Below are 72,089 nucleotides of genomic sequence, written 5' to 3' on the forward strand. Positions count from 1 at the left end.
TTGGGGATCTTTTCAAAATGTATGGATTTATGAATGCAGAAAAGTACGATCCGATTTTGATTCACCACAGAGTACTATCTGGAATGTGTCTTATTGGCAATAGCTTGGGCAGCAAGAGCATACCTGGACAAAAAACAGAAAATTGAGGACTATCAATCAAGGATTGGCCTCCCCAGAGCCTGTACCTCAACATTGCTGAAGCTGTGTGCAATCATTTTGAACAGAAAAAAAGCTGGGGGAAAAAAAAAAAATCAAAGAAAAGCTTTTAAAGTCCTTCAAGACTTTAAAAGTTTTCCATGAAGCCCAGAGAACTACTACTTAAAGAAACTACAGGAAAGCTGCCTAAGAGAAGAATTAAGGTATTCAGATAAAATATCGACATTTAAGCTCAGTAGCACTTTTTAACTTTCATAATAGATTTGGTTGCATTTTGGAAAGTTTTAATAAAATGCTGAAAATATTTTCCATTTTACTATGAAAATAAAAAGAAAATGAGGGCAGCTCAAGACTTTTGGACACTACTGTAATTTAATAATTGTAATATTTTTTAAAAGTGAGATTAATGGTTAAACACTGACTTTATATCCAACCAACTTCACATGTGTCTCAGTATCCTCTCTTTTTTAACACCCTGCTCGGCTCTGCCAAACAAAAGATTGTAAATCATTTGTGTAAATCACAAAACAAACCATGCAAATTATTCCAGACAATATAGGCAGAGTGGTTTGTTAACAGCTACTTCAGTCCTTCCTATCGTCTGCATTCCTAAACCAAACAGGCAATCTAATCATATATAACACTTGCGGGTGGTCTCACTATGAATATGTGTGTTTATATGATTTATCTTTGGTTTTTGTGATGATGAAAGAATTCAAACAAAGTGGTTTTGGCACAAAAAATGTTGGCTTGACAGTTTGGGACTGAGGTTGGAGGTTTGGATTAAAATACGGGGAAGTACAGGAAAGGACAATGACATGCCTGTGTGTTTGTTTATGTTTGTGTGTGTGTCCGCTGTTTACCCCCGTCTCTACTGAAAAACCATTACGCTAGTATTTTTCAAACTTCCTCAACAACTCCTAGTACTGTGGTCCCAGTTTAATAAGTATCGTGAATGGTGCTTTTATTGTGAAAGCTGCACAGCTAGGGGATTATCCTAATATCGAAATTCAGTTATATAGAAAACCTTTCACATATCAACTTGTTTTGAGCAGCCTACTCTCCCACGACATGATGGGACCTTTGGAAGTTTACCCAAAATTCAAGTTTTCTCTATTGAATTATCAAAACACAAAATAAATGAATAAATAAAAATAAATAGAAAATACAAGGTGCCTGTGCCCGTTTCTGTTACTTTATATTACAGACTATAACCCATGATACTGTTGCTCAGAGCTGGTCCTGGGAAAATGTGAGATTTGTTACATTGTGACACTTGAAACTGGTTCAGTCATTTTTATCAGTATGGTGGACCTACTAAAAAAGTACTGGGCGCTTCTGATGACTCCTAATTGTTGGCACAGTGTGTGGTGAGTTAATAATAATCCTTTAAACATCTTTTAAGCCATTCTGCTTTTTCAATCCAGAGCTGTCCACCCCAGACAGGTCACTCGTCCATTACAGGGTTAACACTGAGTGGCAACCTCACACTCTCTGATTATGTCAGTTTAGATTCACCAATTACCCAAGAGGCTGGAGAGAATCCAAACACTCCCAGGGAGACCATGTAAACTCGACAGCGACAGGCCTCAGCTGACCGAGTGTTTGGACGGCTGCTTTAACCAACACGTCCCTCTGCAAGCAGAATCTAACCCTGCTTTACACCACGAGTGGGGGTGTTACAGTCCCAGCAGGTCCACTGTGGGTTGTTGTGCATCTCTGTGTAGTGTTGCTCTCTCACTTCCTCTTCTGAGTTAGGTACCACCACTCTTCCTGTGGAGCAATGATTTGCACACAGCTGACTCTACTTGGCAAAACACCCTAGGAGTGCAAAGTCTAGGAGTGAGAGGAAGTATCTAGTTCCCCTGTGTCATTATCCTGGCAGCGTTTGGGTAGTGTGTGCCGTTGTTTACTTCTCTGGGTAAAGGAGTGGGTTTGCTTTACCTTTTTAATTTCCACTTAAACCCTTCCTGCCTAGAACACAAGTTTTTCTGTTGTCCTAGTCATTTCTTTCAAATAATATTTGTAATATGTAATATGCAATGTTTGCTCTTTGTCTTCTTTTCCCCTGGAACACTCTTATTGTCACACCTTCTTGGAATTTCTGAAAAATGTTATAAACTATGCATGGAAACAAACGGTCCAAATGAGAGTCCAAGGCAAGGATTCCCAGCATTAATGTACCAATCTGGAGAGGAAAAGGGGATATTTTTGAGTTCTCCTACTATTGCCCCATCCAGATGTTTAATTAATTTAAATAACAAGAATGTGTTCAGGACAGGATTTCACTTGAGCTAATCTGGTAAAGCATTCCGAGAAGCTTATGTATACAGAATCCAACTCCTCAACAGGAGCGCCATCAACACGGTACAAACCATGTTTGACTCTTATTGTTCTTCACGACACGTGTTGGTGTCCTGAAAAAGTTTGGCTTTTGTGCTCCTGCGGTCTAAACTCTGCATGGACCGGATCACAACTGATATTCAAAGACCACATCTAAGGACGCAATTGTTGTCACATCAATAAAAGAACTGGCTAAATGAAAACAGATTAGGGCTGGGCAGCAAGAAGAAAGGATAAATGTCAATGGAATAATAACACAATAAATGGTCAGTTGAAATAGAAGACTTTAAGAATGTAATAAAACTCAGGTACCTTGGATTAGTGAAATGTAAAACTATTTCACGGTTAAAGCTTACTCTATATGGAAACAAATGCTAGCCTGCAAATCATGCCAATCCTTCGCTCTGACATTATTTGACTAGGTCACAGTATGCTACGGCTCCTAGCTGAAAGCAGTAAGTGGTGAAGGCAGCATTTCTAAATAATACAAGAATACATCTTAGCCAAGAAAGACCATCTTACCTAATCCAAAGATAACATCCAAGGGAGCCAAAATTATTCCTGAAGATCTCCTGGTCAAAAGCGTGTGACACCTTGCTTGTGTCAAAAACAGAGTATAAAATATGGATTTGCCTCCCACTGATTTTGGACTTTTGGGTCACATTATTAGTTTTACAGCTGACTTTAGCTATACTTGGTTACCAAGCTGCATTCATAAGTTATAAATGTGCAACATACAGACACAAACACTGGGTAGTTAGTGGTAACTGAAGGACTAATAAAACAGTAAAAGATCAGTCATCAAAACTGAAGCACAAACTTCTGGGATGGTCAGCAATACAAAGCAAGCCGTAATACAAGACAGATAATACATTAAAGACAGACTGAAGAGCTCCAGTTTAATAACTAAGTGGGGCATGAGGCCTAGCAGACAGTGGCTCCAGCTGCCAGTCAGAACACCTGACAATCAAAGCTATCATACCCCCTTTAATTATCCAGGTATATGAGTTATTATTAAAATAATAATAACAATCATCATCATCAGCCCAAGGACAGTTGCTACGAGGATCTAAACATGCTTTTTAATGTTGTAAAGTTGGACATTTCAATACGAGCCTGTGGGGACTGCTTCCCTTCTGCAGTCCCGACAAACTGCACTTCTTGCAGCTTCCATCTTGTATTCATTTTGCAGTTGCAAAGGCAGCTCCTCTTTGTCGAAAAGCAGTCAAACACCAAGAAAAGATAAAGTGAATTCTTTGTTTTTACAGTGCCTTTGGTCCCGTTTTTTTCCTCCATCGTGTCTAATTTTTTTCTAAATTGCAAAAGCTGTGGAATGCAAAAAAATAAAAATACATTTAAAGTTTCATTTACCTTTTTTAAAGTATTCACTTTGCAGTATAGAACATCGTGCAGCTATGTATCTGTTGGTGAAACGATGCAAGACGTTTTCAATTTACAGCAGAACTTATTTATGCTTAGGCGTACATTCTCTATTTTTCTAAGGACCCTACACACGGCCATGGCAACAATAAACTCAGGTCTTCCTGTGCTTTGTTGCACTTTCACTTTCTGAATGTCATTATTGTGGTTAGCAACAGTATCCCCGTGAAGGGCAGTTGACATCACTGTGTTAATTTTCCAGCTCGCATGTGATGCAGCTGCTCACTGCTTTCTGTAAATGAGCGCCATTAGCTCATTTACAGTCAACAAGACACCCCCAGCTGCCCAGCACTGATTGTGTACGAGTCTTGAGCTGAATGTGTTTCTTGCATACTTCATGAACTCACTGTCATCTTTAATTAACACCTGTAACGTCCCCTGTGTTTGTGTGCTTCGGGTCAAGAAAACAAGTAATTGCTTTCTTCACATGATACCATCAGCCATGTGGACTGACTCACAGCAGGGAAGCTTCAGCTAGAAAAAAAAGACTCACTTGGTTTTGCAAATCACACTACATGGCAACCAGGTTTGCAGCCACTCAGATTCACTGGCATTTGCTGTGAACATATTAGGTATTTGAACAGACATTCTTATGGAGGGGACAAACACATCTTAGTGCAGATAACATCGCATGAACATTCATTAAAGTAATTGCAGGAAACTGTGAGAATTCATGATCACAACACATCTTTATCTAATGGTGTAATTCGTCTTTTTTGTAGCAAGCATAGTGCCACAAAGTGGAGGGTAACAAGCAGCAAGATAGTTTAAATTACAGTGATAGCGGAAACTGCCAAAAACCCATTTAGGAAGGAAAGAAATAAGTGATAATTTGGTTGCTAAACATTTTTTTATGAGGAGAAGTAAACTAATAATTGACCAGAGCGACTGCACACGCATATTACACTGCTACTGCAGAAACTAAAATAAAAATAAGCTGTTTACAAACATTAGGTTTATTTAAAATATGGTATAAATAAATATGACACTTCTGTTACATGGCAAGTTACACAACTGAGTCGAGACTAGCATAAAATAAAAGGACAATTCTCTTCAGTATAAAATAATTTCATGCCAATGGTAATTTTATCTGACCGCAGTCTCATCCCCCAGAGCAGTACCATTCATTTACAGCAGTTACATTACAGTGTACACCAGACGTATTCAATAATTTGACCACATAAGTTAGAACTGGTTTATCAGTGATAAATAATAATTATATATCGTTCAAGGACTCATTTCAGTCACAGAAAATCTGCTCTTTTTCTAGGAAAGCCCTGTCAGCAGCTGTAGTACAGTGACGTTTTGTACACAAAAGTCACTCCTCAATAAAAAGCAAACATGCTACACCTCAGGTGAGTTGTAGATCAATGAGCCTATTAATAAATTATAGAATAATCCTTGTGTTTTATATTTAATAACTGAGGTAAAGATGTGACGAGTAAGAGCAGAGTTGTATAATTTAAAAGATTTCTACCTTGATTTTTTTGTATGCACTTCTTTAAATATAAAAATACTGGAAAGAGTAAAATAAAATTACATCATTTAACCAAATGTGTTATCAATGACTTGATCGGGTCTATGAAGAGAGTGGTACAAAGCCATGCTGGGAAACATTTCGGGCAGATTTTCCTTTATGTTATGTCCCATAATTTTAAATGGACCTCAGTTATCAACAACACATGTAACCCTCAATAAAGGTGAATGACAAACTTCCTGAGTTTACAACATTTCTAAACTATAATATCTACACAAAATCTGCACAATCAGTTGAAATGCCAGTGTCAGTCTTAGTAATTCACAGTTATTAGAATCATCTTCCACTCTGCTGTTCATAACTCTTAATGGGAGAAACTGCAACATGCATGAGGACATTGTTGGTTACATATACATGAGGCACAAACATTGTTTATAATTCTCTACAATTACCACTTTGTAAATGCTCTAGTGAACAGATTCTGTCCCACTAACTGAATGTGCAGCAGTGGTTGTGGTGATGGACAATGAGTTAATGAGCTGTCCTGCTTCTGATAAATATATCGCAAAGGACGTTTCACATCCAGCAGACACAGAATATTGTTATCACCTTGTTGGGACAGCATTTAAGGGCATGTTTTAACTCTTGTTTAGCTCTTTACAAAAACTCTTGAAATTTTCCTTGCTAAATTATTCTCCTTCTGCCAACCCAAGATGGTTGCTGACTGGTCTCTAGGCCCGTGTGACTGGGACTGTAGCTATTGGATTCAAGGTAACAGCCAGCAACCATTCAACAACCAGCTAGGGAATAAATATTTTTCCTTTGCAGCCTGTGTGACTAGGGCCTTATTCATTTCATCATATTGCGTCATACATCCAAAATGGTGAACAAGTTATTGTCACACCGTCAGTGGTCATGTAACTCTAAAACCTGAATAGTGACAACTTCTGCTATAAAAGATCATACCCAGTATTGATTCTTCTGCAAAGTGGGAGTAGCGGTTCTAATCATTTGACATGATGTAACAGGGGAGCCATTACTCCATGAACTTACAACCATGTTTGAATCTATTGCGTTATAAGTTGTGCCCTGGTTTGGTGTCAATAACCGATCAAGCACTGGGCTGCCTGGGCAGTTATGGTTTAGAGGAGTGACAGTCACAGTGGGAACTGCTGGGCTCCTTTGGGTTTGGCCTTGGTAAGATGAACTGTTTGGAAGACCGGTGGATGTTTGCTCCTGTGCTGTAGCAGTGCTCTGCTTTCTTTGCCTGTGGTGTCGAAGAAAGACAACCAGCACCACAAAGATGATTACAAGCAGCAGCAGAGCAAGCAGTGGTAAGATAATCAGGAGTGGATTAGACGTTTTTTGAGGGTAGGACTCGACACGAACTGGTGTGTTTTTGAAGAGAAACTCCTCTGTTTGAGATGGTTTGCCCAGAGTTGTACCAAAAACGCTAGTTCTGTTGGAGTTTCCCCAGCGGTTGCGTCCTCTGAACTTTTGCTGGTTTATGCTTGGTTGTTGGGTGGAGAGGAAAACTGTAGACAGGACTGGAAAAGCAGTCTTGATTGATGCCTGAGGCACAGATGATGTAGCTGAAACAGGACTCTTTGTGGGTGGAAAAAATGCTGGATCATATGGCACAACTGTAAAATGTAATTCCCCTTTAGCAGGTTGGACGCTATCAGCTTTCAGAACAAATACTACTGAATCGTTTAGCTCTTCAACTCCAGTCATGTTAGCATTCAGCTCTAGGGCTACCTTCGCCTGCATGATCTCTTGAAAGGTGAAGGACTCCACTGGGATAGCTTTTATGGTCATTTTTAATTTTGGTCGAACCACTTTCCCATACCTAGGATGGGATAATACTTCAAAGACGGGGTCACTGTCACTTATATTAGCCAGTTCAGATGCATTGAGAAAGTTTACATTGAATTTGACCGTAATCCCATTGGGAATCCTTAAACCTTTACCAGTCTGGAGTAAAGGTTTCACAGTTATGTTAAGAACTTGGTCAGTCAGATTTGCCTCTGAAGTGAAAGCAGTGAACTCAAAGCTGTCTTCGACAGAAGAAAGGGAGATCATATGGTAGGACAACCTTCCTGTCTGGAGATCTTCCTGGTCAAACAGCGTAACCTCTCGGTTGTCTCTCAAAAGTTTGCCAAATCTCAGAGGCCTTGTAATCTGGTAGTAAACTGTGACATTTTTCCCATTGGTCTCAGCAGCAACGTTGTCCTCGGTCAGAGATACTAAAGTCCTACCTTGCTGGAGTTCTAATCCAGTATTTTTGACAAGAGTGATGGTAATTTCTGACACTTCTAGGTTAAAGAGTTTGTATATTGGTTTATGATAGCCATCTGTAACACTGAAGTAGAACGCTCCAGAGACAGAACTTCCATCATGGACGAAACAGACACTTCTGTTATTGATTTGAGCTTGGGTAAAGGCCACTATTGACTCATTCAAACTTCCTTTGAGAGCCAAGTAACCATTGCTTGGCTTGCTTATCACGGAGAACTTAATATCATCAGGAGGATTGTCCAAGTCTTCAATTTTGAGATTTTCTGGCCCAAGGGCTATTGTATCTCCTTGTACCACCTTCAGACTTGGAGCTTTGGTTTTTAGCAAAGGTGGCTGGTCATTCACAGGGATGACTGTAATATTAAAATGCTCCACAACAACATCACTGTCATCTTCAGGGCGTTGCGCAGTTTTTCCCTTAGGATTAAGCCAAGCGCTGAATATAAAAGAATCCTGAGTTGTCTCCGAGTTGTCGTGTTTATAGGTGATACCATATTTTTTAATAATGAATTGTGAGAAATTAGGTTTCTCCTTGGTTAGGTTTCTCTCACCAACCACGATGACACCATGTTGAGGCAAAGATGTTACCTGAAACCACACCTCATAGGAGCTACGCTGAGGTGTAGGCAGCTTGGACATCAGGTTAGTGGCATCGAGCTTGGACTCGTCAATGATGACACTCTCCCCTTCTGTCACCTCAGCACCTGTCACCAAGCAAACTTCAATTAGTCAGTCCCAACAATGTGCTAATGTTAGTGCCATCATCTACAGTTTTAAGAGTTTGAGAGGTGGGTCCTAGGAGAAAGCACACCTGCCACTTGACTAATTGTTTTAAAAAAGGAGGGCTTGGTAGCTAATATTCTCTTGCTTCTCCCCAGCAGGCAAGCATGTGGCTTGTCTGGGTGTTTTTCTGGTTTACTTTTCTTTCTTTTAAACACTTAGGCACTGACTTTTTCTCCTCCCACTTTCATTTAATTAAACAAATGTTGGTTCTCTTAAACTCTGTTATCTGTGCCGTCTCCCAATTTCATCTGAATTTTACACCGGTTCAGAACACACATATTGTAAGGATGCTCACATGATGAAGTTAATTTTTTTTTTTTTACCTCAAAGCAGCAGCGTGTCTGACCAGAGCTGCTAACACAGCTGTAGAGTCATATTCATACCTGTGTTTGCAAGCAGGATTGTGTTGTGTTCTGGTCCAGTATTCTCATATGAGATGTCAAATCTGAAGGTCAGACTGTCCACTGAAGCAGGTGGTGATGCTACAGAGAAGGTCATCGAGTCCATGGCTTCCCAGCCAACTGACTCAACAGGAGTTTGAATGTAAAAAACCTCTTTCCTGTCCACCTGTGGTACACACACACTCCAAAGAGTCAGGCAAGCCAAGTTACAAAAGAAATGTACATCTATGAAGTTACTGAAATCAGCCATCCTCAAAATGAACATAATCAACTGTGTAATCTGTGCAGCGGCCTCATTCTTAAAGATGTTTCTGCAGTCTGCATAATATTTATTCATTACTTTAAATCTGCTCTGCTCAGCGGTAAATATAGGACAACCATCACAACTGTGTCTGTGTCACATAATAATCAACCAGTAATAATTGATTACATAAAAGCATTACATGTTTTATTCATACAGAGGAAATCTGGCAGTGTTCCACATCAGCGGAGAAAGCCTATTGTTTAGTCTTTCTCTGTTTCATATTACATAGCACATAAGGGTGATAAGTATGGGCATGACCTCTGGCTCCTCACACTTACCATATCTTGTGTGAAAGTGGAGATGTCTGCTGTTGAATTATTAGGCTGCCTCATCACCAGACGCCCCAGTTTAGGATGCCGTGTCACACTGAATGTTATTACACGGTTTGAGGTGTTGCTCATGTCATTGGTCACTGCTTGTAAATACTCATTTGTGATTGGTCTCGAAGAGCCTGTACAGAAATGAGAAATTAAATAAGAATAGTAGCTTTACTGATAAAGTGGCCTGCTTCAGCATCCGTCAACAAAAAGATTGTTTTATTGAATTGAGTATCAAGTTAGCTGAAACCACGCAGTTAAAACCTTTTTTTCTACATTTTGTAAGTTTTCCCCTTTGAATGCGTTCCACATCTTTTTGACTCCAAATTATGCAAAACAAGGTCTGGAATAGACCGATGAGATTCCTTTGATGTGTCAAATTAAAGCAGCACTGCAGACATCAGAGACATTTTTACAGCACATCCAACTGCAGTGCGGGTGTTACATAAAATCCAAACAAGAATTTAAAAGTAGATCGGCTCCTTGCGGACGTAAATCTTCCGCTCGGGGAAAATGTAAAAAGAAGTGTCCACTGAGAGTAATAGGTGACTTCTAAGGAATTCTTTCTTCTTAAGATGGATTACATAGATTTCCACAGTCCTCCTGTCACTGTGAATATTGTTGGGATCCTAAAAGTCTGGTGATGAATGATGGAAATCAAAGATAGAGAGACAGAGGGGTGAAAGCACAGTGTAACCCATTCATCACTTTTTTTAAGCAGTGCTCCCACCATCCATATCTATCATGGGAAATTTCCTGCCTGGAAGAAGAGAGAGCAACAAGTTTCTTATCTTTTAACGACAAAAAACAAGCTTCTAATAATATCCAGTATTCCCACCATTAAGTAACTGTATCGGCCAATTAGATAATTAGCTTTGTGTACTAAAATAAAAGTGTAAATGTCTTTACTGGCACTACGACTATCTGTAAGAATGCTTTCAGGTAAATGTGGTTTCTAAATTCAGCATTTGCAACCATTTAGCAAGAAGTGTTTGCACAGTTTCCCAGAAAGCACCAAGACATTTAAGGTGTCTGTGAGGAAAGAGGAAAAATAAATAAATCTATCTTCCCTCCACACTGTGAAAGTGTTTCATGTCACCCCTCACCCCATCAAAACCCTTCATTGTCAGTTAAAGCTCCCATCCCGCCCTTTCTATATCTCACTCTCTCTCTCCGGCTTGCCTGGCACGAAGCACAAACAGGGCTGTCTCAGGCAGACAGTGGCACAGCTTTTCAAGTACCCACTCACCCTGTGGCTGGGAAGCTCAGCAGAGCGTGCCAGTTGGCTGTATTCTATCCTCACCATATCCGTTCCTTCTAATTCACACTGAAAATCTCCACCACTGACAGACTACTGAAAATCTCAGAAAACTAAACATGTTTGCAGACACAGTTAACACCCAGCTGGCCTATTTTTATCTCCAAAATATTAACAGTAAAAAATATCAAAACATTAGGACATGGCAAAAGCTGATTCACTGGTCTGGTATTCGGGGATAAAAGTGCTTGCTGCAGCTGTTGTAGATGTGCTGAATTATTTAACTAAAGGAATTCAGTGGTGTTTGGTAGCGGTCAGGCTGAGCATACAAGCAAATTTTGATGCAAAATACAGTTAAGTAGAGACTGATGGTGTCAGAAACAGTTAATGTTTCATAGAAAAAAAAATTCCCCACCCCCAAAAAAATCCTAAAATAAAAAGAGGAAACCAATACTGTGCTCATGGTTCTTACTAGTACCACAGAAAACTTGTATGAGTTGATGACTGAGGCGAATAAAAATATGCCGTTTCAGTTCTTTTCAGGAAGCAGCTGTACACTTGATCATGACACAAATACTTTTAAAAAACCTCATATTATTAGAAGGGAAAATAAAACAATGGGAAGCATAGTTAGTAGTTTAGACTCAAGTCTTTTTGTTTCTTGCTGTCAACAAATCATGTGAAAAAAAAGCTATTTGGTTTTAACCACGGCCAGATGAAGCTCATTACTTCTGTCAAGGAGGTGATACAGCTGGTTTTGGTTTGTTTGTTAGGAGGATGACCCAGAAACTTATGGATGGATTTGATCTAAACCTAGATCCAGATCCAAGGATTTCTGGAAGAATTCCTTACTGATGCAAGGAGGGTAAAATTCAACATTTAGCATAACATTTAATAGAATTGAATATTTTTGTAAAACACATCAAAGTTACATAAGACAACAGCTCAGTTCAAGAAAATATCAAAATAACCTCAATCCAGATTTGCTTCTGGATCAAGGGAGTTGCTTCGTGTAAAGAGTGAAGGGACTTTTCTTGCTTGGTGGAAGTATGCAGTCAGACCACATACTGGTTCACTGTTCCACTGAGCTCCATTATTCTCAAAAATAACACAGCACTGATGTACAAATCTGGGTCTGCTTTTCTTTTAGAATTGCACTGTTCGTAAGTTTTAGGACATCTTAAAGTCAGATATTTCATACCCTTTGTCTGAGAGCTGAGCACCAAGGAAGAGGGAAGAGGACAAATATTAAAAAATAAACAAATAGTTGTTTTTTTTAACAGTATTAAAAATATATAGCCAGTTTTAGACTTTAATAATCACAAGCTTCTCAAAGAACAGGTTTACCTGGAAAGACCTTTAGTGGTTGACTCTTCTCCAAACTGAGAGCTAGGGCTTTAGCAGTAATACTGAAGATTTGTCTGGGAGTGAAGTTCACACCATCATTGGCCTGGAAGTTGAATCCTCCTGACATAGCACCTGGAAACATCATTAAACAAAACACTTAATATTAACAGATCAAAGGATAAGTGGCATTTCCTTTACTCAAGAAAAAACAGCCTTCATTTAGTTTTGTATATACAAGTTTTTACTTTATTCTTGGCACAGACATATAAAAGAGCTCAAGAAAATGTAACAATTCCAAACGTCTAAGTAACCTCTGAGTATAGAACATAAATATTATAATGTACGTGTGGGTACACGCATGTAAAAAGAACACTTTCTTTTAGTCTTGCACGCTGTTATGACAAGCTTTCATGGTGGCACAAAACAAAGAAAAAGGTAGATAAAAATCAAAACAGTAAGCAGAACCCTGATCTGAGTCACCATTAAATGTTGACAAAAGTTATTCACTACGTCACAGCAGTTCCAGACTATCAAGTATTATCACCTCCAATCTGACTTTCAGCCCACTTGGCCGGTCTCATTTATGCAATCAAGCCAATGGATAAGAAAGAAGGTTGCACACCGTTCCTACAGATTACTCTAATTCACAGAGAAACTGGAGAGAACATCAAACTGTAGCAATTGCTAACAGCACCTTCTAGTGGGTACAAAAAGGAATGGCAAAAATAAAAGATTTAAAAATATTTGGAATTATTTCATTTAAACCATGCAAGAGAATGAAAAGAATATAATATATCACAGTATATCTGCTGAATACCCTATAGCAACAGAAACTACTCCAGTGTCCATCACAGAACATTAGCTTTTGTTTGGAAATTTCCAGTTTAGAGTATCGACTCTGGGTTGAGTTACTTCTAGAACATGAAGGACCTGAAACTGTACTTGTTTAGACCTTGAGCTTGTATTGCCTATGAGCTAAATATTGTGTTCACTCATTCTTAGTGTATGACCTTTATATTTGTGTGTGAGTTTGTGTTTAAAAACACAATTTTAATACAAAATGTTCCTTTTAACTGATGAAATAGAACCTGATTAAAGACTATACAAATTAATTTGGGCAGCAGACTATAAAAAATTACATACTGAATAATATTATGATGGTAATCTGGCTGAATAATTATTAATTACATTCCTGTTTGGTAGTTAGCATTTATCAAAATTATTTTAATATGAAATTGGCTGGACAAAGTTTGCTATTTCTAGTTAAATATTTAAATAATTCAAATTAAAATATTAAATTCAGTAGTCCTCTCTCTGATATAGCATGGAAAATACATTTACCTTTGTGAACAAACACCAGCTGCCCCTGGTCTATGTGGGCCTGGGTGAAGTTGAGCACTGCCTTCATCGGGGCGCTCTTCAGGGCCAGGTGTCCATTGCTGGGTGGAGTCACCATGAAGTGGAGATCCTCTGGTGGTGTGTCTTGGTCCTGCACACTCAGATCATCCAAAGTGATTTCTGTCACTGAGGACACCCACACCTGGACAGGGGGCAGACAAGGACAGAGCAGAGACCATCTGACCTCAAGGAATCTACAAGATTTTGTTTGACAGGGCTCATAATGCAGAGGCTCACAGTGCATGACAGCTAAACCCACGTTTGACATTTATTGTGGTATTTGGAATAAAAAGCTGCCACATCTGATCATGAAACTGGGGCACAAAACTTGCTAAAATAAAGCTTATTTACATTTGTAAATGCCAATCTTTTCCCATTTAATCTAGGCAGTGTAGAAGAAGTATGCAGTACAAAGTCTGTAAGGTAGAGCAAAATTATGTGCCATTTTATGAATTAAAAGTATCTGCACCACAGCTAAGCTACACCTACTTTCTGCAAAAATATAATAGCATACAAATGAAATAAAAGCCAGGCACATAAAAGACCACAGAATTAGCTCATGTGTTCCTGTCATTCATTAGCTAATGCAACTGACAAAGATGCTTTGAGTGCGAATCCAGCTATAAGGCTATTTCACAGGCTTTCTTCTTCTTTCTTTTGTCTTGCTTCTGTGCAACATAACATCCACAGAAGGACTGCTACAAAAAATGTTCTAACTCAGGCAAATATAGGTGGTAATACAATAAAAACCTCAGGAAAACTGTCACTCAAACCAAGGACATTTCAAGACTAAATATAGCCATGTAAACTTTATACACAGTTAGGTGTTCTGCAGAGTGTTGGTTTGGTACAGTGAAGTATTGCTTCCATGTAAATTCAAACGCTCAAGGCTAACACGAAGAAACAGAGGATCTCATTCACACACAGAACACGAAACTACTGAACCGTGCAGACACTTGACAACAAAAGATGAGCTTCTACAGTCCAGTCCAGAAGAACGATTGCATAACAAGCAATTGTTGTTAGGACAGGTTGTCATTCCACAGTAATTAATGCAATGTTGTGATCAGAATGATGTGAATGTATGGCCTGTAAAATGCGATGAACTGCACAAACCTTTTCCTTGTAAGACATTTTGAGCTGTCAAAGAACACGTGTCACATATGATATTAACAACACCTCTGCTTTTATAACATGTCAGGTCACCAGCAGCAGCAATAACAGATCCCTGAAACTGAAGCAGCTCAAAGGAATACAGCCATCATTAATTCTATTAACATCTGTGCTTTTTATATTGGCACAAACCTGTCTTCTGTGATGAGAAGATCAATGCCAGCAATATTAAAGATGATAATTGTGTTGTGTGTACTTCCTAGGACAAAAATAAATTTTATTTTTATTTAGTCTTGTGTCAAATGCTACAAAAAGAAAATCATAAAACGATGATTTTATGAAATTAAATGTTATCTTGTTATTCCCTAAACATTCACGACTGTAAAAGTCCGTATAGATTACCTATAAGTAAAAGGTTTAAACATTCCGCTGATACAAACTAGGGTTGGGTGTTTTTTTTATTATTTTCCCACTGGCCACCCTCAGTCTAATAACCAGCAGTGGCTGATACATCTGGGTAGGTGTGTTCAGGGTGCACAGCCTGTATCTTTTGGTAATGGTGGAAAAACTAGTCCCTTGTAAGTAAGCTTGCTTATCCAAAGTTTCAGGATAGCTTGCAAGCTCAGAAATTTGTCAGAGGTTGGTGCTTTGTTCTATACCAGCAGTCCTCAACCCCCGGGCCACAGACCAGTACCGGGCTGCGAGAGTTGAGGCTCGGGTGTTTATCGTTAACTTGGTTTCCCTGGGTCTTTTCCCGTGTTGTAGTTGTGTGTCTTATTTTGAAAGAAATATTTATGCGTTACCATACCGACCAGAGAGCATTAAGGGGTAGAGAGGAGGATGCTACTCTGAAATGTTGTTGGCGCATTTCAGGAGGATGCCGCTAATAAAGTTACACAATTACACAGTGAATTCGCATTTATTATTATATTTACAAAATACCACAGTTTTTGTCTTGGCTGTATCATTTTATTTTGTTGTATTTTTCTGTGACGCCTTAAAGGCCAATCCGTGAAAACATTGTCTGACATTAAACTGGTCTGTGGCGCAAAAAAGGTTGGGGACTGCAGTTCTATAATATCTAGCATCAACCCTAAAATGCCAGATCTCCATAGCAGTGTTTGTGTTCAACCATCTACTTTAGCTCAACACACTGGGGTGCCATGGAGCTATTGGGCAATTGTGTTGAACTTGTTTGTTTACAGAGCTGAATCTTTAATGACAGAGCACAAAAATAGGCCAAACAAAATGTCAAAAATCATCCAATACAACAGTTTCAAAAAGAAAACAGATTATAGCTAAACTGTATATTAACAACAGAATCAGTAAATAGCAGTGCTGACAAACTCACTGCCCACTTTGTTTGGGACACCTCCTCAACTTCTCCCTAACATAAATATTTAATCAACTTATCATACGGCAACAACTCTGCATTTAGGTTTATACATGGTCAAGAAAACCTGATTTAAGCGACTCTAAATGTGTATTTCAAAAACTGTTGAACACTGGGATTTTCTCAGAGAATGGTCATTAAGAAAGAAAATATTCAGTGAGCAACAGTTCTCTGGGTGGAAAGCCCATGTTGATGTCAGAAGATTGGAGTGATGAGTCTTGATTTCTGCAGCAACGTTTAGATAACAGGGCCAGAATTTGGTGTCATTAAAGAATGAATCCATTCTGACTTGTACCAACAAGTATGGTAGGTGATGATGCTGTAATGGTAATGGGGATATTTTCTTAGCACACTTTGGACTCGTTAGGTACAAATGAGCATCATTTAAACACCACATGTCCATCTCTTAATAGCTACAGTGTACCCATTTTCTCATGACTGCTTCCAGCAGGATAACGCACCATGACACAAAGCTCCTATCGCATCAAATGTGAAAATTACTACTAGTACTAGAAAACTGTCAGCGAGTATCTACATAACTCTATACGGACCAAGATTCATACTTTTAGCTTTTGGTATGAATGCTGAGAACCAAACAACCAAAGCTGAGCCAGAAAGTAAAAACATTAATTTTAGGGGCAGTGGATAGTAGTGGATTCATTATTTACCACGTAATTATTAATCAGTAAACAACTTACCGTGAAGACATCACTTCACCTTGCACTACTGTCTGTTCAGCTGAGATGCTAAAAATGCTACACGTGATGCACACTCTTCCAAACTTGAGTTTCTATAAATTGTTTTTTTCAAATCACACAAACTACATGATCACAGCATTTCTAAATGAGTTAAAAAAAAAAAAAAGAAAGAAAGAAAAAAAGTTAGGTTTCTACTTAATCAACAGATATAACGTTCTAAAAAGAGAACAAGTAAACACTTCCTGTTAAAAAATATTTTTTGTATGTTTTACAGAATTACGTTTCATCATGTGCTTTTTTGTGTTGAAGGTGTGATCACTGTTGTTTTCACACACTTACCGAGCAGACTCTTGTTTATTGGCAGGTTTGTGCTTGGTGAAAGGTGGGCAAAGTGAACAATTATCACAGTTTGCAGAAGAGAGAATTTTGAACAAGAGTGAAACAAAAAAAGAAAGAAAAACAAAAAGAAAAAAAAATGCATTCCTTACTTTAAAAATATAGAACTAAATATGTCAAGTTGGATCTGAACTTAAATAAAACACTAAACACTGGTGAATGGACCTGAAAAGCTCAAATGATAATTAGCAATGAGCTGGCCTTATACTTTAAATTGTTACATTATTTAAATGGATCATAATGTATACCAATCAAATAGAAGCCTCTGGAATGGGACAACACACACTTCACATCAGCCCTGCAGCAGAACATCTTAAGTGAGTGTGCGTTCTTCTGGTGTGAAATGACTCCACCTCCATTAATCCCCTATTTAACAGGAAGTCACAGCAGGACTGATGAACAGCACACATGAGATATGATAGACCTCATGCTGCTGCTTATCAGGCTACAGCTTTAGTAATAGAGATGACAGATTAGACAAATTTATTTGAGTCATTAGTGCAAAACCTAAACTGCTTGATGCTTCTTTTTAACATGTTTTTAATAAGATGTCTTCTTTTATTTAATCATGTGTCTGTCTTAGCCTTTATTCTCTTGGCAAGTTCAAAAGGTGGAACGCTGCACTATGAGAAAGAGTCCTCACAACTCAGTGCAGCATCGCCATGAACAATACTGGTTTCAGTTACACAAGATATTTTCAAGAAACAATTGTTGGTCTTTATTTCTGTAAATAAAGAGATGAAATGTGGCAAAAGGAGTAGGGGCTATGACCTGTAGCAAACAGCCAGCAGCTAATGTCACATCGGGTACACATTTACCATGTGATATGTGCCCTAACCACTCAGCCACCATCTCTCTCTCTCTGGAAATACTGGAGTATTTCCAAGGGCAGGTAACGTGTACTGATAATTCCAGCTTGCAAAAAGAAATATAGCAAGTCTTTTTAAAAAACTGAAACAGAGAATGTAATATTTGCATAAAAAGTGTTTTTTCTAAAATAATTCAAATGCATATACACACATGATTGCAAGAAAAAAGTTCACTCTCTTAAAATCATGTGCAGGGCATTTTTAAGACCAATGATTAGAGGTAAGACAGGGCCACCTTGTGGCCACTGATGAATCAGCTCCCTAGACTTAAAAGCCTTGACCTCCAACTTAACACATATTTAAAAAAGAAAAAAGAAAAGAAAAAATGGCTCATTTGATTTAAATTTAACAGAGCACACATGCAGATCAGTTTGTCAGTCAACATCACCAAAATGTAAAACTTGCCAGCTACTCTTTAGCACAGTAAATGTTAGAAGTTGCTCCTCTCTGTGTCTGCAGGATCCCAGAGGAATTTGAGGCATTTGGGGCACAGACTACAAAGACCTATACTTCAAACTCTCCTTACAGCTGGATCTCCTCCAACTCCAGCCAGAGTTGTATTTGTATTACAGAGTAGCACAAGACAGCACTGCTCAGCAAATATACACAAAAGACAACTTGTTTAATTTATAAGTATAGATATGTATAACATATCTGAGTAGGGATTGCTTTTCACATACAGTATACTAAACATATATTAAATAACCAGAACATTTTCCTTTGGTAAGAAAAGGACAAAAATAAAGGTGAAGTAGAGCAAAAGTGGACCAAAATGAGGCAGCGTGGTCACAATGTTTACCATTTTTAAACACTCAACACTTGAATATTGTTGAACAGATTTTATTTATGGAAATTTATTTTCACCATTGGATCTACTGTCTCTGTAATGCTCGGAAATAATCCTTGACTTAATTAAAAGTTTTTATAATAAGCCTAAGAAATCATTTCCAGCCACTCCAGATCCCCCAAAAATAGCAGCTCATTGTTCAAGTCATTGTGATATATCTCAATACTGGTTAGAGTTGTTTGAAAATTTAACTTCTGAACATCATACCAGACTTTCCTGCAAGTTCTTTTTATGCTTGATTTAAGTTGCTATTCTATGCTGCAAACCCCTATGGACCCTCTTCCACATAGCAAACATAGTTTCCCCCATCCACCCTGCCAGCCAGCCATGGCAACTTGTAACACTGCCCACATGACAGTAAGCTCTAGTGCCAGACCTCCTAGTAAAAAAAAAAAAGTGTCTGAAGTTTAAATATAGAGCAGACTCACCCTGAGGACCCTGTTGGTTATAATAACAGGAGGCTCGTCGTTGGCGGGTATAACCTGGATGTGCACCATCTGAGCTGCACTCTGCTTCCTCAAGCTCGTATCATTGGCCACCAAAGTGAAATTGTCAGCTAAGGTTTCACTGCTGTCGTGGACGTAGTAAATGAACTCATGCTCCACCTGAATAATGATCACAGAAAGGATAGACTGGCATAGCAAAGGGTCTTCCAAAACACAGCAGTGCATAAAACTACCTTATGATGCTTAGGTCACAATCTCTTCTCTTGCATATAATTTCCACATGATAATAATGTGAAACCTCTCAGAAAATACTTAAGGGCATAATGACAAGATAAAAAAAAAAACTAGGAAAATGATGATATTCCTATTGGGATAGGGTGGGAAAGATTTTTCTTTAAAGCATTTAATGAGAACCAAATCGAAGGTTACGAAGGTTACTTAAAATAATTAGTCCAGTCAATTAATGAGTAATTGATGGATGCATCCTCTAAATTCTAAACACTTGATGCAAACAAAAAAAACCAAACAAAAAAAATAAAATAAATGTCACTGCGACACTAAATCAAAGCAGTTTTATACCCACCCAACTGCCAGTCTAATGCTATTTTCTGTGGTAACTGTAAGAGAGTTTGTCAGAATATCTCACCTGCCTCCTGGTGAAAGTGGTTATGGCCACACCAGGATGTCGTGAGTGCTCGATGTGACCATGCTGCGGGGGCTGAGTCAAATTATAAAAGAAGTTGATTCCCGAAAAGTGTCGATTGGTGACTTTGAGCACATCCTGCGTCAGTGCTTTGGCCGCACCTTCGTTCAGTGTGATATTGGAGACTTGAAGTGGGATGAGCAGGGGGATGATGTCTACAAACATTTTAATGTTAGTGACATCAGTGACCCCGTTGGTGGCATCAAGGATGAAGGTGTCGTTGACTTTGTTTGGCTCCACCTGCACATACTGAATGTTCCCGCTGTTGATGTCATTTTGGGTAAATGTGTTGACAGGGGACTGTTTGGTTCCGATGTAGCGCTCTTCCGCTTCAACAAAACGCCTGAGAAAGCCATAAGATGGGGCTACCTTTACGGTGAACACAATCTCAGATGGCAGGTTGTCCTCGTGGGTGACCTGCAAGAATCAGAAAACATTTGGTCCTTAAATTTGAAATGTCTCTTGTGTCACTGAGGTTTAGTTGTCGTGTGATTCTCAACAAAAACTGGCAAAATAGTAAAACATAAAAACAAAAACTGGTCAAAGATTTGTTTTAAGCCTTTCAGCAGCATACAAGCAGTTGATGTAATATTTCCTTCAATTCAGATTACGGTACTTATTTCACTCATTTATCAAAAAAAAACTTTAATTGAATGCTTCAAAGAAATTAAAGTTCTTTAAATGAAAATACTCACCTCTAGTTTAGTTTCATCAATCTTTGCTGGTTTTCCCTCTTCCACCAATAAAGTATCATGATGCTGTACAATGGGAGGTCTCTGATGACTTTCCAGGTAAACCTTCACATTGACCCTGCTTGTGAGCTGAAGACTTTTAGCTTTCACCGTTATGTTGAAATAGTCTGTCAGATATTTGCTGTCATTGTGCCGATAGCGGATCAGCCCTGCTTTTAAGTCAGCTTGTGTGAATGTCACAACGGTTGTTTCATTGCGGTAAAGACTTCCATGCTTTGGACCATCGTCTAACTTGAAGATAACCTCCTTGTCATCTCGGATGTCCAGATTTGACATTACACTATAATTGCTGGTGGAAAAGACCACTGAATGACCTTTCTGGACCAGCAGGCCGGTGTTATTGTCGACTTTCAAGAAAGGGTCATGTGCACTGATGTGTAAAAGGCCTGACACAAAATGTTTTCCATCGGAGACAAAAAGTACAAATCTGCCAGAGCTCACACCTTTGTGAATGAACAGCACCCGCTTTTCTTCCAAATCCTTCTGTCGAAACTGGAACAGCCGATAAGTGGTGTCATTTACCAGCACGAGGTCTCCCATTGGGATACCACGTCGAGTGTAAACCAATTGACCGTCATCAAAGTCAGAGTCGGCATCTTGATATTGCAGATCTTCTGTAGTGAGTAACTTCTGTCCATCCCTTACTACGTGGAAAACTTTATCAATTACACGTACTGGTTTTTGGTCATTTAGCAGCTGAATGGATATGTTAAAAACACTTTCCTTGGAGCCAGGTTCATCTTCTGCAATAAAAGGTTTGAATCCTTGGGTGGTGGAGGCTATGAAAGTGAATTCATCTTGAGTCGTTTCACTGTCATCATGGACATATATTATACGTTCCTCTAAAATATCTTTATTACTAAAGGTTAAGATGTTGTCATAGCTAGCATTGGAATTTGACTGACTTATACGGACTAGCTTTCCATGTTTTGGGCTGTTTATAACTGTATAAAACATATCCTTCGTGCTCAGAGTCTCTGCAAAGAGCTCATCTTTGGTGATAAGCTTACTTTCTCCCTCCTGAAGTGAGAGTCCTGCATTTCTAATAAACACGCTGTTAACATCAGCCTTAATAGAAAACTGAAAATCATAGTTCTGTGACTGAGCATGTTTAGAAACCAGATGAAATTTGAATCTGTCAGTTGTATCTTGGTAAGGTCTGTCAACTAGCTCGTAATGCACTTTTAGATCTGTTACATCTCTTTGGCTAAAGGTGGAGTTCTTCTTTAAGACTATGGTGTTGAGAAGTAATTTCCCTTTCTTTGGTGTAGTGAGAACCCGAAAATATAGGTCATCCTCTGAGAGAGTCACACCTTCAGTTGTGGCAAAAAGACACTCTGAGTTTAGTGTCACTTTCCTCACTTTATCCAAATCTATCATAGTGTTTCTCACCAGGTGGTACTTTACCCACTTCACAGTGATTGGGAACAAGATTTCAGTGGTTTCCCTTGCAGCCACATTAACTTTACACTTGAAGTAATCAGTGGGATTAGATGTCTGGATGTCTTGGAAAGTACTAACATATCTCAAGCGCTCCTTTTCTAAAAGCCTTTGTGAAAATGAATCAGTATGCCTCCATTCACCACTTGAGTGAAGTCTCTGGAGTTCTCCATACTGAGGTGGTTCAATGACATCGTATCGAATGTCTACAACCTGGTTCACAGCATTTGTTTGCAGAGCCAGCTGCTTTGAGCCAATAATAGCAGTTTCTCCTTGAATGATATCAAGGCCTGTGTTGTTAGCAATCTTATACTCGAGTGCTACAGCCATAATTCGTAAAACTACAGTGTTGCTGACCTTTTCCCCATCACTAACTCTCAGAACTATCCTTGAATTTCGAACCCCTGTGTGAACGTAGTATACCCTCAGTTCGTCTAAGTCTATATATGAAAATGAGGTCACTGCCTTGCCTGGGTTGCTTTCAACTTCCAAGTATCCTGCATCAGCATTCAAGTTCCCAAGTACAGAAAAGAAAAGGTCTGTGTAATTGCTGTCAATGTCTGTTGCCATCAAAACATCAGTGGTGAGGCGTTTCTTTGAGTTCTCCAGCAGAACAAAGAGATTTCCTTGAGGTAGACTCAACTCAGGTGCATCATTAGTGGATGTCACTGAAATATTGTAGCGGTACAGTTTGGTGCCCTTTAAATAATCAGGAACTTGCTTTCGACTACTAGAAAAAATTGAAAACATGAAGAAATCATCCGGTTCCTCTGAGCCTCCGTGGATGTACATTACTCGCTCATGCCAAAGGTCCAACATGCTGAAAGTATTCTCCTCTTGGTCCTGATCGACATCAAGCCTTATCTGACCTCGAAGTGGTTGCTCCTCTATCCGAAACATAATTTGAGACTGTCGAATGCCAAGTTTTCTAAAGTCCAAGAGAACCTTGATGTGTTTGGCTTCAAGAGATGCTCGACCACCCTCTTGGACTATAAGGTTCTTAAGCTGCACAAAATTGAAACCATACCTTCTGTCCAAGCCCCATGCAAGTGTGGACATATCAATCGATGGTGTTGGTGTTATCAAGTGAAAAAGAGATCCTGGAGTATTTGTTGGATTCAAAGCAGTTGGTGGATCTGATTCTTTCTCTGGCTCACAACCAACTGATATATCTTTGGTGACTACAGCATTAGAGAGACCCATCTTAACTCTGTTAACTGCAATGTTCTTTAGACATCCTTTGAAGGAACCTCCCCTGGCACGCTTTCCAGATATAGAGACAAGCCCCATCTTTTTGACTTCAGATCTTGTGTCATCATCGATGCCTCCAACAAAAAGATAACCTTTAAGCTGGAGCGCTTTTGGGTGAGGGATAATGCCAGATTTCACCATCTCTCCATCAATAGTTAGTTCAAGGCTTTTGGAACTGAAATATAACTTGATGGAATGCCATTTTCTGTCATTGATGAGCGTGAGTGAACGAAGCTCAGTTTTGGTTTCACCTGTTCCAACAACAGCCACAAGCAAACCGTCCTGAATCTCCAGAGCCACAAACTTCTCCTCTCTGGCTGCATTGTACAGGATAATTCCCTCTTTAGCTGAAGTGTGCATAACACACTCAAATGCAGCCTCCTGCTCAGTAATCCAGGTTGGAAGAGAAATGTAAGCCCTCGAGCTGAAGAAACTGATAGGGTCCTCTTCAGTGGCAAGGAACTGGGGACTGCAGCCTAAAGACACTTCATGAACATTCTTGTATCCGGTATATGGTCTCAGTGATGACAGCAAGTCACGTTCATTGAAAAGTACATCATCCATGCAGCCTCGGAAGCAAACTGGGTCTCTGGGCAGGTAAGGTCTATCCAAGCCCCCTGAGCCTCCAACATAGAGACCATCTGTGTTGAGACTGTAATGGGGACCTGGCACCTTTACACTGCTGTGAGAGTTTGAGTCAACAGTAAGAGTGATGTTGAGCTGCACATGATGGACTTCCACATGGTGCCAGGCCAGATCGTTGAGATGGGTTCCCCGGTCTGATTCTAACATCTGCTCCCCCGATCCAAGATCCAATTTCAGCTGGGAGAAAGAACAAAAACAACTGGATTACAAAATATGACATTTTACGAAATATTATGCAAATGCACAGAGCAACTTAAGGAGGAAATTAAGTAAATTTAGGCTTATTATTACATAACAATAAAAAAGTATTTGCTCCCACCCTGATTTCTTTTTTAAATATTTGCTATACTTTAATGTTCCTGATCAAACAGTATTTTCTATTAGATAAATAGAATGCAGTTTTTAAATGAAAATCTTGATAATTTAAGGGGAAAAAATATTCAAACTTACATGGGCCTATGTTAAAAAATAATTGCATAATATAGCAGGACAATGATTGGAAGCATATTACCTCAGAAATAGCTAAAGAAAACAAAACTAAATAAAAAAAAACCCCTCTTCAATGTGGCTGAATTAACACAATTCGGCAAAGAAGAGTGGGCAAAAATTCCCCCAGAATGATGTGACTCATTGCCAGTTACTGCAAATGCTTGATTGTACTTTTTGCTGGCAAGGGTGGCACAACCAGTTATTAGGTTTAGGGGGCGATTACTTTATCACATATGGCTTGGATAGCTTTTTAAATAAAACCATTAATTAAAGACAGCATTATGCATTTACTCAGGCTATCTTTATCTAATATTAGATGACATCAAACATCTAAGTGTGACAAATATGCAAAAAAAAAAAGTTGGATGGGTATAAAATACTTTTTCTAACTTTTCACTTTTTCCAATACCCTTTAAAAAAAATATATCCCACATTAAATATGACTCATTGCTAGGAATGCTAGTAGTAGTATGCAGGTCCAGCATGTGGCTCCAGACCGATTACCTCAGGAAATACTGAATGCACTGCCATGAAAATTTGGTTTATGGTCCCCGAAGGTTGACACTACGGACTTCAGCGACTGTGAAGACCTATCAACTTTTCTCTAAGGACTTTATTTTATGTTTGTTTAGTTTAACACAGTTTGACATCACTGTGACACAAACACTTACAGCATATAAAGTCTTAACTTTAATGACCCAACAACAGATTGACAGAACAGAACCAACATTGTTGGTTCTTAAAACAAGGATCTTGATATATTTAGTGATATCCAGAATACTTTGGTAAATTGAACACCATCAGGAGTTTAACATAAATTAAACAGACATTCATGGATGAACTTTGATAATTTTAGTGACTCCTTAATTTTTTATCCAGTAATGCAAAACCACTTTTGTGCTCAAGTACATGTTATTTGGTATGATCATACAGAAAATATAATTTTAATACAATCTAAAATTGTTTATACAGTGGTACACATGTAAAATAATAATTCTTGAAATATTTTCATTGTACAAGCAAAAGTAGAGAACCCCGAAGGAGAAGCAAGATTTAAATTGCTTATTTTCCATGATGTCACCTGTGATTATAACAGTGAGCTTTGTCTGTCGTTTAAAGCAGGAAGAGCACTATTATCTTTTTGCCTTCAGCTATGTCCTCGGAGAATCACATCACCTTCTCAAACTAATGCACCATTTAGATGATGTGCTTGTCAAGGCTTGCTGTTCAGTCGCCACTATTCATGGACTGGTTTCCGGGAAGCGACGCTCATGCCTGACTCACACGAAATGAGACCCCAAGCCAGAGGAAAACTTGTGTGACGGAAGAAATAAAACAAAACAAAACCCTAAAATGGTAACCAGTGCCAGTTTATGAACACGGAGTTCACTCCTCGTGCTTACTAAGGTACAACTCTGCAACACAGTTGTCAGTGTGATTCATTCCCAGCAGCGAAAGTCTAACACAAATAGATGCTTAGTCACAGGGATTTCTCTAGTCTGAAGCAGAAAAGCTCTAATGCATATCTGATGACTTCCTATGTTTCCTATGAATGTGTCTACTTACAAAAAAGTCTTCTGGCAGTATATCTGTGCATTATGTGTGCTGATTTAGCCTGGCAGGGCTGCTTACAAGATGCTTTAGAACAGGGGTGTCAAACTCAAATACACAGTGGGCCAAAATTCAAAATGAAACAAAGTCGCAGGCTAACATTAATATTTATTGAAAAAAAATTCTTCCTCCAGATATAAGAATGAATCTTTTCTTATGGACTCAAACAAGTTTAGCTGAAAAACTGAATATGGAACAAGCAAAGTTTAATACTAAACAATATATATATTAGCTGTATAATACCAGTAGGCCAGCTCTAATAGTAATTTGGTATGGCTTCGCGGGCCAAATGTAATTAGACTGCGGGCCAAATTTGGCCCGCGGGCCAGAGTTTGACACCTATGCTTTAGAAGCTATCTTCAATGGACATTTTGATTTACCTTTAAATTCTCCATGCAAAGCTTCTGTTACAGGACTTTAATGCTTGTGGCACAAGCTTATCTTTAATTACTAAATTCCTGTGTAAACCTACTGTACACCTACATTTTGATAAATACAAAATAAATCTCAAAAGGTGGCAGTGAATGCTATATTTAACCACATACAGCTTCCTTTTAATATAAAACTGTTGCTGAAACATGATATTTCATTGTTTTCCACTCCATTAATTAAGGCTCATTCTAGTATGAAATTCAGAACCCAGATAAACAGGAACCAATAAACTTTGTGAAATAATCATTATTACAATAACAGATCAGTGAAAAAAAATCTGTATGATACATGTTTGAATACATTTGACTTTCATTCACAGTTTACACAAATTTATTTATAAAAGCGTTTAATTTTGAACAGACTGAGCTTTGTAGGCTGAGTTTAAGAGGACAGCTCATGATTGAACAGAACAAAAGCCACTGGAGTGTAGATATATAAGTTTAAGATTAGACTGATGACAATATTTGAACAACAATGTTTAGGTCATTTAACTGTGCATACCTTCTATATTACATTACATTAGTTATTATACTGTAGAACATCAGGTAAAGAACAATACACTACTTAGAGATGGGATGACTAACTCATTCAATAGTTGCAATGACAAACAATTTTGTGATATTTCATGTTTTATTCTTGGACTCTACTATAGGTCTGCATGATTGATGGTTTAAAATAATCCATATTTATTACATATTGGGCTTTGGTGCCTTTGGTCCTTTGTTACATGGAAGCAGTTGGAAGTAGATTTTTTGGGGGTATATCATGAAGAGCTATAAGAAGAGGGAATAAAACTGTCTGAAATGGGGAATTTAAAGGAGTCTGAAGTCTGAACTTTTGGCTCACAGAGATTACTTGCACATATATTGGCCTCATTACTTTGGCCATGTTTAATATGAGCATCCACAATTGTAACAGACGTGTGTTTCACTGTCATCCAGCCTCTCAATCATGTGGTTTGAGTGACTAATCTGTCCATGATCTCAAAAATCTTTCATCATCTCGTTGTGTTCACTGTGACAAGAAGTGACTGGTATGGCATTAAGACTCAGCTCACACCACACAGGCTTGTCAGCTTGTGTCAACGTGTTCAGAGACTGACACTGTCAACAGAGACAGAGCCACAGCTAATGGTGACGAATGTTTGTTTGTCCAAAATGCACATACATGTAGTCAGACACAAAAAGTAAAAACTGGATGTTGTGCATATAGCATACTGTGTGTGTGTGTGTGTGTGTGTGTGTGTGTGTGTGTGTGTGTGTGTGTGTGTGTGTGTGTGCGCGCGTGCGTGAACGTGTGAAATTATATGCCTGAACACATATGCTCATGTCCTGGAGCCATGGATGTACCCACCTGCAGGCGACCTGTGTGGAGCTCTAGTAAAAAGTAGTGGGTCTGTCCAGCGGCGAGAAACAGCAGGCCATTTGTGCTCGAGGTTCTGAAGCGAATGCGGAGCACGTTACGGTCGGACGACTGTCTCGCCTTGAGCTGTACAAAGCCGTCACCATAGAAGGAAGCTGCGAGAGGAAAAGGGATTGGAAAAAAAAAACCTAGAGACTTAGAGGAAGAGTACATGTCCTCAATTTTGGTGTCTTTTTTCAGGCTAACTCACAATTATTTAAACTGAGACGAGTACAAGAGAGAACTGGGACAGGAAGTAGAGTAGCAGTGACTACAACAAACAGAGCAAGTCAAGTCAAGCATTGTGGTCTCAATATAGTCGACATGTGACATTTAGATATAAAAGCCAGCATAATTATCATCAAAGCTGTTCTTTACAAGTGAGCAGACTGTGTATAAGTGGGAAGGGCACACACAGAGCTTTACACCACACGCTGCGCACAAATTATACCTCACCTGATTTCAAAGACTTGTCAGATTCTCTGGATCTACTGAGTTTAGCCTTCGCGGTGGGCTAGTTACACTTAAAAGGCTCCATGCATTCAATTACAACAAGAATACAATTATTGTAGCTTTAAAGCTTTACCTATAGAATAATAACCACCTTTAAGACGAAACTAAACTCAAGCCTGCAGAACTGCAGGTTTATCTCTCGTTAGTAGCTGTAGGAGAAAGTTGTTCATGGTTTCTCTTAAATGTATAGCAGTTACATATGTTGACTTTAATGCCATAACAGCAGTGTACCAACTGAGGCAGTGGATGTGGAGGAGGCTTGCAGGAAGTCCGTCATGTTCGGGCATGCCCTGCCCTGACAGGAACCTTCAACCTGAACATGAAAGGCTCTGACGTCCCCACATTGTCTGTGGCCCCATGTTCCAGAAACAGCGTGGCGGACGGACCCAGCTGTTTCTTCAACATCACCTCCCTGCCATTTCACATCACCCTGTAATCTGGGCTAACATGCTCTGAAGCGTTTTTGTCTGAGCCTCCATGCCCGGGCACCACCAGTTCAGTTTTTAATGAGCTCCAGAGTCCCCAGCATATTGAATGGTTAACAAACTGAAGAAATGTGCCCATTCTACATTTGATTTCCCCCCCCCCTGCTGCTAATGAGCTAAAAGTGCTCAGTGGGGGAAGCTAGATAAAGTTAATGTCTGCTCATGCATTACTCCGCCTCCTAAAAGGGTTAATGCACTAATGTGCAGTTTGCTTAAACTGATCCACTCTGTGTGGACCGTGCAATATTTTCTTTTTAAGCAATTCGATCAGTTAAGCATGTTAATAAGCCCTTGAGGCACATTAAGATACAATAATCAATGAGAATGAATTTAAAATATAAACAACTAGAGAAAGGAAAACAAAATAAAACTTAGTTTGTATAACTGAGATGGAGCTTTAACACATCTAGGCCATACGTGCTGTTGCTTCATTTAGAAATTCTATACATAGATATATTTAAAATCATACACATTCTTATTTTGTTAACCTAAATTTATACAATTTTGGCTTGCTTTACATGTTAACAGCCAACTCTTATTTACTCCCCGCAAACAAAAGTCCAGACTTTAAGTGTCAACTAATGCTATTTTGTCAACCATGAGCTAAATCATCTGGTTAATATAACGTCTAGTAATTAAAAAAACACTTTTTCGTTTAACCAAAACAAACAACCACGATATACTTACTTATTATTTAATAGCTCAAAAGAAACTAAAATGATTGTCCCTATTGTGAAGCCAGAACTACGGTGGCCCCTAGAGACAAAGCACGTACAAGTTCCAAATAGCACGTACAAACTCCAAAACACTTACAAATTCCAAAGCACGCAGAAATTCCAAAGCATGTACAAACTCCAAAACACGTACAAAACTCCAAAACACATGCAAACTCCAAAACACATACAAAATCCAAAACACCTACAAATTCCAAAGCACGAACAAATTCCAAAGCTGAAATGAAATTAACTGACCAGTAACCAACCTAAGTTTGAAACCCTGTTTAGATGGAACTGTTAAATGTAGCTGGAAGTAAACAAAAACTGATATCCACAAAGGCATCCAGCCTTACTTATCTCTATTTATTTGTCCCGTGCCATTCATCTTCATGGTTCTGTGTACATAACAAGGAATAAGCACTTCCCAAAACTGTTCAAGAGGAATGCACGAACATTTTTCTCTTAAATTCACAAGGATGGACATGCATGCTCAATTGTATTTTAGCGTCATCAAGATGACGTTTAAGTCATATGACTGAAAGTCATGTTTGGTTAAAACAAAAGGGTCAGAACCTCCCCATCGCTGCATCTCCCAGTTTGCTTGTGAGGAAGTGGATTCTGGATCAGATGAAGAATGATGCCCCCCCCCCCCAAAAAAAGTAAACAAGCATTCTGACATGACCAAAAGTTTGAATTTTTGAGGGAATGTTAATTAAAGAGCACTGCAGACTAACCAGAAAACAATTCCCATGTTTTGAATGTTGCTCTATAATCTAGATTTCAGCAGGGTTAGTTTCTGTGCATTAAGGACATTTTCTAAGAGATTTCACAAACTGCTTTTTCAACAACAAAGCCAGAGAACACCTAACAGTTAATTTTAGGGGCGACAGCAGTGCTTGTCACTGCCTGTGTGCTCAGTTTATACAACAAATCAGAAATGCAACTTGACTGAAGTGCCTGTTTGGGTTTTTTGTGGACTCTCTGTTGCCCTTGCTTGTTTCATAATGCAAAGACAGTAGAGATGAAAAAAAAAAAAGAAAACATCCAGAAATCCACTGAAGTAAGGCAAATATCTATACAGTAGTCATGTGCAAAGAAGGATATAGTAAGTGAGAGTCACTCTGAAATAATTCCTGAGGCCAAAGCCTGGATGAACTCTGAATTTAGATGACACATGTCTGGGATCAAATTATTCAAATGGGCTAAGGAATGCTCACATGAATGCAAATAATGTACAGCTAAACTGAAAATCACATCTCCCTCCCTTTAGGTCTCCTAAGGCAGCAACAACTGTCCATTTCTTTGAATTTAATTGAGTGTGCTACTGTCACAGTCTGATAGTTCTTCCACTGCAGTGGGCATCACAGTCCTATTTCTGCTGCTGTCTCTGATCATATCAGACTACTGTGGGCGTCCATACAGAAACAGATTATAAGAATGGGTGGGGGTTACTTAAATGAGAGGTATACTGATGTTTTCAGCTGAGTTAATATAAAAGTAATCACAGGGTTGTGCTGTTTAAAGACTAAACGAGCTGCTATTGTTGCTGGGAGTAATTGTGACACTGCAGCCAAAAGACCCTGCAGCCTACCCTCTATCACATCGTGTTTAATCCTGTTAAACTCAGGTCAACATTTTAGGACCTGTGATGCAGAGTAACGCAATATTATGTACCAAAATCCGTCAACAAACTATTGTTAAGTGATAATAAGCATTAGTGCTGTAGTTTATCACCGCCAACAAATATGGTGAACTGCACGCACAAGTACGAGGTATTTATAAACTGTTAATCACAGCCAGAGACTACAAACTAAAAACAGCGAAACAACTCTTCAAATTTAACAAGGGAAAGATTAAAACACCCTGCCACTGAACGCATCATTAAATAAATGTATCGCTGTCGTTTTCATTTGATAAAGTCAGAGAAGTTGCAGTTGTTACCTCCTGACGCCAAATGGACAAGAAGCGACCACCAAAGCAGACCACAGAGCCACAACTTCTTCTTCTGGGTGTTTTTCCCAACAGAGTCCATCTTCCTCGTCTCGGTAGAAACGCTAATGTTTAGCCGGCAGTGGAGTCACATATTTACAGACTGGTTTTCACTTCTTCGCGCTTCGCTAACGCGACATAAAGCGACTAGAAGCTGGTCGTCCGACCAGTCAGAGAATGTGTGCACTGCCCGGACAGTCAGCAGGAGATCCCGAACTGAAGCTCCAACTGACCCTCGCCAAACTCCGCCTCGTGCGCGTGCGTGCACGGGGAATTTCAAAATAAAAGCCAGGAGCGAGGGTAAACGCTGCAGGGTTATTCAAGCAAACGGCGGCAAGTGGAAACAAAGATTGAAAATGTAAACAGACATTTGGTGAGCACACAGTGAAGCTGAATTAGAGTCATTCGCCGTTATTAAAATGCAGTCACGTTTAACCCAATATCTGGGAATCTATTTTAACCAAAGCCTAATTTAAACTAATTATTGGGGAAAATGCTGCTGATAAGAGAACTAAAGAATTAAATGACCATTGCCAAAAGGGGGAAAGCATTTGCAAAGCGCTTGGAATCAGTTTGTTTGTTTGTTTTAAACATTTGTGCCCAAGCCACCTTAAAGGGCTAAAAGTTTCAAGGCACAACTGTTTTAATATCTAAAGAAAATTGGCTTAATATGGCCAAGTGTTTTCTGTTGACAGTTTTCAGGTGTTTTACTTGTGCTTGTGTGCGTGTTTACAGACAGGAGGAGGTGATCAGTTTTACCTCCTGGTTATATGTCAGGGAATCTGGTGTACTAATATAGTGTGTTTAAATGCCAGTTATTACTTTTTTCCCCATGTATAATAATATTTGGTTGACAGAAGAATCCCAGAGAACACCTGGACTTCCCTTATGGCACAGTATTTGGGAACAGCTACTCTAAATCATTTCTTTGTTTGACTAGCTCACAAGACTCAGCTTAACATAACACTAGGCAGACACACTTAAACATCATAAACTATTGAGGGAAATTATGGCTATTTGGTATTCCAAGCATGAGTCCATAGAAAAAAAAAACTTTGAATGTTGTAAAATGTGCAGTTTAGCACACATCATCTCTGTGTTTTCTTTCCCGGTTTTTACTCAGTGAGATTCAAATGTTTGTAAGGCTGTTAAGCATGAATGTAACAAGTGCTTGTTACTGTCCTTACATGTAAATACACACATAATATACATCTAGCATTCAATCTTTGTAAATAAGATTTAGAACTTTTACATTTTAAGGCAATCAAGTTTGGGTTTTTTAGTCTGCATTGAAGATCTTAAAACATTTATGATGTTTTTGGTTGCAAGTGAAGCAATAATAATAAGTAATGACATGTTAACACAAGATAACATTTGAATGTAATATTTAATTCAATAATAGGTATTTTGTAACTGGATTTGAATATTGTGTGTAGCTTCCTAATAAACCCTACTGTTCTATAATTGATTTGACTTTGTGATTACTTATTTGACAGCACTATAAAGAGCATCTCTCCAAAATAATTAAAGTACTGTTAAAAATATCATATTAGTTTTATAAAATCAGAGCTTCAGAGAATCAAGTCAAACTCATAATTAAATGGTTGATTTTAATTTACAGTACAGTACAATTCAGCACATACTGGAGCTGTGTGAATACTTTTCTAATCACATGCAGTCAGCAGGTACCCAGAAATTTTCTAAACTCTTCTTTGATGTATCTGTAGATTGGACGGTAGAGGCGTCTGTTTAACACCATGAGATCAACAGCAGTCTCAGTGTGGGCGACTCCATGAAGAACATTCAATGACATCTTAACAGAGCGCAAAGTGAGAAGCTCAGAGAATCTTATGGTAGATTCAGCAGGAACCATAATGTCATTGGTCCCATGGAGCAAAGCGAATGGAGGCAATCTGTCAGAATAAAAAGGACTGTAGTAAATAAATGTCTGTAGTGTGTTTGTGTTTCCAATAAAGAATTGATGTATTAGATTTCAGAACTGGTGTTAAACCCATTTTTTTATCCTTTTCCACTTACCTGTTGACTTTGTCCTGGCTGAGCTTCTTTAGTAAGTGTGTTGGTGAGTAGTATGGAAGGTTTTCCACACCATTCATCGCTTTGTGCATGGGGGACACTCGTTCAACTCCTCGTTTCTGTTCATGCTCATAATGGTCCACGATGTTGTAGACGCCGCTCAGACCTGTCCGGTGGATATAAAACAATTAGTCTACCTTATTAAGAATAACAGGAAAGAAAAAGGTCATTTTTTGATTAAGTTGTTAATTTTCATATTTTTTAAAAGTGAAAATATGAAGTACTTATAATAAAATAGTAATATGAGTAAATGTGTCTGTAGCTTAGGAGACAGAACAGGTCATCTGCTAATCAGATAGTTGGTGGTTTGATCCCTGGTTGGCTCAGTCTGCACAAATATCTCTGATGCGTTCATCACAGTGTGAATATTAGATAAAAAAGCACTTAGACATAGAAAAATAATGTTTGTGGGAGTGCTTGAATGAGGCAAGTTACACAAAGTCTTTGAGTGCTCAGGTAGACTATAATACAATCTGGTAATATACAAAGAGTGAGACAAACATCACAATATTGAAATGTGTATATATTGAATCACTGTAGGGGAAGACCATTATGGAAAACAAATACTAATATTAAATGATGAACTTCATTTCTTACCAATAATTCCTCTTATCGAGAGCAAGACTTCCTGCTGCTTGCCTGGCTCTATGGAAAGCTCCTCTCTTGTATCAACAAGAAACAGTGTGGTGAGTGTACACAAATGTGCACCTGCTGAATGCCCAATTAATACAATGTTGTCCTATAAAAAAAAAATACAACACAGAACAGCATGCTGTACGTGATTATACATTTTTACCTACTGAAGATTAAGTTAATGCACAGATACACAATGATTTTATTTTTAAAAAGGCTCTGACGAAGATAAAGTACAAGCATGATTAGTCTGTATACAGGGGCTCAAAACTTAGCACTGCTTTAATTCTAGACCGACACAGCTGAGCAGCAGTGTTTTAGAGTTTTCCCTGGGCAGTGAGGAAGTTGGTAAATATCAGAATATCAGGAGTCCTTGCATGCCTAGCTCTGTGCCTAGCACAGAGGTAACTGGTTCATTATTAATTTTTATAAAGAATCCTTAACCTCCTAAGACCCGAACTCTTCCACGACATGCATTTTTAATTTTTCTTTGATATTTGGGCATATTGGGGCCCAATGAATGTAAAAACAAAGAATTACCAGATTTTTTTTTTTTACCTTATTTTTGTTTTTAAGAAAAATAAGAGCCGCATATGAGGATATTCATTTAAAATCTTGATAGAACAGTAGCAGTATAATGTCCTCGTGAGTGGATATCAGGCGCTTGTAGAGCAAAATTAAGTATTTTGGTCTAAATAACCCAAAATGTGATGTCCACATATGTGGACGCCAGGTCCTAGGAGGTTAAATAATACTAAGCTGTCTTACTTTGTCAAAGTTGAATTTCTCTCCATTCTGGTGGGCCCAAATCAAGCAGTCAGTGATATCTTGGACCATCCCTAAAACATTCCCCTGACAATCACAGTCAACCAAGAGTCAGTTTAGAAACAACTTTATTATTTAAAATGAAAGTTGATCTTTGTCCTGTAAATTTACATTTTTGGTTTACCTAATTTAAATTCAATATGTATTTTATCAACTAACACACATATGCGATAAAATATTATCATTCATAAGTTGTGATTCAAGGATGTTATGACTCATAACATCCTTGTGATTACTGTGTGTTGTTTAAAATCTCTCACCTTTGGATATGTGCAGTAATCAGGACAAATTACAGTTGCTTTCAGTTCTTCAGCCATCCGACTCCCCAGTAAACAGTAAGTGGACCTTTCTCCTGTGCCCCATGCACCTCCGTAGACAAATACTACCGCCGGTGATGGCAGCTTCCTTACATTTGGAGGGTGGTATAAGTCCAGCTTGTTGCCTCTGCGGCCAAACGTGATGCCCTGTCAAGCGTCCACACAAACAAACTGATTATTCACACGTTCTTCAGCACTAACTCAACTGATAACGTCATTGATTGTAAATAATAATCAAGAAAACAGGTAGATTTTCTCAGTGAGTTATCCTTAACCTACCTTTTCATAATACTTTAGATTCCTCTCATCGTTATACCATGACTTCAGCTGAAAGTAAACTTTCCAATACTGCAGGTATTTGAGAAGATCCAGTGTAGTGAGGGTCAGACGATATATTCGCCTGATGAAGAGGCCAAAAGCGTAAATGAAAATTACAAACATACTGCTCAATGAGTGGGCCAATAAAACAAAAACATCAACCAAAACAAAAGACAATAAAGGAACATGTGTAAATTATTTTAAAAGTTACCTTGGATTAAGAGCTTCTATGTACTTCTTATACCCAGGCTTGTCAGGCCAACCATAAATCCACTGACAGGCTAAACAGATGGAGTAGAGCAGGCCCACCAACATGACACCCACAGTCACAGACAGTGACATGTAATATTTTATATCAGACCTTTAAAAGCAACATATATTATGTTAAGATTCATTAAAAGTACACTTAGTTTGTGATCTTCAAGAGGATATACTTAACTTTTGCATTATACTTAGGATCTTACATTCTTTATGGCTTTATCTTTCCTACCTGCAAACATAAAAAATATAAATTATAAGTAACAAAACATAAGTAATAGAAAACAGTATAAATTGTTTTCAGAGAAATGATGGCACAAAGTTACGATTGCAGTTTTCAGAAGTGTGTCATATTAAAGCTCATTTTGTAAAGACTTTTAGTTGTAACTACTTAATTTAATAATGTTTTACTTAAGCCGTAATTATTAACAATATTAGGTCTTTTTCTGTTAACCCAGGCTTTCTGCTTTAGTCTCATTTCACATGCACATAAAAACGAGTTATTTGATGCTTCATTCACCCTCCTTCTGTGCACAAAGGATCAAACTAAGCATCAGAGGCAAAAAGGCTTGAGTGCATGATGAGTGGAGTGGACATTCAAAGAAAAATCCACATAAATGACAGGACCAAAATTTTGACACCAGAAAACTGCATCGTGATGTGATGATGATGATGACATTTTTCACTACATCTTTCACAGGGTTTTAATTAATGTTGTGGCTCATGAAGTGAGCCACAACATTAAAACTGGGCATCAGAATGAAGAAGAAAAGTGATTTAAGTGACTTTGAATGCGGCTTGGTTATTGGTGCCAGAAGGACTGGTCTGAGAAGTTCAAAAACTCCGGGGACTCACTGGGATTTACTGGGATTTTTCCACACAACAATCTCTCGGGTTTCTCTGGAGTTTGCAGAGAATATTTTTCCATCTGTTCGTCCATCCATCCTCTTCTGCTTAGTCAGGGTCAAGTTGTGGGGACAGTAGCCTAAGCAGAGAGCACAAACTTCCCCCTCCCCAGCCACCTTCTTCAGCTTATCCGGAGAAACGCTGAGTTGTTCCCAGGCCAGCCGAGAGATGTGTCTCAACCATGTTCTGGGTATACTATACACCCTTGGAATGCTTCAAGGCAGACTGAAAGTCTTGAGTTTCTCTGGGTGAAAATGTCTACTTGATGTCAGAGGTCAAAGAAGAATGGACAGACTGCTTTGAGTTGATAGGAAGACAACAGTAATTCAAATAGCCACTCATTATAGCCAAGGTATGCAGAAGAGCACAGCAGGTTGAAACTTGAAGCAGATGAGCTACAGCAGCAGCAGACCACATAAGTTAAGAACAGGAAACTGAAGCTACATTTCACATAGGCCCACCGAAATACCCCAAAACAAAATCTGATGCTAAAAGAAGGTTTATTCAGTTACTAAATAGGTCAGTTTGTTGAGTTATGATATTTTTTGAGTAGAAGTCTGTTTAGTTTACCTCTTTTATAGGCCTACATAGTTCTTAAAATAGCTTATTTCTATTATTGTGTATTTTTGAAATAACCTCTTATCTTTTCTGGGATATAATAAAAAAAAAACATAATTTAAAGATTATATCTGTGCTTGGACGTTCTTGGCTGCTTGGTCCATTTGAAGGCAAATTTGAAGGCACTTATTAAAGTTGGCTGATGTGTATATTTGTATTTAATGGCTTAGGACTTTCAGAACATTAGTACATGGCTTTTTACATAATTCACAAACACAAAACCATTTACTTATGAATAGCTTTCATAAAGAATTGGAATAGCTTAGTGATGGTTGTCCTTAAAATTGTACCACAGCACTCTCTAGTGGGGTTTTATAGGACGTACCAGCATTCAGAAAGGCGCTTTCACTCGAGAATAATTTTAAAAATCATAAGAGCACTTAATAACTCTTGATAATAAACTGATAAACGCGATCTGTATATCAAATAGTTCTGGTATGGAATTTAATATAAGTTTTCTGTCACGTATTTTCGCAGTTCTCCTACCGTTGGACGTTTTGTTGCCAAAGTACGTTTGTCTTCTCTGTCACGACCTCGTTGGGCGAATGAGTAGAGGTGGAGGACAAATGCAAACAAAAACTAAATATATATCTCTCTCTATATATATATATAAAAAAGAAGAAGAGCAGTGAAGAGAACCCACCTGCACTTAATAATGTCACTGCGGATGACTGAAGCACATGTCAACGTTCATACTGTGTTGTTTCATGCAGGTCAAGTAAACGAGAACCACAGAAGAAAAACAAACAACTTCAATGCAAAAGTTGAAATTCCATTTCTTGTCCCAGCTTACCCGAAGTGTAAATCAATTCACGACAATTCAAAAGGCTCGCAACACGGCAACAGATTTTAGAAAGGGTAATGTAAGCGAACCTTAAACGCACTTCGACCCATTAGACCTGACATGAGTTTGATTTATGGCGCTTATCTGTGGTCTTCATGCAAGACAACTCGATAGTACAGCACCATAATGTTCGTAGTTCCCCTGTAGGTTTAACAGCCCAATCATATCATATCAGCAGATTATGGAAATGGGAAAAGTGTTACAATTCATATTTACATTTACAGACCTGCCCCACGTTTGTGCCCCGTTTTCACGCAGGGTGTTCCACGTTAACTGGTTTTTGGTGGTTAGATTTATTTACAGATTCCACTCCCCGTGCTCCAGATGTTGCATCCGCAGATTCGTCATTTTCACTGAGCGGTCAGCTCTGTCTGTCTGCCAGTGCGTCATTCAGTTTGACAAGATTAAAGACTTAGGCATTAAATAAAAATAAAAAAGGTCCCCATCTCCTGCCCAAATGGATCAATATTATCTTCAGACAACAATTAAATTATTTTAATATAAAAAACAAAAGGCATTATAGTTTTTGCATGTTCCTACCATTATTTTAATCTTATTTTGACTTTTTGTTTCTTTACTTAGTTTTAGTCTTTATTACTTATTATTTTATTTCTAACAAATACCAGAGGCAAGATAAATGAGCATAGATATTACAGTTTAAGCAGAATTTTAGAAAGCAGTTGGCTCACAGGCGTTTAGACACCCAAAGCCTCACTTGAAATATCAATAAAACCCTAATCTTGCAGTTTGTGAAAACAAATTTTTCCAAATGAACAAATATCAAAACTGAGGATACGCCATCTTTATTTTAATTTACTTTATTTTAGTTAGTTTCTTAAGTTCTCAAAATGATTTCAGTTATATTTTTTCCGAAGGTCTATTTTTTAATTTTTTACTTTAGGTCACTAAAATGTTGTTGTTTTTTCACATCACACATCATAACATTGAAATGTATTCATTTCCAGTGCTGTTTGGGGTGTGAGAACAGCCACTTTTAAATGGTTGGTTCCTCCCTAAAAGGCTGTTGGAAATTCATTAAGGGTGTTTCATTTCAAATTTTAATGTATTTTCTTCCATCTGCAGCTCCAACCATTCCAAACTGCTGGAGCTGGCTTTGGTTTGGTAATGTTTGGCTAATTTATCCAGTTTTTTATTCATTCATCAACTTTCATTCTTCATTTCTGTGTGAATCAATGCTGATTCACGTAAACGACTGGCAAATGTTTACTATGAAGAGTATATGTATACTTTATAAATAAAATTAAATTGAAATTAAATTGAATGAATATATTTGACAATTAGAAAAAAAAAAATCTGTGGTCTTTCTTCAAAACTGATACAGCTTTTAATGATCCTAAATGTGTCCTTTGTTTGTTGGACAAAATACTAAATCCCAAAATAAAGTAGTGAGAGCAGAAGTATAATTATCTTGCAGGTGCCATTTAATAACCATACAATAACTCATAATAAAGATCAGAGGTATTTGTGGTAACTTTCCTACATTAATCGGCCACTGTCCATAAGTAATTTATCAGTACATAAAATATGAGCACTGGCAGTGTATGGCCACTAGAGGGGGGTAGAATTATGTCACTTGCAACAAAAAATTTTCAGTCAAATCTGTTCAGAGACTGAAGCTAGAAGACGATAGTGAGTTAAGATGGAAAGATAAAAGGAAGTATCATCATTAGTGGTTTAAAGCTTTAAGGACTACACAAATCAGGGATATTCTAGCCAAAGTACCGGGCAAAACACTGAACCCTGCCTTACTCTCTGATCCGTTAGAGAGGAAGTAATTAGACGTGGGGGGGAGTACTTGTATAAAAGTGCTTTGTCAGAAATGTTCGGTGCTAATGTAATATGTTTGTAGTAAATTATCCCTACAAATGCAACTATTTATTACACCTCTGTGTTGTATTAATGTCCATCTAGCATCAGAGACATTCTCTATAAATTAAGGGGTTTTGCTGGCCCTGACCATGGAAAACCTTCGCTTCAGCACTGCCAATTCAAGGAAAGCAGAGCTACTGTCCAACCTGAGGGTTATTGTTATAGTTGGCCACACAGAGCGGAGCCTCAAGCCTTGAGTTGGTGTGTGGTTCTTCCTCCGTCTGCCACAATGTGGGGAGTCCCAGGTGCTTTTTGTAAAGCTGCAGTGGAAATGAAGCCACTTAGTGAATGAGAGCCATTCAGCTGCACTGAGCGCACAGTCAGCCCATTCTGAATGCTGTGGTAACTATTCACAGCATTTGTCACTTACAGTTTAACACTATCATCAATTGAATTATGTCATGTAGAGTGATATAAACATATTAACACCTGACATTCATTCCTGATTCTGTGTGGGTGTAAGCTGAATACATTAGCTTTTGTTTTGTCATTAAGTCCATTAAAATTATTGGTCTTTTATTATTAGTAGAATGACATACCAGGTAGCCAAATACAGGAACCCGGGGGGATCTATTTGAACTAAAATAGGATTTACAATTATTATTCTGGAAAATGCTCATGATAGTAGAACTATATATAGTCCATTACCACAACTGCTTTAGAATTCAGGCCCCTCTTCTATGGAACCACCTTCCAGTTTGGATTCAGGAGACAGACACTCTAGAGACTCTACTTTTAAGATTAGGCTTAAAACGTTCCTTTTTGCTAAAGCATATAGTTAGAGCTGGATCAGGTGACCCTGAATCCTCCCTTAGTTATGCTGCAATAGGTGTAGATTGGTGGGGGATTTCCACGCTGCATCAAGTAGTTCCTTTTCAGTCACCTTTCTCACTCAACATTAATAGACCTCTCTGCATTAAGTCACACTTGTTGTTAATTTCTGGCTCTTGTCCACAGCATGTCGCAGCAGATGGCCCCTCCTCGCTGAGCCTGGTTCTGCTGGAGGTTTCTTCCTGTTGAAAGGGAGTTTTTCCTTCCCACTGTCGCCAAAGTGCTTGCTCATAGGGGGTCATTTGATTGTTGGGTTTTTCTCTGTATCTATTATTGTAGGGTCTACCTTACCTTACAATGCACCTTGAGGCAAGAAATTTCATATGTTACAGTTTTATTCATATCTACCAGGAATATACTATGTAACCTGGAAAGTTTTTTTTTTTTTCAGATTACACTTCAGATGAAGCCATCTTTGTGAGCTACGCTCTACTAGCCCAAAACTTACCTCCATTCACACAATCTGAAAACAGTCTTGCTGCCTCTGGTGGTTCAGATCCAGCAATTATTATTATTATTATTTTGAAGAAGGCAAAGTCTTTCTCAAAAGGTGCTTTTTGTTTTTTAATTGCCCTTTTAGCTTGCTTGGCACAGTACTGGCATTACTTAACTCCCTCCAACAAGGGATTAATCAAGCCAGCTCCTGAGGTCATCTGATATTCCCAAACCAGCTGAAACTATAGGACATTGATATTTGGCAGGAGTTTCTCACAACAGCTTTTATTTCTTTAGGTGTTTTTTCGTGTAGTTTTTTTGCAAATACAAGAACGTGATCAGTTTATCTCGTCAAAGGCCAGACAGTGAATATGATGTGTAGAGATTTCATACCTCAGGTGAATCAAGTCCCACACCTCCACCCCACCCACCCACCAATCTGAGCTATGGTCTGATTCATGATCTGAGTGGCCTCATCCCTCAGGTCACTCACACACAGACTCCATACACCAACCAACTCCTTCCCCTTGTTTTGTACATATTCCTCTTGTTGGTTATTTATTCCCCTTGTCTTACTATTTTGATTTCCTGCACAGTTGATACAGACCAAAGTTTTATTCTATTCTACTTGCAGTACAAACATTTGACACACATTTTTTGTAAATAATGCTCAAAATTCAAACATTTTAAAGCAATTAAGTTTTACAGAACATGGTTACTATTGTTCTGCAGTGAAAATCTGATGGTATTTATGTACTGTTTCAAAGTTATACTGGCTCAAAAATTGCTAATCATTCAAGACTTCCCAAAATATTTTGCTCTCTGTAAATACATGTATATCAAAAAGAGTGACGGGTTAGATTTTAACACTATCACAAGATGTAACAACATTGAATTTTGGAATATTAGGCATAATAATTTCAAGTAGGTGTAAAAATGATGACTGTACTTCATTTGTCAATAAAACTTGGGTTATTAATGTGCTGTTACAATATATTATACACGTACTTTTAGAGTATCAAATAAAACACTTGAAAATTCTCAAATTTGATAATTAAACAACAGCTACAGATTTGTTAACTGTATTCAACTTTTAATACTGTGTATCAGTGCAATTCTTACTAGCGCACATTTCTCCACAACTTATTTTACTTTGTGATTATTTATTTGAAAGCATCGTAGAGAACAACTCTCCCACACAATCACAGTATTGTTAAAATATAATGACAGTGTTATTAACTCAGAAAGTGTTAAACCAAACTCAAAGTTAAATGGTTCATTTGAGGTATAAGAACAAGTATCTAAAACGTAAATGTATGGATCATTCAGTATGTATTACAGATTTTTGAATGTTTTTCTAATGATGTGCAAGTACCCAGAAGTTTTCTGAACTCTTCGTTGATGTATCCGTAGATTGGATGGTAGAGGCGTCTGTTTGACACCATGAGGTCAACGGGGATATCAGTGTGGCTCGCTCTGGGAAGCAGATTCAATGACAACTTAACAGAGCGCGAAGTGAGAAGCTCAGAGAATCTCATGGTAGATTCAGCAGGAACGACAATGTCATTGGTCCCATGGAGCAAGGCGAATGGAGGCAATCTGTCAGAATAAAAAGGACTGTAGTAAATAAATGTCTGTAGTGTGTTTGCATTTCAAATAAATAACTGATGCACTAGATTTTAGAATTATAATTGGTTTTAAACCCATTTTTTATCCTTTTCTCTTCACCTGCTGACTTTGTCCTGGCTGAGCTTCTTCAGTAAGTGTGTTGGTGAGTAGAATGGAAGGTTTTCCACACCAGTCATTGCTCTGTGCATGTCAGAGAGGTATTCGATTCCTCGTTTCTGTTCATGTTCATAATGTTCCACAGTGTTGTAGACGCCACTCAGACCTGTCCAGAATATAAAACAGTTAACCTAACTTATAAAGTATAAATAAAGGAAGAGGAACCACAGATTAGCTAAAAATGCTCAAAATGTGTTTTACAATCTCCATCAATAATTTAGCTATGTATGTGGCAAATATTACATCATGAAAGTTTAGTATAAAATTAAAAAACATTTCTTTAGATGATGAACTTCATTTCTTACCAATAATTCCTCTTATTAACAGGAAGACTTCCTGCTGCTTGTCTGGCTCTATGGAAAGCTCCTCTCTTGTATCAACAAGAAACAGTGTGGTGAGTGTACACAAATGTGCACCTGCTGAATGCCCAATTAATACAATGTTATCCTATAAAAAACAGAACAGCATGCTGTATGTGATTAGATATATGTATTTTTTAACGTTTATAACAAACAATTTGTGAATGAGTATAAAAGCATTCATATATGCACTTAGTCCCAGGACATCCTAGGTCGCGCTGCGATTTATTTTGTAATCGTATCATCAGATCTGTGGCAGCATGCCGTATAGGTGAGGAGGGAAACTGAGCTATTAGCTGATCACCTGGTGATGACTAGGATCAGGTGATGCAGGAGCATGCTGCACACGCTTTGTGTAGTGAAGGTACGTTGGGGGCAACTTCAGAACTTCGACAACATTCTGAGAGATGCTAAGGACACTGAGTCCAAGTGAACCACGCTCTGCAAAACCATTGCTGAAGCTGCTGTAAAGGGTTTCAGCTGTAAGGTGGCTGATACCTGTCACAGGAATAACCCTTAATCCAGTCAAGCTGAAGAAGCAGTCCGAAGCTTGGTTGACTTGTGGGACCTCCTCAATCCCACTGACTGCTTCGGTGCTGAAAGCAGAGTTTGGGAATGAAGAGGAGGACTCAGACATTAATGAGGGCAAGGTCACTGATGTAGTTAAAAAAAACTCATTGGTGGTAGAGATTCACCCACGATTCCCTAAGGCTTTGCAGGTTATGCAATTGTCTTGCTGGATCACACCCGTCAGGCTTCTTGGAAGGACTGTCCCAGGGTATTAGAGAGGAGAGCCAGTTAGGTGGACCTTGGTTACAGGAACAATATGGTTTTGATCCTGATTGTGAAGACTAGAAGAGCTCTTTATTCTCTTGAGGACTGAAAGTAATGTGGGAGTTTGCCCAACTAGCCTAGAAGTGTTTTATGAACTTTGAGATTTCACCATGTTCAACCACATTCCTCATGGTGTCTTTCTTGGGTTTGTTTTGGGAGTATGGTGTATCTGGCCCAGGTTATCCAAACCCTTTACAACCATATCGAGAGTTTGGTTTGGTTTGCTGGCAATAAATCATTACCAGTAGGTATTGGACACAGCCAAGGGGTGGACGGTGTCAGATTAATTTGGTTCTGTTAACTTTATCAAACCACAGTCTCCAGCTTGTACTGGGGCCGTTTGCATGGAGAGAAAGGTCTGAGTGTCCCTCCTGAGATTTTGCTGAATCCTCCTTACACGGCTCAGTTTCTAGGGTCGGGAAATCATTCAAACTACTTCTGTATGATGATGTGGTTTTTAATCAACATGTGGAAACGACACCAAAAAGAAGATTTTTACTGCTCAGAGGGTTAAACAAGACCTAAAAATCTGTTTCCAGTTTATGTTGAATAAATAATGATAAATAAGTTACATTACTTCACTTCAACCACCAGTCACAATCCAAAACAGTGTCAAAAATTAAAAAATAGGAAAAGACATGATGCAGAAGCTGTCAGAATTATTCTACAAAATAAATAAAACATTTACTTAATCTGTAAAAACGCATGTATATGAATATGTAACATTTGTAAAAGTCAGTATTTTGGGTCATGGTAGCTATTGTTATTGATTAATTATATTTCAGGAGGTTTGTTTGATTGTACAGATATAGGCAGCTTATTATTCATGTTCCAAAGAATACTTAAATAATACTAAGCTGTCTTACTTTGTCAAAGTTGAATTTCTCTCCATTCTCGTGGACCCAAATCAAGCAGTCAGCGATATCTTGGACCATCCCTAAAACATTCCCCTGTTGATGAGAGTCAGCCAAGAGTAGTTTAGAAGTTTAATATTTGAATAACCCCCCCCGCTTTTACTGTGTTGTTCAGAAGCTCTCACCTTTGGATATGTGCAGTAATCAGGACAAATTACAGTTGCTTTCAGTTCTTCAGCCATCTGCCTGCTCAGTAAACAGTAAGTGGACCTTTCTCCTGAACTCCAAGCACCTCCATAGATAAATATTACAACTGGTGATGGCATATCTTCTAACTTGTCTACATTTGGAGGGTGGTACAAGTCCAGCTTGTTGCCTCTGCGACCAAATGTGATGCCCTATTAAGTGTCCACACAAACAAACTGATTACTGACAAATTTTTCAACAAAACAGGTAGATTTTCTCAGCAAGTTATCCTTAAAATACCTTTTCGTAATACTTAAGGTTCCTCTCATCGTTATACCATGACTTCAGTTGAAAGTAAAGTCTGGCATACCGCAGGTATTTGAGAAGATCCAGCGTAACAAAGCTGAGACGATATATTCGCCTGATTAAGAACACAAACACATAAACAAACCTTAAAAACAGACTCTGCTCAATGAGTGGAACAAAAATGCAAAATAAAAACAGAGAACACATCTAAAGTATTTTAAAAGTTACCTTGGATTAAGAGCTTCTATGTACTTCTTATACCCAGGCTTGTCAGGCCAACCATAAATCCACTGGGAGGCTAAACAGATTGTGTACGACAGGCCCACCAACATGACACCCACAGTCACAGACAGTGACATGTAGTATTTTAGATCAGACCTTCAACATGAACATATATCAGGTTAGAATTCATTAAAAGTAATGTCAGATAGTGTTCTTCAAGAGGATATACTGGACAGACTCTTACATTATTTTAGTCTCAGTCTGTCTGTCTTACCTGCAAGCATAGAAAGATTATAAGTAACATAATATAAGCAACAGGAAACAGCATAAATTGTTTTCAGTTACACAACAGGACAAAGATATGATTATGTCGTTTTCAGAAGCATTTCATATAAAGGCTCATTTTGTAAAGCCCTTTCAGTTGTAACCACTGGCCTAATTTAATTAATGCTTAATACTGTTTTAGAACTTGTATAAGTGAGTAATAATTGACAATGTTAAGTCGGAAGGCTGCCTTCATCCTGCTCCAGCTTTAGAGAAAAAACATGGTGCAGAACATCTGGATAAAACAAGTTTCTCGCTAACATTGCACTTACACCCATCACCCACAAAATCAAAGTCATCTGTGTGTCTCAGAACAAGGTTTAAGTGAGTGATACGTGCCAAAATAACGTCCACATGAGTGCCAGGACCCATATTTTGACAGCAGAAAATCACGTGGTAATGAGACGATTAATGTTCCTCACCTATGTAATAAACTACATTAGAATTTATAAATGCCTTATTGAAAGTCAGTTAGAAACTACGACATTTCTGGACAAGACTGGCCATTTAGAACGATAGCTTATGACTTATACATAGAACATTAGCACATGGTCGTGACTCGTGTAGGTCACTAATAAATACATTAAAAAAAACTTCGACGTCATGCCTGAGTATCAAGAATTTCTACCAAAGCGCCCTCTAATGGCATGTTTATGCAATAGCGCCACCATTCAGAAAGGCGTGTTTAAAATCTTTTTTTAGCCATTTAATAAGTCAGTATATCAAATATATTGAGTGTCACCCACACTGGAACATTAAAATCATATGACCATGTATAAACATTAGATCATAGGTTGAAATGCATTGAGAAATACTTCATTTATCAAATGATTTTTACATATAAACGGCTTAAAAGATTTATTAGACCACCACCCAATCCAAAATTAACAGTGTTGGTAATTATGTTTCTGTAATGGTTTATCCACCAGCATGTGCAAGCTATTTAAGTAAAATTATACTTTAATGTTAAAATGTAATTATCAATGTTATCGATGAATTTACAAATTTGCTGTTTACTATTAAATAGTATTATTTGTTTTTATTATGATTCCAAATTATAGTTATTTACTTACATACCTGAACAGAAGATAAGTGTATTATTATTATTTTTATATAAGTAAAAATATCAGCACTTTGGTTGACCAGATCTCGCCAAACTGGTTGTTGGGCAGACATGGGGTTTGTTGTGTGGGACAAAGTGGGACATGTCAGCTTTGTAGCTTGAAATGTTCATATCTAAATTTAAAATGATAATAATAAAAAACAAACAAATGGAAAAAACAATTTTACAACACTGGCATTTATCATGTATATGCTAAATATATTATAGTTTCAACTCTCTTGATAAAAGATGAAGATAAAAGGATGCTTAATGTCGTATTCTTTTCAATTTCACCATCGTTGCAGCTGCTAATTGTTTTTTGGTTTTCAGTTCATATGTACTGGTGGATTGGCATACCTGTTTTCCTGATTGTCAGATACCTGTTGTATCTGACAATTTTAACTTTTTTGTTACCACCATATTTCCCTCTCTGTGCAAAATTAAAAAATAACTAGCAAAAAAAGAGAAAACCTCTGTTTCTTAGAATATACTGGCTGCTTCAATTTCTATGTGGTTGTTTCCACTGTATTCAAGACAATGTCTTCTTGGTTCTGACTAGAATTACAATAAATACAAAAAAGCCTTTCCTTCTGAGTAAAAAATAGACTTTACAAAGTGCTTGTCCTGCAGATACAGTCAAAATGTGTGACACTGTCTTTAGATGTGAGACGGGCAGGAGGACAAGGAATAAAAAAATGTTGTGCAGACATCTAATCACCCTAGACAGCTAAGCAAAATTGTGCCCCCTTTTTCTTTCTTTCTTAGAGAGCTTTGACGTAAAGTTAGCAGTACCACTTACTCAACTTGAATCGTGAAGATAATGAAGACAACGGTGTGTCTGTGAAGGTTCTCAGTCATCCAGGTCATCGTAGTCAAAGGAGCTTGCAAAGAAAAGCGTCTGGACTTCTTTAAGTTGCTAGAAGACAACAGTTCTGACAACGGTTTCCTACCGTTTGACTCTTTGTAGCAATAGTATGTTGGTCGCTAATAAGCTAGCATATATCTTTATTTAAAAAAGAATAATAATAATAAACGACTATCAAAACAAACATACCAAATAAAAGGGTACTTTCTGTAAAAGGCCGGGCTGTATGTACATCATGTAACTGCAGTGTAGCCGCTTATGAAGCGAGCTTCCAAAGGACCGGTGTTCTGCCCTCTTGTCCTGGGGCTTGTCCTGACAACCAAACACACAAAGATAAATACGGCGAAGTGGAAATAGTCTGCTATTAACTTCCGGTTTTGCGATGATAACCAAAGAGCGTCCGTTGATGTTTGAAAGTACCATTTTATAGTTAATTTGTGACATTGATAACGTTATATGTCAGCAAAATAGAGATAGCAGGTCATTTGTTACTCTAACGTTTTAATTATTTATTTATTTTCTTACACGTGAAGCTTCTTGCATGCATACATTTTTTGACGTACCGATGGCGGACATGGAGGATTTCTATCTCTTCATTGTCAACATCTCTGCAGTGATACTCCGGAAACACATGCTAAAATAGTTTGGTGATAAAATACAATACAATACAATAAAATGTATTTTCTCGAAGCTTTCAACCGTGATTCAGCGGAAGGGCTTTGTTGATCTTTCATAGATTTATTTTATTTTATCTTTTCATAATCCATTTGTTGAGAAGGTCGCTGAGCTGTGATCGAGCGGTGCTACTGTGATTGATTAATGTCAGACCAATACAGTATGTCAACAGTATGCTACCTAAAGGGAAAACGGCGAGGGCGTTTACGCATGCGTGTGGCAGAGTAACGGGATTTTATTAGACTCATGATCTGACGGTAAATACGGATTTTATTCTACAGATGGTTCCCGTCAGCTGTTTCACCAGATTTCAGGGTTATATGTTGAAATAGTTTGTATTAATGTAACTCGTGGATACCCCCCCCGCGCGCGCGCGCTTCAACCCATAACACCACACACACTAATTATATTGTTTTTTCTCTCCATTTCAGATACGGGATACGGTGACAGTGATAAAATCTGCCCATATCATTTTAGTGCATTACTTACTCCCCTTAGGCGGTTTTTTGAACTGATAATTTGCGACGATTTTGATAGGATGATTATGGGGCGCCTGGCATTGAAATCTTGACTTGGAGACTTTTTCACAATGAAAATGAAGCTTACAAAGGTATTTCTTTGCTCAAAACTGATATGCCCCTGGTTCCAGTTCCAGTTTGTGTGTTATGGCCAAAATACCAAATCCCACAGCAATCCCACAGCTCTCAGATTACTAAAGAACGTCCATTATAAACATTTTTTTTAAACAGTGTTTTATAACTTCAGTATTTATTGGACGCTATCCAACTCGATGCAGTGCTTTTGACTATACATTATTCCGGAGCCATCACTTCATAATCACATTGCTCTCATTACAACAATTAGAGACCAGTCCATGAGTAACTTTATAGTGTATAAAATAGTAGCACTGGCAGTGTATGGCCACCAGGGGGAGGAAGAATTCTGTCACTTCCATCCTGAACTGTTTCATTGATTTTTAACATATTGCTGCTAATTATCGCCCAGACATTATCAAATCTGTTCAAGGACTCTAAAGCTATGAGACAGCAGTGAGTTAAGATGCAAAGATAAAATGCTTTTAGGATCAATATTAGTGGTTTGAACTTTTAAGTACTTCACAAATCTCGGATAGTGATATAATTTATCTGTTCTTGCAGCATTCAATGTATAAAATCAATGAAACCAACTGAAGCCCCAAATGCATTTAAATGATCATGCTATGCTTTGTCAGAAATGCTCTGCGCTAATGTAATATGTCTGTAGTAAATGGTTTGAAAACATGCAGTCCAGCAGTATAATTATCCCTACAAATGCAACCAATTGTTACACCTCTGTGTTGTATTAATGTCCATCTAGCATATCTAAACCAACATAAATTCTATAAATTCAGGGGTTTTGCTGGCCCTGACCATGGAAAACTTTGGCTTCAGCACTGCCAATTCGTGGAAAGCAGAGCTACATACGAGTACTGTCCAGCCTGAGGGTTATTGTTATAGTTGGCCACACAGAGCGGAGTCTCAAGCCTTGAGTTGACGTGTGGTTCTTCCTCCGTCTGCCACGATGTGGGGAGTCCCAGGTGCTTTTTGTAAAGCCGCAGTGGAAATGAAGCCACTTAGTGAATGTGAGCCATTCAGCTGCACTGAGAGCACAGTCAGCCCATTCTGAATGCTGTGGTAACTATTCACAACATTTTCCTTTTACTGGTTAACAATTGCATTATCCTCAAGAAAGTAATTATTTCATGCAGAGCGATATTAAGATAATAACACCTGACATTCATTCCTGATTCTGTGGGGGAAAGCTGGATTTGATATATTTTAATTTTTGTAAATTTTTGCTGACCTGAATTCAAGGGGAATGTAAAAATGGTGAAACCAGTTGCAAAATGCCAGAGTCATCACTTTTTTTTTTCAGATCAAACCAGCTCTGTGATTTCTATGATGGCGCGGGGAGGCACAATGCACCATCTCACTGCATTCCTTCCACAAGAAATTAATACCTCACACCTGTCATGCCACAGAATTACAATTCAGTGCAAAATGCTGAATCTCTACCATCCGCATGGAAACTGCTCTGTAGCAGGAATGTGTAGTCTGCCTCTTTTCCTTTAAATTATATCAGTGCTTTTATTTTCATAAATATTTCTATTGCTGTTTTTGAAATACATAATTGGCGCATTTTTGTTTATCTGTAAATGAAATCTCCAAAGGGAATGAGGAGACAGCTGCTTCATGACCATGCTGGAGAAGAAGACCTGCTGTTTCCAGGTAACTCAGGTACAGCAACGAGACAGGATGCCAAAATAAAAAATGTGATCATCAGATATTTCCACTGCAACTGTCACTGTCTCAGGCACTATTTCACTGCAGGGCAACCTGCACGTGGCGAATAAAGCCTTGATTAATTAATTGATTGATTGATTGATTGATTGATTGATCTGTCAGCAGCCCGAGGATTTATGACGTTATGCTTTTGAGTGCCTGTCCAGAGTGTCGCAAAAGCATCGCAAAAATCTCAAGCAGTTTTTAAACGTGTTGTAAAAGCAGGATAGATAAATCTCTAACATTTCAGATGTATAGAGAAAATAATAACCCCATGCATTTTAAAAGACGTGATCAGCTCATTACTGTGACAAGTGCTACCGGTGCTGAGTCATAGTCAGAAGGGTTTGTCCACATTATAACTGGAAAGGCTTGTAGTACTGGATGTACCTTTGAAATCCCATCTGTCCTTTTCACACATGTTCTCACAGTCTATTCACTTCAAATCTAAAAATACATCCAATCACTCTTCTGTATTTGTAGCACATACATTGCTAACACTGATGTTCATTACTGATGACGGACTTTGTGTTTCGATGGAAGGCTACAGCTAATTACTTTTTCTCACAGTGTCACAGCAGTGAAGTTCAGTTTACCGGTTACATTTGAACTAATTTCATATTTTCATGGCAAAACCAGTATTGTGTTTGTCATTGTTGGTGTTCCTCAATAAACAGAAGTTTCTTTGTGTATATGATTGTTTGCACAGGGAGTGTTGGGAGGATTTTCAAAAGATGAGTCACGTGTAAACTAAGTGTCTGAAACATGTAAACTAAACAGGCCATTTTCAAATTTCTTAGCTTATGTCTAAAATATGAAAATAAGAACATTCAATGTGTGCAAATCACCTTAGGGTGAGTTCTAATAATGAAAACAGGACGTTGTTTGTGAAATTCAGTAAAAAAAATTAAAAAAAAAGGAGACTAGGGATAACATTTAGTTTTCCTCATTAAATGTTTGTATGTGCGTGTCTCTCTGTGTATATCTTTAGCTGAACTTGTGTTTACTGCTGTAAATTTGGATAAACCAGTATGTTTATATCCCGCCAGTGAACCCTTGCTCTGACCCAGTCCCTTGAGCTCCTAACCGATGTGCGGCACTGAGCCGGGACCCAAACGTGCCACTTCTGTGTTTCTCTCGCTTGCTTATCCTTCCGAAACGTGCTCTCAGTGGGCTCAGGACCTCCAGACTCAGAGCCATCTTTTCACTGGGATTTCACAAACATGCCAGGGCCCCAAAAGAACATCCCTTTCACAGTGGGAACCATGGAAACTGGCACTGACCATAAGGTCCAGTTTCTAGGTATCCCAGAACCTGGAAATACACCCGGAATCCCACAGACGCCAGACGAGCACTGAAGACAGAGGTGCTGGCATTCATGCACATTTTCAGTGGGCCCTCTGACTGACTGGAGAGAAACAGAGTGACCATTCTTGTCAGATGCATCGGATGAATGTTAACAAGTTTGTGAGGATGCTCAAGACAGCATTCTTCCCAAAGTGTGGGGCCCGCCCCCATTGCAGGGTTAGGCGCGGTATGAAAAGGGGGGAAAAAAACCCCAAAACGCTCGGACACTGCTAGCACGGGGCGGCCACAGAAACGCAAAGCAGAAGATGAAGCATAGCTGAATATGTTTCCAAACCAACTTCATTCTAAGCCAAACACTAGAAAATATGGTCTTCCCTTTGGCTTCACCTATACAAGATCCAAGGTAGGTCTCCCCTGCATAATTAGAGTCCCCTGTCAGGAGCAGGCGCTGCTCTACACATCACGGACAAACAGTATCCCACATTCTTGATTTTTAGTTCACAAACACTTGTTGTAATGACTAACTACTCCTGACATTTTGGAGATGTTAGCTCTTTACACAGTAAAGTTACAGCAGGATACAAATAATATCAGGTTGATCCTGCCAGGATTTGTTCCCCCTGTCTAAATCAGGGACAAACAGTATCCCACAGTTGTTTATGTTTTTAAACCCATTTTGCACAGAGAGGCATTTTTTGGCAAAAATGTATTGATAGCAATGTTGAATATTATTACACAGGAAAAAAAACCCAACTACACGTAAAATAATCACACCGTGACGCCTCTGCCTTTGTAAATGGAGGGACAGTAACTGCGTGCGTATATGTAAGCGTGTAAAACCTGAAGATAGTCAGATTAACAGTAACAGTATTTCGTCTCTATCTGCCATTCTGCTATTCATCTCACGGAAACAATAACGTGGCGCATAGCGTGATGTGAAAAAAGGCACATACCTTTGACGTTGGGTGACAAACTCTGTATTCCTCCCACACGTAAACGCAAAAAAGGAGTTTTAAAAAATCTCCGTTTTCGGTGATTCAAAGCGCCGTTTACGTGTGGACGAAACAGCTGTCAAAAATACCAGGTGCGGACATAGCATAAAAGAGTTAGGAGTTTACTTACTTACTACCTGTAATTTATTGCAGATTACTTGTATTTGCTTAATTGTTTACTAAATGTCTGAGGTGTGAAATAAACCGCAATGGAGCAAAAGAAGGGTGTGTGTGGTTGGAGGATGTGTTTGTGCGTGTGCGTGCACGCGCGCAGGGGGCGGGGGCGCGAACATTTTTCTTGTAAAACAAAGGGGGGCCTAGCAAAAAAAAGTTTGGGAACCACTGCTTTAGAAAAAGAATGCCGAGGGTTGCCAGAAAGAAAGAAAAGTATTTGATGGGGAAACTGGCAAAGAAAATAAACGATGTGTGGCCATGCACGTGTCTGTGTGCACAGCCTCGGGGAACTTCAGTTGGTCCTTACGCCTGTACAGTTTGGTCTTTATATAGTCCCAGATCGGCGTAGAGACCGAAGAGTCGAGTGTCAGTGCGTCATGCCTCTTTCCTTCACCGACTGAGCTAACAGGAGGTTAAAAAAAACCTTAGAAACTGCTTGTAAAGCAGTGCATCTCAACCATGGAAGTATCTGTTGCATAACAAGCTAGATGGATGTCAAGTCATTACATGAAAAAAATGAAAACAAAAAAGATAATTTTGTACAAGCTGGACAAAGTCCTGACTCAAGCGCTGAGGGGAAACTTTATTAGTGTGTAATGTGATGGTCCACTTGCATTCACACCTGTTTTCCTCACTTACTGTAAACTCTCACAGTCTTCACGAAAAAGTTAAGCTGCTGCAAATAAAAACAGTGACTGCGCGCCATAAATAAGCCACTACAGTCAGTTGGGTTGTTTATAGGTTTAAGATCACAGGTCTGCTCTGTGCTCAAACTGAAACATGTCTCGCTGGTGCTATTGCATTTGTCTTGACCCCCTGTGAGAAATGTTAGTCAGCTCAGCATGTGGTTTCTCTCTGGATGACATAACCACATAAAACTGAGAAAACCCCCAAAACAGCTATGTGTATTTTCACAAGATCAAAAGCCTGTAAACTAGAAAATGAAAGGCAGATATAACAGCTCATATAAGAACTTCTGAATTACGTGTGGCAAAAGCATCGCACTGCAGAAGACAGCCTCCGCCCATCCGTGATGATATGGTCACGCTAGTCAAAGCGTAACTTGATGTAGACATTTACGCATCCCCTCTTGACTGAGCTGTGAGGATATCAACCTGTATGTTTACTTTGGATGTAGACAGCAGGAAGAATACTGTTCCTGCACGAAACTACTCACGTCAAGGTTTCTGGATATCACATGGAAGCAGCAGCATGTTACTGCATACAGCCAAGTATTTGGAGACTGAACTGGTTGCCCAGGGTAAAAATAAAAAAAATGATGCCCCCGCTGCTTGCTTCATTATACTGGGAATAAATCCAGCCCCTTTCCTCACCCCACCAAGACACTGCCAGCATTTCTGAGAGATTTAGTTTTACACACTCACACTGGGTTTAATAATAATTTGAGAAAATCAAAAGGATAACTTGGCTTGTTTACAATTCAGAACCTTTTGTTTCTCTCCATGCAGTGTGAAGCTATGATAATCCTTTCCACAACCTGTACCAGTATCAGATCCTACTGGACTGGAATACAGGTATATAAACATTGGTTCTCACTCTTGGCTAAGCTAATGTATTTAAGAGTTTTTTTGTGAATATAATTTTTCTTTGAATACCGGTTTTACGTCCAGAAAAAACAGTTTGGGCTTGGCTAGCAAATGGCCTCAAATCCAGTAATTTATTTCAAACCATACTGACTGCTTCTCTGGGGTAGTGACTAATTACTTAGACCTCCTTGTCAGCAATATCAAATCATCTGCAATTATTTTCAACCACCATTTGAATTTTGAATCTCTCTTCTCTAGGCTCATCCAGCTTTGTTTCTTTCATCTAAGTAACAATAAAGTTAGACCTTTTCTCCTGTCTCAATTACTTTAAACAATTCTTCGTGTGCACCTCTCTGTCCTCGTTAGCCTGTCTTCATTTGGTTCAGAATGCAGCAGCTAAGATGAATTTGAAAGTTGTATTATTATGTGTAAAACCCTACATGGTAGCAGACCTGCTGAGGCTTCACTTCAATCGAGCCTTTGAGGTCGTGGCTCTTAAACTTGGGAACAGCCTCTGTCAGCCCATTGGGTTGGCTGAATCAGTGATTTATTTTAAATAGCTGCCGGCTTTTCCTTATTTCTGGATATAGTTCATAGCAAATGTGCATATGGAAGTGTGTCTCAATAAAAGAATGCAGTACCATATGCCTGACTGTGTGTTTGTATGTTCAGATATGAACACTTATTTTTAATGTGTTTTATCCAGACTGTCCAGCACTTTGTGACCGTTTTAAAGTGCTAAATAAATAAAGTTATTATTACTAAATGTTGATCAGTCAAGTAGATTCCTTGTTGAACCACAAAGGAACAGAAACCTTAGGGAGGTGCACAGAAGGAGCAAGTTAATGACTCCAGCACGGTACTCGTTAATCAACTGTACATCACTATGGCAAAGGCAGGTCAACAATGAGAGGCAGCGCTAGCAATTCACTGACTGTGTACTGCCTCAGGTGTGCCGACATTTAGATACATGAAATCCCTTCAGAGTAGAGAAGAAACTCAGCGACTCATTAAAAATGAACAACTCTGATTAAAAGATACAGCTTTTAATCAAAGTTTCAAGTGATAAAAAAATGTAAACAGCCTCAACCACAAGTATGAATGTTTGTAATTGCACTGCACTGGAAGAAAACGATAGCACAACGGGGAAATGAGAAGTGGCTCTTGCAAGCAGGTTTGTATAGTCGGTTGGTGAGCGACAGGCTGGCGTTTGTGGCAATTAGAAGGTGTGGAAGTGGATGTGAAGAACCTTTGGTGATATTTACAAAATGGGAGGAACTGCATTGTTGATCGTCAGCTGAGGGTTCAATCTCGATATAATAGGAAACCAATTTGCAGGATAAATTATGCTCCACAAGCTGACCGTATCTGATATGACTGTTAGGCAACACATCAGACCGGCTCGTGTTGTGCATACATTGCTAATATGAACACCATCAGAAGCGTTCATAAAATTGCTGTAACCTAAAGGGCCAGCGTGACCCAACCTCTCACCCTTATGGACCTGATATGTCAGTGGTGAATGTGCCACTGTGCATATATGACGAGCCAAGTTGGCCAAACACTGAGATACATTAGAAATAAATGATATTAAATAACCAATACTACCTCAGACCAACATGTCTGGGTGCATTTTATGCCAGAACAGACTCATCATGTGCACAACTTTCCTGATGTGGATGATCATCTATGAAAGGGCCAGGGCTCAGTTTACCCATTGGTTATAGTTCTATAACTCCTGCCTGTTTAGGAAAACCTGCATGTTTATAAACCTACTTGTGAAACAGTTCCTGCTACTGTAGGTGTCCCAAGGCTTCAGTGACGCACACATGCACAGACTTGCGATCTTAAAGCAATACCAGGTAAGCTGCAACTTCTAGTAATACTGCACTAATGATTACTGCACTAGTGTACTTATAGGTCAGAAAATACACATTGATCCAATTCACAAGAGGGATAATAGATTATAGATGCTTCATTTTCCTATGGAGGTCCAGTTCTCTAGATCAGTAGGTAAAACAAATCTACACCATTTATTTAACAGAAAGACAATGTGTAGCAGATCAAAGGGCAAATGCTTCAATATCAGTATAATGCAAAACATCAGCCACTGGATCATTTCATCTTTGTGTTAATATTTTGAGTTCTATTAACAAAGATAAAACTAAACAATTAAGACTATTTTCTGACTCACTAAATGTTTCTGTTTTTAATTAATCCAGCAAGTTTCACTACAGCACCATCTGTGAACTGCTCTGATATTCTCACTGCAGGCACTGCCCATACTGTAGAGAATGACATAACCCGATTCATGTTAACACCATTGTACACTTGTTGTGTTATTAACTATGTGAAACACATAAAGGTACTTAGAAGCAACTCTGTAACATTCTCACTCCTAATTAACTAGAACATTACCAAGCACATGCAGGACTCAATAACGCTCCCTTTAATGTGTGGCCTTGAGTAATTGTGTAAAATTCCAAAGCTCTGAGAAACCTCTGGAAATGTCACAGCGAGTTCACTTCCCAGATTAAATAGTTACCTGCATGTTTTTTTAAATGTTTTGCAACATTCTTATCTAAGATTACAAGGCATGTTAATCTGGAGGCTGCGGGTAAGTATCACTACTTTCCTTGTAGTTCTTTGGGATGTTTTTAAATGTTTACAGACAGGTTTTTATAAAAATAACAAAATCACAAATGTACAAAAAAACAAAAAAAAAGTGGTGAAGAAAAAAAATGAAGAGATCAAAGATGGGTGTAACCTGTGTTTTTGTAAAGACAGGAAGGTAGAAAGAGGCCCGTGTGGCTTCTTTCTACATTTTTTTCTCCTCGTGAATCCATCTGGGGTGTAAACACAATGTTTATGTGTTGTGCATATCTGTGTGCGTCACTGAAACAAAATATTTATTGGAGATGCTTGCTGTACGAACAACTGAGGCACATTTGAGTACTTTGACGTGTGTCTATGCGGTATGTCACAATTGTCAATCAAAACGGAGTTGCAGTCAAAAAAACGTAATCGCATGTGATTAAGATGAGATTTAAGGATGAGTTTGACGATGGATGCTGAAGAGACTGGTTCTTGCCTGGTTCAGCTTGCAGGTGAAACATGCTCTCGACCCTCTTCAGTTTGTTTACAAGCCTCTTGTGGGGATAGATGATGCTGTTAGCTGTCTTCTGCAGCAAACTCACTCACTATCAGAGAGGCCACCTGCAGAAGTTCTCTGATGACACATCTATCTATCTATCTATCTATCTATCTATCTGTTTGATTTGTATAAACATGTTTGACTCATAATAGCTCACAGGTTAAACTTTACATTCTTTGCCACAAAGAATGTAGTATGAAGGACCAAGACGTCCTTATGGATAAATAAACAAATGAATGACTCACTAGTTGTTTAGTCTACTGAATTACGAGACTCAGTTCCTGTCTGGGGGCAGTTATTCTTCTTATAAGGGAATGATGTGGATAAAGAATAAAGAAAAAGGAAAACAAAACAGAAATTAGCTTGGGAAGATACAGTTTTTCTCAGTCGCTTTGGTGCGTTTCTCAGATCAGAATTGAAATTCTCATAACTATTAGTTCAACCTCCACAACACTCAGTCATTTGTGCACATCATAGTAGCAATTTCTCCTCTCTCTGAACAAACTGCAAATGATTTTGGACATGAATCAGTTGCTTCCATACTAGAGATGGACCGATCCGATATTACGTATCGGTATCGGTCCGATACTGACCTAAATTACTGGATCGGATATCGGAGAAAAATAAAAAATGTAATCGATCCATTAAATATCACGAAAGCACCTCACAAAACTTGCAACACGCCGTAACTCACCTAAGAACGTTAGCACGTCTGAGCAGTAGGCATCACGTGATAGAGCGGCTGTGGCATGCGGGACCTGTCGGTGGTCTGGATAGCATTTGGAGCTTCGCTAGCAACCCGGCATTTCATCTCCGACAAAGTTATCCCCGAGAGAAGTAAAGCAAGTGTGTAAGTCCATCTCTGAATGTTTGTAAAGCATTCCTGCGTTAAGCTTAACAAGCGATATATGGAGCGACTGCCTCTTCTTGCTGCTACTTCAATCATGAAACTGCTTAACGATCAGCTGATCAGCTTTTCTGTCGCGAGTCCGTCTCTCTAGTTTGCTTTTGGCCCACTTTGCACCAGAAAGAGGAAACCAGCGGCTGAACAACAGAAGCACGTTTAAGCTTGATCAGCTGTTGTTAGAATTTATTTAATATTTCTTTCTACTCGAGGATCTTTTTCTACGTAGCTGACGCTGGTAACTGTGCAGGGGCGGATCTAGCAAAGTTTAGCCAGGGGGGCCGATAGGGCATTAACAGGGAAAAGGGGGCACAAAGACATACTTTTCTTTCTTATTCTCATTTAAAATGTCTAGCTTTTAATAAATAATTATCTGACACACAAAGTTTTAATTTGATGTAAAATGAATAGAAGTCCATTACTGTATATAGTAACTATTAAGTCTAATATATATACCCTAGTAAGCTATAGTACTTTTTCCTTTGGGAAGGTACCATCTGTGCAGTCTGCAATTTTGTTGAAGAAAGATGTTGAATCTATTTAATATTTCTTGAAAAATAATTGATTTCTGTGCATTTTTTTCACACTGCATCAAATTAAGGTTGATTACGTCGATTAAGCATCATGAGGTGTAGCGTGGGGGGGTGGTTCCCTATTTTTTATTTATTTATTTTTGTTGTTGCTGGGAGTTGGAACCCTGTTAGTTAGGTTGCTTAATATTTATGCTAAGTACTCTTTAAAATACCAGAATAGGGAGGATGGTGTAGGTTTAAGTTTATTAGATTGATCAGTATTGCTGAACTATGAAACATTTTTTTTGCATACAGGTATAACAGAATAGCTTTAGTGTAGTTGTTGTTTTAAACTTGAGTATGAACTTATACAAAATGCAGCAAGATATTTAAAAAACAGTTTTGTTGATTAAAAAACACTATATCGGATTCATATCGGTATCGGCAGATATCCAAATTTATGATATCGGTATCGGACATAAAAAAGTGGTATCGTGCCATCTCTATTCCATACATTTCCCTGCTGCTTTCTGACATTTCCATTTGCTTATGTCATGTCAGTCAAAAGTAATCATACCTATGGATGCTGAATAGTCGTTCCCAATAAAACTAATAGTCATACATCCATTGCTTGAGTCATCACACACAAAATTGTTGAACTAGTTATCACATGCCAAATATTGGCCATCTGTCAAGCAAATCCTATACCTTTCTGTATCATTTTTCCTGGAAATGTCTCCGAAATTGAAAAATTGATCTCAGGTGAATTACAGCTGTCACTCATGAGGAGGCGTGTGAAAGTTTAGTTGTAACCAATGACAAACAACTTGTTCACTGTCAATTATGGATGAATCCTGTGAATCCCCAATTGGCAAGCATATATAAACTGCGCAGGAGCTAGTGTGTACCATTTCTACACTTCTGTGACACAAAATGGAAGGTCAGCACCGTGGAAGAGGGGTGAGGATGAGGGGAGGAAGGGGGAGGGGAAGAGGGAGAAGAGGCAGATATAGGCGGATTCCTAATGAAATAAGGGCTACAATTGTGGACCATGTTGTCAATCACGGCCTCACCATGGAGGAGGCTGGTCGAAGGGTGCAACCCAATATTGGAAGAACTACTGTCAGTTCAATCATTCAAACATTCCGTAGGGAAAACAGGTATGCAAACAGTAATACACTGTACTGTACTGTGCCATCTCAGACACATCACATGTTACTGTACTGTATTTGCAATTTCACAAAAAGTTTACTCTGCACCACATAGGATTGTAAGACAACCTCGCGGAGGCGGAAGAGGGCCCCTTTTTACCCCACAGCAAGAAGAAGCCATTTGTGCAATGGTCATTGCAAACAATGCAATAAAGCTGAGAGACATACAAAGCGCTGTCATGGTATTTGGCAATATTGAATCTGTTCCAATTTCAACAATTGACAGAGTACTCAAGAAAAATGAAATCCACATGAGCAAATGGCCCTGCTAGCAGCCATGGATGCAGCATGTGACGACATCACAGCAGGGTCCTGCAGAGGATGGATTCGCCACTCCAGGAGATACTTTCCTCGCTGCATTGCGAGGGATAACATCTGTTGTGATGTAGATGAAAATATGTGGCCAGACAGACAGGAACGTCTGGATGTGCCAGAATGATTTACTGTACTGTTACATGTGCTGTTTATTGTTCACATTAGTGCACAGCTCTACCAAATGGGTGATTTTATGTTTACATACAGTGCACAAGTGACTGTAGCATATTTTTCTTTTGCACAATTCTGTAGGATTACAAACACTTCTACACAATGGAAATGTGAAACGTACGTATTCAGTGTCTCAGTTACTCCCAAGACTCCCATAACATCTACAGTGACTTTACTGCACATTTCAGATGGCTGTACAGGTAGGCCATAGTGCTGTCGTCAGCATTTTCAGGTGTCACCAATTGTTTTTGCAATAGGAAACACTGAAATTATAAACTGTCATAGTGGAAACATGACAATGCCATTTGACTATCTTGTTCATAAAGATGGTGTCAAGACTTTTCATTTTGATGGCACTGACAGTTTCATTGACATGGATACTTGCTTTTGAGGTATGGATAATCAATTCTGTGCATGTGACGTGCTTTTGCAGGCTATCCACTAGGTTTTGCAGTTTGCACTAATTGTTTTGGGAAATGCACTAACTGCTGTGCAAATGTTAATGGTGTTCTGAGAAACGCACCAAAGCGACTGAGAAAAACTGTAAATATGGAGAAATAATACAGTGAAAACAAAATTTGAATATCAATTATAAATTAAATGTAAATGAAAAAAGAAATATTTATACGAGCTTATTTGAGGTGTTTGCATTGCCACTCATTTGATTTGTTTATTGTTTTATCAAAGGCCATCTTCTTTCTTTGGATGCTCCCTTTAGGGGTCACCACAGCGTCTCACCCTATCACCAGGCCTCTGCATGTCCTCCATTACCACATCCATGAAGGTCCTCTGTGGTTTTTGTCTTGTACCCCCTGCCTGGGATTTCCATCTTTAATATCTTTTGTCTAGTATAACCACTATCCTTCCTCTGCACGTGTCCAAACCCTCTCAACTCTGCCTCTCTAAACTTTGCCTCCAGTTATTTTGACCTTCAGTTGACACACATCCAGCACAGCTTAGCCTTTTGATAAAATATCCCCTTTGCCCCATTTATAAGTTTGAACTTCGGTCATTAACGAGACCATTTTGAGGTCCCCACTTACCTTTCACTCACTTGAACTGTTCTGGATGTGTGTCAGCTAAAGGCCACTAAAAAGTAAATGTGAAATGGGATCAACTCCATGTCTCTGTCATCTCAACTCTCCCAATGTGGCTTAACTGTCGCTGTTATAGCAACATTTTTTCAACAATTCCTTTATCGCAGTCAGTGAAATCTTCCCAGTTTAACTGATGGAAATATATCACTACACATAATACAAGCCTGCAGAATGGGTTGTTTTTTCACAGGTGGAAAAATAAATGAAAAACAAAGATCTGAAACCAAAATGTTTCAATTTCTTTTTTAAAGGTGATACAAGACAGGAACGTTCAGTCGGATTCCACATCCCCATCACAGGTGCACTTGTGAAGTGCCAGTGGAGGTGGTGTGAACATGGGGAGAGGAACAAACACACTGTAAAACAAATCAAAAGAAGTAACTACAGTCCTACTCTATACTATTACCACCACTGTGGTGGACAGTGTCGCTGTCCCTCACAGCAGGATCTTAAAGGATCTTAAAGCACCATTATAAGCTTGATCCTGCAACACGGAAACTTTGGGGGACTCTGGGGAACTTTGCTGACAGATTCACAGTGATAAGATGTCCAGACAGATCAGAATGAACAGTAAATATGAACTCGTCCAGACAACTGTTAGTTTGCCAAGACCAGTAGTTCATTTACTCTGCGATCAGTCATTATGCCCTTTGTTTTTATTATGTGACTGCCACTCTCACTTTGCATTTATTATGAACTTTCCAGACCACTGTGTGCATGCAAATGTTGTTCCACAACAAAAAAATGTCCAAAGGAGCATCTAGGCAGAACAATTTAAGCTTCTGCATGAAAACCTCCCTAAAAGATTTCAATTATTATGTTTGATTGCACCTCTTGTTCTGACTGCACAGGACAGACATTTACCTCAGTTTGATTTTAGCTTCATTACATCTTACTCAACCATTACATCCTTTCCATTCCTGCAGAGGTTTACTCACCCAGAACAATCAGCACAATGAAGTTGTGTTAGAAAAACCTGTATAACTGTATTAGGCTTTTAACACCTTTTTTTTAGGTCTTTTTTTCTTGTTTCAAACCCAAAGTTTGAAACTTAAAAAAGGGGCTTTTCTCAGCAGCATCACGTGATCAGATTGTCATTCACATTAGGTCATCTCTTGTTGGTAGAAAGAGTACACCTCGTCGGTCTGGAAGAACTCCGCCCCAGCCCATCACCTGATCCTTCTTGCCCAACTGCCGCTCGTTCTCTCCATTTCACCATGTGTGCACCCCTCCCTTCCTTTGAATTATTTGTTTCTTAACTGTCAATGATTTCCAGTCGGCCCCTCTGAATTATGTAATCTGTGTTCTGGGAACATTTTAAAGAACTAATTTGAAATATTATTGTTGTTTCGAAAAACTACGAGATGCTAGGCTGATGATTTCTTTTTTAATTTCTTTAATTTACTTGAATATAAAAGTTTACCTCCAGACAATAGACATGAGCGTTTGGAACTATATTAAAAGGAATTCTAAGTCCAGCTATTGTCTGCAACCACATGAGGACAATGATGACGCTGTTGTCTCAACTGTGGTTACAGACTGAGTCAATTTCTGAGAATTTAACAGTGATACTAGCAAGATGGGTTTTTTTCTACACATAACATCTCAGAAATGCTGGAGGAGCTTGAAGTTTCACAAAATTAAAAACAAAAGTGTATAAATATTTCCAAAGAGGGATTAAACGATATGGGCAGATTAAAGGTTTAATGAACACAGTAATCATCATAACAAGAAAAACCACAAGAACCACACCATGTAAATTGAAATCAATAGTTTCAGGCTGGTCTTATCCAGAGTGTCAAGTACAAAAGCAAAGCTGTGTATTATTCATCTCTGATATGTGTTGTAGTACAACGGCTCAATACAGTGGTGCAGCTGTTGTTGGGGACTTCCTGACTTCCAACTGGTGAGAGGTGGCGTGATGTGGATGAGGTGACTGCAGTGTGTGTATGTGTGTGTGTGTCTGTGTGTTTGTTTGGAGTTAGCTGGAGTTTTCAGACGGGCTTTTGCATTATCTAATTAAAGGGCAGACAGAGACAGTGGTGTGATATCAAACCTATCTTTCAGATGGGTGAACACACTCACACCCATTTGCTTGCTCTGATAACCAGCCTCCTGGGAACTCTCGTCCGAAGCCAAACTTTTTGTCGCACAGAACAAAAGTGTAAGCCAGAACAGTCTGATCTGATGAGTACATTCCTTTCTGCTGCGGTTACTGCCTTCACTATATTACTGAGGACAAATTAACTTATAAAAGTCTGCAGTGTGATTATTAAATTCATCGTCTTTTTTTCTGTCTACCTATATCTTGCTTATCTTTAATAACGGAGACATACTGTTATCGGAAATTCAAGCAGAACCCAAATGCAGACAAAAAAGGCTGACTGCAAGGTTGGAAAGTGATAAGCTTTCTTTTTTTAAAGTACAGAATAGATAATAACATGTTTATGGAAGGTTAAGCTGACTTATATCACCAGATGATTATTCAGCGACGTGTTACACGTCCGAGGATGCTACAGGAATGTGTTACGAGGTCAGTGAGGGAGGAACAAACCGATAACAAGCAACAAGGTAAGCACTGAATAAGAACACAGAATATTAAACAAATAATGAACCAAGCAGCAGCTGCTGGGGCTGAAAAAGTGAAGCCATTCAGTTGAAGTGTCAAAAACTGCAGTACATGGCTGAATCTAAAAATGAGTCAGTTTCTGTTTCCGTTTTGCTTGGTGAAATTCTGCTGCTGCATTAATATGTTACTTAGCACTAATTAGCAGTTATTTAGTGTTTGTGGATTGTGGAATGTTCTAACCTTAGCTGATTACGCCATTAATTACATTGTTCATTTATATTCACTGTGAAAGGAGACACATGAGCAAAGTTTTCAAACAATTTAATCCCACAATAGAACAAGGAACTATAGACAATGATATAGAAGAGTACGAGAAAAGAGAAGGAAATTAACCCATTAAATTTGATAAAGTTTTAATAATGCGTCGGGTAGGTTCCTCCGGGAAAATTTGTAGACATATAAATAACCACGAAGGGACTCGAACCCTCAATCTTCTGATCCGAAGTCAGACGCCTTATCCATTAGGCCACGTGGTCGTCTTTGGGTCACGGGCTCTTCAATTAGAACACGTGGTCATTAACACAAAAACAAAGGACGGCTGACTGTAACACCTCTAGCTATTGTGTGTTTATATATATTAATGCATTTCATGCCTCTACAAGAGAATTCTTTTTTTTAATACACTGTCTTATATTTTATACTTGAATGCTCTCTTTTTAGCGCAACTAAGTCAGTTCCTGCAAGAGCTGAGCTGATAGCCTGAGCATGGTTGCTCCATCCCTTTAGTGCTGCATTTTTCCTGTTTGTCTTTAGTCTCCCCAGGAAGAGGACAGGAAGTTGATTGGGGAAAAGGATGTTTGAGCTTTCTCAGCTGTGTTTCAGGTGATCTAAAACCAAAGTGACTGTCCTTTGGTCCACATGGCAAATGTCACCTTTCCTTCAGGCAGAAGTAGCCAGGCTTTGTTTACCATGCAGTTATTGTGAAATTCCTCTCCTGTGTATTATAGCACTGAAGAAAACACCAGGAGCTCAAAGTGCATGCATTAACCTTAATGAGGTCTGTCGTCTGTGTGTTTGCATTCTGGTTAGATCTACATGTATGTGATAGTGCATGACCCCAGAATGAACTCTACACTCCATATAAACCCTCTCAGTTTATCTCATTCACTTTACACTTGCAGCCTATGTTGGCATCTCTAAACACGTGGTGACATTTGTAAAATCAACATTAAAAGGATAATACTTCAAAAGTAACTGGTAACATTTTTTAACATTCTGAATGTTCACAGGTTTGTGGTTGTATGTGTGAATGTGTGCTGAAAGATTTTTTTTTGCTGCACATGAAGATCCAGTGTTACTCGCTCTGCCACTATTTTCAGTCTTTCGTTCCAGTTAAACATTTGGTAACTTTTTTTACTCATGACTTCGAGATATTTCTGTCATTTACAAGCAGTACCTCTACAGGAATGGAAAATAAAGCCAATGCGGACATGCCAGAAACTACTTCCTCTAGAGGTGTTCAAGCATGCTAACAGATGCAGCTGGTCTGCTAGCCCTGATCTCTGATAACTGGACTCACTGAACTGGATCCCCATTTCAGATCATCTCGTTTTGGAGCAGTTCCTTTGAATTATCTGACATCTGATATGACTTGCTGTGAGTCAGCCTGTCTAAAACATTTGCATTTTATTTTGGTTTGTTTCTGTTTCAAATGACATAAAACTTTGTATAAATATAAACTTGTAGTGTTTCACTAAACAGGGTGGATCAGTTACATTCTGTGGATTTCCAAAGAAGCCAGAACATTTATGACAATCAAGTTTTTTTTTACATGTTGTTACTACTTGAGTATTTTGACTATTGTTTCTTCTCCATGCAGCTAGGAAGATGGCAAAGTTAGACTAATTCAGTAGGCATTCCAGTAATGCCTATTACTTTTCCCCCCCAACCCTTTAAAATGTTTTAAAATGTTAGCAACTTACTAATTGTCCATTATCAATTATAATAATCCCCATATTCACACATATCACACAACAACTGTATTCATTTGCATTATCTGGGAAGCTTTCTGTTAATCGTTAATTAGAAAAGGGTGTTTATTTTCTGTATCTGTGGAAGTGATTAGAACTGTTAATCGCCATTCAACGGCATGATAAGGACTGAAGCACTGGTTGTGTATTGACCTACAGCTACACTAGCAGATAGGAGTGACAGGGTCTAAGTACCTGATTCAACTTCAAACTAAAGTGGCCCCTTTCATGACAAAAGGCTTTTCTGAATAGAGCTTTGACACCTTATTGTGTGTTTGTTTGCATTCTTGGACAAGCTAAGACATCTTCCTGCAATACTGGCTCCCGAAGTGGATCCAAAGGGCTGTGAAGTCCAAGTCTGTGACTGAATTGCTCTCAAACAATAATTTCTGACGTCATTCAGTGTGTTTAAGGGTCTCCCCATTGTAAATGAATGAATAAAATGCTGAATGAAGTTCAGTTTCCTGACTCGTTATCCCACCTAAGCAGCTGTGAGTGTAACTTTATTTCCTTACTATGTTTCTTTTGTTGCATACATGGGGCTTTCACAGTAAAGATGGATGTAATGCTAAAGTAATGCTTTAATCATGTAAGAACATTTCCTTCTGGGCATGCAGAAAGCTCAGCTAGTCCCCTTTCCGCATGCCCAGAAGGAAAGCTGCAAATAGCTGATCCTTTTCGTACTGCTTTTTTTTTTTTTTTAGCACCATCTGTTTGTTGAAGTGTGTGTTCGTGTGTGAAATGTGGGGATCATTCATATGCAGAGATCGGCAGCAGCAGGCTGTCTAACTGTGCTGTCTAGCTCCCCCTGAAAGGTCCTGCAGCTCTCTCTAAACTTCAGATGACATCCTGACATCAAACACTCTTCGCATTTTCACACATAGGTGTGTTGATGTTTGAATCACTGGGTATGAATGCTACACTACAGGATCACGTTTGCCTGCACGAGCAAAGTCATTGTAAAGACATCCTGTTTGTGTGGGCTTCTTGTGTATCATGGGAAATACCCTAGACCAAGATGTGTGTAAAACAGTGATTTTCTTTGGTAACTTGAGGAGGGGGGCAATAAACCTAATTATGGATTATTTCAAGGGTTATCTTTTCAGATTAGGGTGTGTTTATTATCTAATAAAAATAAGCCTTGGGTAAATTTGAGCCTATGCTTCAGTGTTCGCTTTCAGTTTTGAAGGAAACATTGATGTTTGATAGCATGGCTTCAGGCAAGTAAATTTTTTCTTTGCAACTGTTGGCATGATTCAGCTTGCATTGAAGATTGTGTTATTTCAGACCCATTTTACAAGCATCTTGGAGAAGATCCATCTGAAGTGGACTATGTTCCTGTTGCTTTTGAGACATAGTCCACTTCAGAGTCTTCATGTGTGAAGCATGGTCGGACAAGCTTCACTTTTTAAGGATGTGAAGCCTTCATAGACATGTCAGGAAGTCTGAAAATCTGCAAACCTGTGGTTTAAGTTCTTCCCCTAACCTGAAGTTACCCAAAACGCATATAATGCTACATTAAAATGCAGCACAGGTGTTTGGAAGAGATCCACTATCTATGGCTTACTCATGGCATAAGAAGTTTTTACAAACGGTCACGTTAAAAGAATTGTGAAAGCGATTTGATGAGCACTACATGGTCACACCTAAAACATGCCTGTAACTGCAAATTTATTGACTAATAGTTCTGATTTGAGATAATTGTGGGTAGAATAGCATGTCATCTTTGGTAAAGATGTGCTGTTGGATAATGGTGATCTCGCAATTTGCAGAAGAATGTAGCTACCTTGCAAGGCAAAAGCTTCACCCTATAATACACCACTCAACAGTAGAGCTCCTATTTTGCTTTGCTTGTTCAAGCCCCCCACATTGCAAATGCACGTATATGTGCACACAGCTGATGCAACACAGTTTCTCACCAATAGTGTCGCACAATTTCTGTGGCATCTGGCACTGCATCAAAATACAGCACTGTGCCAGTAGAAGTAGGTCAGAAGAAGGCTACAAGCTAGTTCACATGCAAGTAAACAATGCAGGTTTCAACTGGCAGGAAAACCAGATTTCCAAATATTGTATAAGAATTGGGCATTTTTTAAGGGCACCTTTAGCCAAGGATAATTAGAATCTTATTAAATTATCATCACCACCAAAAAACAGAAAAACACTGTTTGAGTAGCTACTACTGTAATCTAGATGTGTGTGTAGTTTTTTTCTGACTGCAATCTTTTGCTACCCACCCCCAAACCCACCCCTACCAGAAAAACAAGGAAGAAAGAAAAAGCCAAACAACAAACACAGCAAGAAGCCTTTTTGATAGTCCACCTATCATAAAGCAATTCTCAAAAAGGATGAAGAGACTGACAACAGATTCCTTACAAAGTTCATAAAACAATAAAAATATATTTTTATATAATTTATATATTTATAAAAAGGCAGGCAGGTTGATGGGCATCGATATCAACATATCAGGACATTTTTTTGTTTGAAATGTGTTTTTTATTTTAGTTTTCATCGCACATGTAAAGTATTATTTGTTAAAGAGTAAACAGCTGTTATGTTGTTTGTTATTCGGATACTAGCTTGCCATCTGTTTTTCGTACGTAGTAATGTCAAGTCATTGTGGTCTCTGATTATATCTACAATATAAAATGATCATATTTCCATTGTTAAAAGGTCCCCCAAAAACAACAAAACAATGCGCTCAAGAACATCTTGACAGCAGCTGACGTCTTTGCTGTGCTGTTGTTATATGCTCTGTTCACAATGTGAACTAAAAGTTTAACGACCGAGGACAAAGGTTTTACTCTGAAACAGTGCCCAGTGATTCATTGTTGAACTTCTTTCTCGAGCAGTCACGCTACATTTTTCTGTAAGTTTTGAGATAAAAGAAAAAAGGTTCTGTGGGGAAATAACTGATCACAGCCACTTTCCCACCACGCACTCCAGCTAGATATAACACAAAGTCCCTTTGTTTGACCAAGTGCCACATATTCAATGGCTAAAATTCAGAGGGAGCACGGTGTCACAGCTCCCGGATTAGGGTCATTTCAAAAGTTGGATGGAGGAGCGAGAGGGTTAAGGGGGTTAAGGTTAGAATTGGCATGGGGGGTTGGCTCAACTACACAGAGCAGGAATGCGTATATGCCTACAAATGAATTTAGCCTGAATGCTGTTTTTATGGTTCCTTGGTAGTGTTTTCCTAGTGATTAGCTTCCTTGCCATTACTGATCTCTCTGACACATGGTCAGTCACGTTTGAGTGCCTGATAGGGCAGATGAGAGAGAGGTTGTCTGTGAAACAAGAGAACAGGGGGCATCACACTGCCTTAATCTAAAGATTAATGTGATTTTTTATTTTTTTATTATTATTTTATTACTTAATCAGAGTTTCAGGGAAATAAGTAACTGTTTGTACTGGATGTATGATGAAACAAGACGGGCATATAATAGTGAGTAAATATTCAGGTATGAACTGATCAACGTTTGCACATGCCACAATGATTGTTGCTTATGAGAATGGCATGTCTTTGTAGTGAATGTAGGTTCTCAGCCACACCAACACACACGAAATCTCAATGTCAATGAACTGGAGTAACCCTCTTTCAAGGTGAGGCCATACCTCTCAGCCAATCACAGTGGGTCTAGGATCAGGCACCCTGGACTCAGCCAATCAACACGCTTGTGTTTTTTTCTCCCCCACTTTTCTCTGGTTCTTTGTCATTCTTTTAGAAATAGTATTTTATGACTAACAACTAAACGCCCTAGCGGAAATCGTTACCATTTTGTTGGTGTCTGCCACTCAGGCAGTTTTTTTTCTCCTTGTTCTTATGCCTCTTAAGCTTGCATGCCATTGTATGGTCTCTGCTACTCATTCATTGACAAAGTAGACAATACAAAGGGGAAATCCCTAAGTCTGTTGCTGATGACCATGCCTGTGTTTTCAGTGGACAGACATTTATCCCATTTGATCATTTCGTTTTTGGAGAAGTTTGGGAGCTGTGTGTGAGTGCGAGTGTACAGAGGCATGTGTGCAGACGTCCTTAGTAAAGTGTAATTTGAGGCTGGGACACCGTCATCTGACATCAGCCGTTGCATAAACCATGTCAAGTAAAGACACGACTGCTTCTTACTCTGCACAGATTCCCACAGAATACCATAACATGCAGTGAAAGCTCAGGTGGTCTGTTCCCATATGTCAGGATGATGGGAATGTTGTAAGATGAGCTCCTCCTAATAATAAGTCATTGTTTTAGTTGAAGGAGCTCTTTGGGATAAAATAATGTTTTTGTAATAAGTATTTTAATCTGATACAGATCCAAGAACCTGTGGTGGGGAAAAATAAGAACATAGAAAAAGCCGAGTCTGGTTTACTTAATGAGATTTGCAAGATATACATTTGCCTTAAAGCTTTACAATTTGAAAAATACATCTTGCATTTGCTTGTATTCATTCATAGTTTACTTTTTAAGCATACTGTATAACCTCTGGTAATTGTGATCTTTTCCAAAAAGACCACAATTACTTTTCCAAAAGTCTACATCCTATTTTCATTTAAGTTAACTACAATGTTTTTTCCACACCTTTTTATTTAAT

At 38.6% G+C, this 72,089-nt stretch overlaps 3 protein-coding genes and 1 non-coding gene across 7 annotated transcripts; all 4 read right to left on the minus strand.

Annotated features, from left to right (window-relative positions):
- Nucleotides 1-4,573: 4,573 nt before the first annotated feature.
- cspg4ba (chondroitin sulfate proteoglycan 4ba) lies at nucleotides 4,574-31,929 on the minus strand. The gene is made up of 10 exons (XM_085295069.1): nucleotides 31,664-31,929; nucleotides 27,961-28,124; nucleotides 20,683-24,252; nucleotides 19,931-20,404; nucleotides 19,267-19,443; nucleotides 13,466-13,664; nucleotides 12,125-12,256; nucleotides 9,481-9,653; nucleotides 8,881-9,064; nucleotides 4,574-8,418 (listed from the first exon to the last, which is right to left on the minus strand). The coding sequence occupies exons 1-10, from the start codon at nucleotides 31,752-31,754 to the stop codon at nucleotides 6,377-6,379; spliced, it is 7,206 nt and encodes a 2,401-aa protein (XP_085151195.1). The 5' UTR covers nucleotides 31,755-31,929; the 3' UTR covers nucleotides 4,574-6,376.
- Nucleotides 31,930-33,117: 1,188 nt separating this feature from the next.
- LOC146562848 (uncharacterized) lies at nucleotides 33,118-38,798 on the minus strand. The gene is made up of 8 exons (XM_085295070.1): nucleotides 38,751-38,798; nucleotides 36,110-36,259; nucleotides 35,860-35,980; nucleotides 35,524-35,727; nucleotides 35,207-35,290; nucleotides 34,403-34,544; nucleotides 33,749-33,911; nucleotides 33,118-33,624 (listed from the first exon to the last, which is right to left on the minus strand). Exons 2-8 carry the CDS (start codon nucleotides 36,238-36,240, stop codon nucleotides 33,390-33,392), a joined length of 1,080 nt encoding a protein of 359 aa, XP_085151196.1. The 5' UTR covers nucleotides 36,241-36,259; nucleotides 38,751-38,798; the 3' UTR covers nucleotides 33,118-33,389.
- A 3,167-nt stretch (nucleotides 38,799-41,965) lies between these two features.
- On the minus strand, nucleotides 41,966-48,837 carry LOC146562849 (uncharacterized). Of its 4 annotated transcripts, XM_085295075.1 has the most exons (11): nucleotides 48,707-48,837; nucleotides 48,452-48,568; nucleotides 47,628-47,786; nucleotides 46,471-46,500; nucleotides 46,233-46,382; nucleotides 45,999-46,119; nucleotides 45,698-45,910; nucleotides 45,525-45,608; nucleotides 43,771-43,912; nucleotides 43,409-43,571; nucleotides 41,966-43,279 (listed from the first exon to the last, which is right to left on the minus strand). In XM_085295075.1, coding segments are annotated over exons 4-11 (1,149 nt in total). In that variant the 5' UTR covers nucleotides 46,473-46,500; nucleotides 47,628-47,786; nucleotides 48,452-48,568; nucleotides 48,707-48,837; the 3' UTR covers nucleotides 41,966-43,005. The 4 variants fall into 4 exon arrangements, with proteins under 4 accessions (XP_085151201.1, XP_085151198.1, XP_085151200.1 ...); XM_085295072.1 differs by lacking the exon at nucleotides 47,628-47,786; XM_085295074.1 differs by lacking the exon at nucleotides 47,628-47,786 and having other exon boundaries at nucleotides 48,457-48,824.
- Nucleotides 48,838-65,930: 17,093 nt separating this feature from the next.
- Nucleotides 65,931-66,003, minus strand: trnar-ucg (transfer RNA arginine (anticodon UCG)). Its single transcript has one exon. It is a non-coding gene; the product is annotated as a tRNA-Arg (tRNA).
- Nucleotides 66,004-72,089: the final 6,086 nt, after the last annotated feature.

The sequence above is a fragment of the Mchenga conophoros genome, linkage group LG12, assembly GCF_057382185.1.
Source record: "Mchenga conophoros isolate Kocher_MC1m ecotype Shallow Benthic linkage group LG12, M_conophoros_male_GT1.1, whole genome shotgun sequence".
NCBI classification, from domain to species: Eukaryota; Metazoa; Chordata; class Actinopteri; order Cichliformes; family Cichlidae; genus Mchenga; species Mchenga conophoros.

Bases quoted from the DNA above. Each gene is read 5' to 3' on its own strand.
- cspg4ba (XM_085295069.1), bottom strand. From the start codon at position 31,754: ATGGACTCTGTTGGGAAAAACACCCAGAAGAAGAAGTTGTGGCTCTGT. The intron at 20,405-20,682 runs GTGAGTATTTTC...TGATTCTTGCAG, and splicing joins TTGATGAAACTAAACTAGAG to GTCACCCACGAGGACAACCT. The intron at 12,257-13,465 runs GTAAATGTATTT...TGATGTTTCCAG, and splicing joins GCTGGTGTTTGTTCACAAAG to GTGCTATGTCAGGAGGATTC.
- LOC146562848 (XM_085295070.1), bottom strand. From the start codon at position 36,240: ATGTCACTGTCTGTGACTGTGGGTGTCATGTTGGTGGGCCTGCTCTAC. The intron at 34,545-35,206 runs GTAAGACAGCTT...TTTTTTTTATAG, and splicing joins AGAAATTCAACTTTGACAAA to GACAACATTGTATTAATTGG. The intron at 33,625-33,748 runs GTAAGTGGAAAA...TTATTCTGACAG, and splicing joins AGCCAGGACAAAGTCAACAG to ATTGCCTCCATTCGCTTTGC.
- LOC146562849 (XM_085295072.1), bottom strand. The intron at 46,120-46,232 runs GTAACTTTTAAA...GTTCTTAATCAG, and splicing joins ATAGAAGCTCTTAATCCAAG to GCGAATATATCGTCTCAGCT. The intron at 45,609-45,697 runs GTGAGAGCTTCT...TCTCATCAACAG, and splicing joins ATTACTGCACATATCCAAAG to GGGAATGTTTTAGGGATGGT.